General features: G+C 41.6%; 1 protein-coding gene and 1 long non-coding RNA gene across 2 annotated transcripts; one reads left to right on the forward strand and one right to left on the reverse strand.

The window, feature by feature from the left end:
* Positions 1 to 7862: 7862 nt before the first annotated feature.
* Positions 7863 to 53734, reverse strand: LOC136855370 (uncharacterized). Its single transcript, XR_010858001.1, has 4 exons — positions 53499 to 53734; positions 50311 to 50506; positions 39381 to 39544; positions 7863 to 10436 (listed from the first exon to the last, which is right to left on the reverse strand). It is a non-coding gene; the product is annotated as an uncharacterized lncRNA (long non-coding RNA).
* Positions 53735 to 54248: 514 nt separating this feature from the next.
* Positions 54249 to 59289, forward strand: LOC136855238 (gamma-interferon-inducible lysosomal thiol reductase-like). The gene is made up of 5 exons (XM_067132140.1): positions 54249 to 54408; positions 56022 to 56168; positions 56968 to 57135; positions 58034 to 58180; positions 59118 to 59289. The coding sequence occupies exons 1-5, from the start codon at positions 54337 to 54339 to the stop codon at positions 59214 to 59216; spliced, it is 633 nt and encodes a 210-aa protein (XP_066988241.1). The 5' UTR covers positions 54249 to 54336; the 3' UTR covers positions 59217 to 59289.
* The last annotated feature ends 12800 nt before the right edge of the window (positions 59290 to 72089 follow it).

The following is a 72089-nucleotide window of genomic DNA, read 5'->3' on the forward strand; positions in this document are numbered from 1 at the left end:
CAGATGTCTGGGAAGAGGAGATATTCCACTCTCGGCACCAACTCCGAAAGACTGCCCACTTGGCTTGGTAGAGTGCAGCAGAAGATTGTCCCCTACACTTTGCAATAGCTTCTGTAGCCTTCCTTGAAAATCCTTTCACTCTGACAAGCTCCCTGACAGTCTGAAGCCTGTTAGAGCGAGAGTGGATAAGCCTAGATGGAATCTGTGAAAATGTGGGTATTTGAGAAGATTTCACTTCTGAAGAAGTAGTCTTGGAAAATCTGTCAGCAGACCTAGAAGATCCGGAAACCACTCCTTGTGCAGCCAAAAGGGAGCAACTAGAGTCACTGAAGTGTTGCTGTGGGTGCTGAACTTCTTCAATACCTCCCTCACCATGCTGAAGGGAGAGAAGGCGTATACATCGAGATCCGACCAATCCTGCAGCATGGCATCCATCGCCCATGCCTGAGGATCCAGAACAGGTGAACAACACAGAGGTAGGCGATGGTTCCTTGCCGTCGCCCACAAGTCTATCACTGGCCTTCCCCACAGCCTCCACAGGTCGGTGCACACCTGTGGATTGAGTGTCCACTCCGTTGGTAGAACCTGTTTGCCACAACTCGATTCGTCCGCAAGGACATTCTTCTTGCTGTGGATGAAGCAAGTCACAATGCAGGTCCTGTTCTTTTGTGCCCACAAAACAAAGTGTTTGGCTGCTTCGTAGAGCGAAAATGAATGAGTTCCTCCTTGGCTGTCATGCTGCCTGAATGGAGTGCAACTATCCTGTTGAAGGTCACTGCTGCAAAACACTGAAGGGCTAGATGTATTGCCTTCAACTCTTTTTTTTTTTTGTTTACATTGATGTGAAGGTTCCTTTCGGTTGGAGACCACGTTCCTGAAATCTCCAAGCCGTTGGGGAGAGCCCCCAAACCCAGATCTGGAGCGTCTGAGTACAACATTAGGTCGGGGCTCATTGGAGACAGAGATTTCCCTGTTGCAAATCTGTCCTCCACCAGCCACCACCAAAGGTCCTCCTTGATTTTGGGGGTGAGGTGATGGTGAAGACGAACGAGTCCGGGAAAACCTTCCTTTGCCAGCTGACCCTGAGGTAAAACTGCAACACTCTTGTGTGCAACCTGCCCAATGGTAGAAAGGGTTCCCAGAAGACTCATCCATGCATTGGCTAAGCAGGATGGGCGAGATATGAAGTCCCAAAATTTCCTGAGGCAATTCTGAATCCTTTGTTGGGATGGAAAAGCCTAAAAATTCAGAGAATCTATCAATATCCTCAAATACACAGTCGACCAAGTTGGGATTAGTTGTGACTTCCTGAAATTTATTAATAATCCTAGATCCTGAGCGAGTTGAAGTGCCTTCTGAAGGTCCTCCGTGCACCGAGATCTCGAGGGGGAGCGTAGGAGCCAGTCATCGAGTTAAAGATACATTTATCCCCATCAGATGCAACCATTTCGGCAGAGGGGCGAGAACCCGAGTAAAAACTTGTGGGGCTGTGGAGAGGCCAAAGCACAGTGCCCGAAATTGGAAGACTGTCCTGGAACATGAACCTCAGATACTCCCTGGAGTCTGGGTGAACTGGAACGTGGAAGTATGCATCCTGCATATCGATCGTGACCATCCAGTCTCCCTGGTGGATAGCTAACAGGACCGACTGGTTCGTTTCCATTCTGAACTTCGTTGTTTGAATGAAGAAGTTCAGAGCACTGACGTCCAGGACAGGTCTCCATCTTTCCGATGACTTGGGAACGACGAAGAGGCGGTTGTAGAACCCCTCTGTGCCTATATCCTCAACCATCTCTACGGCTTGCTTCTCGAGTAGAACTGAAGCTTCCCAAGACAGGGCTGAAAACCTCTCCGAGCCTACCGAGTAGGCTGTTAAGCTGATGGAAGAGGTTACTAAGGGGGGGTTTCTCCCTGAATGGGATTGCTTAGCCCTCTTTCAAGACCTTTTGCTACCACGGTTCTACATTCCTGGTCTTCCACCTGCTCCATAAATGAAGGAATCTTACTCCCATTGGGACATGGAGGACAGGTAACTCACTTGCAAGGGGTAGACTTGCTGGTAGGCTCCTTGACAAGTCATGCCGTCCGGAGGTTGGTTCTAGGGCGGGACTGGAAGCAACCTCTACCACTTCGAAAGGGCTGCTGCGACAATGGAGAAGACGTCCTGGCAGTTGTGGCAGTTGAAGGAGCTCGTGCTGGGATCCTAGAACTCTTGGGGACTGTGCGAGAAGGTCCTGTGTTGATTTCTTCCGGAGTTCGGCTATTACTCGTTCCAGGGTCTCTTGAGGGAATAAGCTGGTCCTGTCTAAAGGAGCAAACAGGAGAGAGGAACATTGGGAGGGAGTGACTCCCTTAGTGATAAATGAGCACCACAAAATTTGTTTCTTCAGGACTCCAGTGGTGAAGACGGTCACCAACTCTTGGGCACCGTCTCTCACTGCTCTATCAGTGTAAGCTAGAACCCCCAAGCAATCTCAAGCGAAGATCTCTTGAAGCGTGGTGCAGTCCTCAATCTTCTTTGCTAAAACCCCTACGGTCCAGTCAAGGAAGCTGAGGACCTTGAAGACTTTGAAAATATCTTTAATAAGATGGTCCAGCTCTGACACAGTAAACAGGATCCTTGCAGAGGAGAAAGCTGAGCGACATGCAGCCTCTACGGGGGCTGGAGAAGTCCCTTGAGAGGAGGCAGAAACTCCCAAGGAAGGCGCTTCTCAAGTTGCGTATGACAGATACTTCTGCCGTATCAATCGAGAGGGAGGCATACAGAAAACTGCCTTCCCGGCATCCCTCTTCTCCGACGACCAGTTGTCAATGCGGGCAAAGGCGTTCCTAGATGAAGAGAAAGAACCGTATGCGGTAACCTGGAAGTTCCTGCAGGTGGCCGCATCAAAAAGGCCAAGCCCAGAGAAGATGGGGCAGCTGGAGAGAGGAACGAAGGATAACACACCAAGAAAAATTGTAAAACGGCTGAACAGTTTGACGTTGGTTGTTCCTCTTCTACTGATTCCTCGTCAGAGGAAATGGGCAACATCAGAGGGACCATAGGGTCCTGAACCACAGGGGCTGGTTTCTGAAGAAGGCTCAGAATATTATCTAGTCAGTGCTGAATAGGAGCCAACGACAGATCTTCAACAACAGAGGGTAACTCATCTGTTATGCCAGGTACTGGCTGTCCTACTATGGTAGGTTAAATTTGGGTTTGTATGATGAAAGATGTTTGTATGAATTAATTGTTCCGTTTTGTTTGTTGTGATGTTTTTATTTTTGTTTGATTTTTTTTTGTTTCCTTATTAAGGTTGGGTGTGTGTATATGGTGTTTATGAATGTGTTGTTGGTGTATGATTGTTTAATTAGTTGTTGCTTTTATTTTTTTTTGTTTTGCATTGTATGTCAGGAAGGAGTACACTAGGTAAGTCTGTTTTTTCTGTTTTTTACTTGGTTTGCTGAATGCGTCGGAGTAGTGTGGCTTGCTCCCCTTCAACCCAAGGTGTAAGCAGCTGCCTACCTTGTGGTGGTAGCATACAGGGAAAAAAATAAATAAAACTGAAGACAAAGGACACTTACTGTGGTAGATTTTTTGAAATAGCAGAAAGGATAAGACAGTGAAGTGATAAGGAGCATAGAGAGCGTGAAGCTGCCAGACTGCAGGAAAGAAACAAATATTTGGTCAGGCTGCTCTTCTTCCTGTTCCTCCAATACATGACTCTATAACCTTAAAGGTGCTGATCTCGACACATTTGCTGCAAGGAAAAAGACAAAATCCACAACCTGACTGATGTTGAGCAGGTTAACTCCCAATTGAAGAAGACGTATAAAGACCATAGTTGGATGCGGAACGTTGTAGATTTAGGTTAAGAATTAGGTTTAGGTAATATTATGACTGAAATAGCTTAAGTTGCAGTTCTTTGGTTAAAGGTTCTTTTGATAGAAGGGCAGGGAAACTATAGGATTAAGATTGAGTAGAATAAGGTTTGATGAACTATAGTGATCATATCAAGTTTTTGGTCATTGTATATTTAAGGAAATAAAGTAGGTTAAGGAAAGCAGAGGGTTTTATTTGTAACCTCTAAATTTGTTCCCATCATACTGCCCCAACTGTGTAGGGAGGCGGTGATTCGGACAGTGGATGGTCCGGACAGTACATTTCCTGGAAAATGAGGGGCCCTCCAGCTCTGAGAGAAATCAAGTGAAATCATGAGTTTGTTCGCCATTGACACATGGACTTTGGCTTAAGGGTCGGTTACTTTAGGATTGAGGGTATTTTGTGGTTTTTCTCATTTCCTATGTAATTTTTTTGCGTTTGAATCATAAGCTTTGGTGTAGTGAATATGATAAGGGAGCTGATTATGAGTTTTGGGTGTGAATTTGCACTTATGACGAAGATGTTGTGGCTATTACCTGCCTGTAATCTGCAAGGGTTTGAAGTTGAGGTGTCATCAAATGGTTATGATTTGTGGGGGATGATTCAGGACACTCTAGGGTTGGGATGATTCGGACGTGTCCAATCATCCCTCCTAGCAAACCTTTACTAATTATGAATTCCAACAAAGAAACAAAAGATTCTCACCAACATTAAGTATATTTTTATATGCATTTATTAGCCCCTCATTACCTTTACATTATAAAGCACTTCATAAACCCATCATAGAACCCCAAATTACAAATTAAAATGTGAATATCAAATCTGATTCATTCCATTGGCATTCACCTATATTACACTGATGTTTTTCAAGAAAGTCACTTTGCCAGGGCTTTTGTGACTGATAGGCCAAAGCCAACTACACCACCTAAAAGCACAACCACTCGCATAGAAATACCTCAAGAACATTAAAAGCAAGAAAAATACAAAAAGTTAGATACAGAGGCCAGACAAGTGAGTGAAGACCTTCATCATCTTGACAGCCGATCTTAACAATAATTCTTCTGATATCTCAGAGCAGATAGAAGACAAAGAGGTGGTTTTATTGATAAAGTCCCAGAGGAGGGAGATTTTGTTCTTGTTGGGATAGATCCAGTAAAGGTAGCAAAGTCTATTATGTAGGCAAATGAATCAGCAATTTAGACGAAGGTGATGAATTTCAGGTTTCTTATTTTAAGATAATCACAGAAATTTGCTGCTAATAGTTTTAAATTTCCAGAAATTGAGGATGAAGCAAATATTGTAAAGAGGCAGTAACTGGAGTGCTTCCAAACCCAGTTCAGCAGAGTATGAAAAGAAAGCAGGGGTATTTCAAATTTTGTTTTTTCTTTTGCAGGATCCAATATTCGTTAGGCCAACTTTTAATATTTAGGCACAACAAATTTCAAGTATTTGAGTTATGATTTATGTTGGTTTTTACTCATAGAGAGAATAATTTCAAGTAAATTTTGGTCATTTAAGAATTTGGTGGCAAGGATATTTCAAGTTTAGTTTTTGTTTTGAAGGTTTCTAATATTCTTTAAGACTACTATAACATTTATTCTCAGCAAACATCATAGATTTTCTGTTTTGCCATTCACTAAGGGAGAGAATAATCTTTTAAGGTGATTATGATTATTTGGCCAAAACACTTCGTTTGGTATTTCTGTTTCTGACTTGAAGGTAAATGTCAATTATAATAATTGTCCGAATCATCCCATGCTCTTGTCCGAATCATCACCATGGGTAGGGATGATTCGGACATTTGGAAACTTGTACTTTGAAGATAAATAGCTTTTAAGTATAGTAAAGTGAACGACTTGCTACATTTACCGGTAAATGTAGGATGATGAGCTACACACATTGACATGCCAAGGATATCACTGCTCCTTAAACTCTGACTTCTAGAGAGCAATTAAAAAAATGTCCGAACCATCGCTCTCCCCTACTATAAAAAGCCCCTATACTACCTGTAGCACGGCACGCTTCCTGACAATTGGATGAACATCGACATTAGCGCCCACTGACACTGGGCACTCGGACACTGGATGCAGCTCACTGACCGAACAGACACAGAACATTTAGAAGCCGTAACACTCTTTGAAGGCACTAGACAGTCAGGAACTTGTAGCTCGGACACTGGGCGCCCATATGATGGGCGCTCGGCTTCTGGGCACTCATACGATGGGTGCTCGGACACCTGACGTCCATGCACTGGACATTCATGCACTGAGCTTTCTTACCCAGAACGTTTGGACACTGGGCACCCACAAACTGGAAGCGCGGAAACTGAACGCTTATACAATAGGCACTCAGACACTGGGCATTCATACGATGGGCGCTCAGACACTGGGCATTTATACGATGGGCGCTCGGACACAGAATGGTCCCCTACTGGGCACTCATACACTACACTCGGACTCTGGGTGCTCGGACAGTTTATGTGGATACGCAGGACTGGTATACACTCTTCTGGAGTCATGGCGCTCAGTGGGCACTGAATGGGCGCAAGAAGCTTGAACAGGAGACTCCCAAAAACTACACAAAGGGAGTGGGCTGTGGTCCTTCTCTATAGCTTGCTTTCGAGAGGGGGGCAAGTCATCTTCCTCCGAAGTGCCTGGCCTTTTCAACGGCCTCAAAACCTTAGCAAAGCACCCACTGTGCTTTCTGGGCCCATGCGAGCCCAAATCGCTAAACAATAAGGTATGAGCATCCAATCAGACACCTTTCCAGTGGTGGTCCTCCGAGTCCTGGGACTTACAGACAACAGGCTCTGTTGAGGAGGCAATTACTTGTGGGCAAACCCCACCGACTCCCTTGGACTGCCAGTTTGCTTCCTCCCAGGTCAGCAAGGGGAGTTTAGCAGGGACTTTCGTCTAGGAGCATCAGTGGGACGAGTAGCCACCCCTCCCCCGCTCCTAACGCTACACTCGACACTGCGCCAACACTGTTAAATTTGTCCATTAGGGCTTTCACAGAATTCCCAATCTGGGAAATGATATTAACCAACAAATTAAATTTCTGATCCACTCTCGCTTCTAAGTTGGCAATGGCATTGGGCTCAGAAGAATGAGCCAGGTAACAGAGTAACAGAAAAAGTCAGAGGACTGGAGATAGGAGAAAAGGCAGTCAGGTGTTGAAGGGATAGGTAAAGCTTCAGTCCTAGCAGTTGCCTTTCTCAGTCGGTCACGTTGCAATTTATCTAAATGGGCCTGCAAAGCCTCCCACTTTCCCTTACCCCAAAACTTACATTCTTCACAATTAAGATCAGTGAGTCTAGTCTTGAGCCTTTGCTGCAATACCTAATGCTAGACAAACTAGAATCTGACATGATTAGTCAAAAAGTCAAAATCCACAAAGTCACAATCGAGAATTATAACTGAATATTAGCTAAGCTAATTGACAACGGAACACTACCAAAAAACAAACAGTACTTCACCAAATGAAGAAAATATCCAACCCCAGTGATAACAAACCAAGAGCTGCTCAATAACCTACTGTATGCTGAGTCATTGACCAGCAGAAACGAACTGAGCTCTTTAGCTGTGTTGTACCTATTCTTCACAGTAAGGCAGGGCAGTCTACCTACACCCAAAACAAAAGAGCGCTACCACGAATTTTGAATTTTGAGCTGCCGTATAATGTAGAAACTAATAGCTATATAATTATTTGGTAAGTTACTTATATAAAAATGCTAGTTCCTCTCAGCCTACTGGTTTTGTACAAAGTAGGCATAATTTCAATTCAGAGAGAACAGAGGGAACTTTGATTTAACAGGTAACTCGTCTTTCTGTGTTGATAAAAACCTGCCCAGAAAATCTTTTAAAGCCATGCCAGCCTGAGGTTTTGTTTGTATCCCACAGGTTAAAGATTGTGTCCTGGGCAGTATTGTATAGTGAATTTAAGAATAAGAAAACGTAAACACTCAACAACTGGAGATGTTTGGAAGCAACAATAGTGTGAATAAAATGAGTTAAAATTTATTGTATATTTCAAACTACAGTCTCTTCTCTGTTAAAAGTATAAGGTAGAATCCATTGATATTAATTACAAAATAATAATCAAGTTACAAAATATAACTGAATTACAAGTGACAGGGCTTACCATTAATAAAATCATAACATCATAAAAATCCTAAGAAAAATCCACGTTCACAAAAGTTTTGTCACCTGTTACTAAGTCAGACTGGATTTACTGGTCTGTCTTTCTTGGTTTGTGTCTTTTCAGAGCCACTGAACTGAAAACGAACTCTTAAAAGCTTGACTTATTGCAACTTTATTTAAGGCCGGTGAATGTGCCTAATCAACACCCTAACACATATACTACCTGTGCTCTTGACTTATTTTCAGATCAACTATCCTAGAGAATGCTTCTACTATTAGCTTCAAGATGTATTACTCTATAAAATGGTACTTTTCTCAGCTGCTTCTCAGTCTTACATATTTTCTCAGACATGAATCTCTTCTAATCTGTCTGAAATGTTGTACCACTTTTGAGACAAGAGTATTCAACAGAAAGGGCAGTTGAACTCCTACCCAGATATTTTCCTGGAAGTGTTTCTCTATACAGTATTCAATATGGCATCTCTCTGGCATGAATATTTATACTTAATATGAATTATGAGGTAACACTCCTGACAGCCAGAGGATTCCCACGTAAACTGGACCAAAATGGCTTCTCTCCAATGTGACCATTCATGTGACTATGACATGCAAATTCTGATAATGAGCTTTTTAACATTTATCGCAATCTAAACGGACTATCTCCCGTGTGACTTCAAATGACCCGTGAGAGAAGGTTTAAAAGAGAATTTTGCCCCACATACATCACACATGTATGGCTTCTCGCCAGTATGAGTCCGCATATGATACGTGAGAAATGTTTTCTGGGAGAATGACCTACGACACACACTGCAGCTGAATGGTTTAACTCCACTGTGAATGATCATATGACTATTAAGGTGCTTTTTCTGATAAAAGGCCTTTTCACACTGGGTGCACCTGAAAGGCCTCTCTCCAGTATGAGTTCTCATGTGAATTTTGAGGTCACCTTTCTGAAAAAACGACTTCCCACATTCACAGCAGCTGAAAGGGTATTCTCCAGTGTGAGTGATCATGTGAGTTTTCAGGCATGCTTTCAGACCAAATGCTTTCCCACACTCACTGCAAGTAAATGGCCTTTCTCCAGTATGAATCCTCATGTGATTTGTAAGGCCACTTTTACGAGTAAATCTTTTCAAACACTCATTGCAGGTAAATGGCTTTTCTCCAGTATGAATTCGCTTATGCTTTGTAAGATCACTCTTATGAGAGAATGCTTTCGGACATTCATTACAAACAAATGGCTTCACTCCACTATGAATCTTTTTATGCTGCGTGAGATCACCTCTACAAGCAAATGCCCCTCCACATTCACTACAAGTAAATGGCCTCTCTCCAGTATGAGTCCTCATATGTTTCATAAGAACACTTCTAAGAAAAAATGTTTTCCCACATTCACAACGGTTGAATGGATTGTCTCCAAGGTGATTCTTCATATGAATTTGGAGATATTTTTCCCGAGAATACGATTTGCCACATATCTTGCATCTAATAGGCCTCACTCCCCATCCTCCTATTGTCTTGTTTTCGGGAAATCGGTGAATATTCCTTACTCTCTGCTGAATCAACCTGACATGAATACTTCATTTCATCTCCATCAGACCTACAGTACTCCTCTGGTGAGGTCTTGACTTCCACAAATGAATCCAGAGAAGAGTGATCATTAGCGTCTTCATGACAGCCAAATGGATCCCTGCTTTCAAGCTTGACTGGAGGGGGTGATAATTGATCGTCAATTTCACTTTTCATGGGAGATTTTATCAAAAGTTCAGCATTCATTGTACCTTCCTGCTATTCAAAACTGTGGATTTCTTATTACTTTCAGTACACTGCAGAGTGAAAGTTAAGCTATGCACAACTTCTCCCAGGACCTTGTGCAGTCTACTTGCTAAGCAGAGCATCAATTGAACTCTGAGAGTCTTCTAGTAATATTACTGAAGCCAATGCCCATTCAGATGGTAGAGGCTGTTACTACTTCAAGTGCCCTACATAACTGCCTTAATTTTTCTGCTGAGTATGACGTTCCCTCTGGATGTCTGCATAATCAAATTTTTTCGTTGCATACAAGAAAATATACTGTACTACAATGACATAATACCGATATGAGAAAACAATTATAAGAGAAATTTATTCCATGGAAAAATCTCAAAATGCTTAAAGACAAGTACTTGAGAACATTAGAGAATTTAGGTATGAAAACAATGTATCCTAGTGGTACAACCTCATTTCATTGCTGATATCATAAATCTAATACTCAAAGATGATTTTTTAAAAATATTTTGGAGGTTTTAAATCAACAGTACATTAATAACGGTGCTAATTTGACAGGAAGAAACTTACATTCACATTTATAGATTACCTATCACCGACAGACGAATCTTCTAAAATACTCAAGACTTTGAAGTCAGAAACTGGCTGCTTGATTACAGAGGAAAACTCTGAAAATAAGACATTTTAATAAGATATTAGAAAAATATGAAATGTCATTGCAAACACTGAAAAAAGCAAACAAAATCAAGCAACTTAATTCAAATCTAAATTACTGTCTCAAGTTAATCAGCTCAAATTCATGGAAAATAATGACTTTTATGATAAAATCAATTTTTTAGGTATTTACCCTCCATCATTAGCTTTACCTGCCACTACTTGGCGCAGGTTCAACAAGTGTTAAATTGACACAATCATTAATGAGCAAATGCTCCCAATAGTTACTTCCCCACCCTTTAGGGAGGGATCTCAATGATGGAGGGTAAGTACCAAAAAAATTTATTTTATCATAAAAATAATTATTTTCGAAGTGAAACTTACCCTCCATCATTAGCTGCTCCAACACGGTGTGATGGAGGAGGCAAGATTCCATATACCAAATTCTGAGACATTAGAAATATCCTTATCACTGCTTACCTGATGCATAAGATCCCATGGCAAGTGCCTGTCAGAGAGGATCTTCATCAGGTGAGATCCACTATTGCAAGGAGGTGGAACGTGGACCCTGAATACAGCCATTGGCTGAGACTGTGCAATGCAGAGTGGCAAGTTTGACCTCTGTGCATCAGACTTGCAGAGTTGATGGGAGCTAAAACCACAACTAAACATGATCCCTAAAGAGTTATCACCTACCTGAGTTGCTGTGGTATCTCACACCCAAAGCAACACCACCAATTTTTTCCTGAAAAAGGTGGTTCTAGATCAGTTCAGGGTAGCTTTCTCCAATGAGGGGTAATGGCTCTGCAACATAGGTGCAACATTATTTATTATAATGAGCTTCGTTTGTTCCTACCTAAAAGAAACAAAGCAATTACAACTAAGCACAATCCTGCAGTCAAAACAAAGTAGAGATGATATTACCATGTACAAACTCCAATACGTAAGGTTCCTCACTTACCCAGGATAGGGTCCAATAATGAAAATCTAAACCTGTTTGCGACACAAATGGGCAAGACTGGTAGAAATCTCACCTGCTGCAACTACTGTACAGTTGCTAGTGTATGGCAGTCCCTGCTGGATAAAGACAGCTCTCAAGCAGCCAGAAGAGAACACAGAGTTACACCTCCACCATGCTGTCAAGACTTGACAGTCTAGAGAGAGGTGCTAATGAAAAATAATCTATGTAGTTGTCGCTCTGGCATCGTGCAGTTTCACCAACAAAAGGGGACAATCCTCTGGAGACAATGCATGGTGTGCTTCCACGATTAAGGATTAATAAAGAAAACCATGGCATCTAAGACCTAGAAACCTAAGGATTCTTGACGGTGCAAAACAGGTTCTTACACTTCTTCCTTAATGGTTAAGATGGGATGTATAAATCCCTATAGCCCTGACAGGGCATCAAAGCAGCTCCTTTTCAGAGTCATTTTCTCTAAAGCTGGGATAGAGAAAACTCTTGGAAGAGCTTTGGTCTTGACATTATCTTAGCATGAAAGGGTACATTAAAAAATAGTTCTGCTCCAGTACATGAACATCCTACTAACGAATAAATTGCATGTAACTCACTTACTCTTCTAGCTGAAGCCACTGCCCCAGAAGGAGTGTTCTGTGAAAGAGCCTTGAGAGAAGCCTCTCTCTAGGATAGAAAGCAGGGCCACTAAGGAGTCTTAAGCCAAAGACTAGGTTCCATAAAAGCAGCTTAGCAGAACCTTCAGCAATCCAGCAGCAAAGAGTGAACTGTTTCACCTAAGCCAGCATGGATTATAGCCTTGATGTAAGAAACAGAAAAACCTTTGTCATTGCTCAAGAAGTGCAGATCTTTAAACATTGTTAATCTTGTTAATATAGGTGTGCAGACAGAGACTACCTCTGAACAAAAAATTAGTATACTTCCCTCTTGTCATAGGGAAAGAGTTCCTAGATGACTAAATGTCTCTGAAGCGCGGCTGGTCGAACCATTTCAATATTTCCGTAAGGCTTCCCGTTCCCCACCTGATAAAGCAGATTACCATGGAGGTAATGCCTAGGAATTTTACTGAAATGTGGAAGGACTGGGAATCAATGCCTCCTCAGCCATCAAAGCATGATTAGAAACAAGGTGGAGTTCCTGGTAGTCTTCAACCGTAGAGTACCCTTCAACAGCGGAAAAATAAGGAAGGCATGTACGAATAGGTTTGTCCAATCCTGAATCTCAACGTCTACTGCCTAGGCTTGAGGGGCCCAGAATGGGGAGACAATGATTCAGCTTGGCAGCAAAGAGGTCAAGGAGGGGTTGCCAAACACACTCCTAATTGCCATGCAACCCATAAGGAAAGATCAATCACAAGAGTGTACCAGTCCCAGATGACTTAACATGTCCACCAAACATACAGTCAACCAGAAAACAACTGAGGCATAAGTACAATATTCATCTCTAATTTCCAGAGGCTACAGTTCTGATGACGTTACCAAGGTTCCATATTTATGCCCCTTGCCTTCTAATATAAGGTAGAGAAGGCACGTCAAGGAGACAGAAATTACTAAAATCCCTTCTGGCTAGCCAACAACTCCATGCAGTTAATGAAACTCGTTTCTACTGGTGACCACACCTTGAAGTGACTGGTTCCCGATAACTACACCCCCATCTTCGTCTGAGGCAACTGCATACAGTGAGAGGTCTGGGTTCAAGGACTCTAGGGACTTTCCTGCAAGAAACAATGTTAAGGACAACAACGAAAGAAGGAAAAGGACCCACTCTTGGCTCTACAGCTACAACACATGGTCTGGCCAAGTCTCTCTCCACGCCAATGCAACTGAAGAGGTAACATCCAAAGTCAAGTACTTGGAACTGACTTCTCCATAGAAGACAAGTGACTTAGGTGAAACAACCAGCATTAGGGTATGCACCCTGAAGAGGGGAATTCTCTCATGATTAATAACAGTAAGCTTGTGTCAGGAAACCTTGAACAGAACAGAATCAATCCCAATGTCCAGGTAGGTCACTCTTGGCATAGGTTACAGAGATGACTTCTGACCTTTTAGTAAGAATAGGGCCTTGCCAAGCCCAGTACAGAGCTTGACATTGATGTGTCTTTCCCCCAAAGACAAAGAGTAGGCACTTTCAAAAAGTTGGAGAATGGGGACACGAGAGTACACATTGTTCATGTACCCTGTAAACATTTATCCACGTCCTTTCTTAATGGTGGTTAAAGACCATGGAGGCCAACAACATGGAAAAATGGGAAACAGTAGGCCACAGTGGTTGAGTCTGCACATGTCTAGGACTGTCATTCAGAACCCATTCTGGCACTAGGAATAGCCTGTGTAAAAAGGCCAGCAAGGTAGCTGTTACTTCCTCTAATGCTGCCTTCTCTAATGGAGAAAAGACTTCCTGAACAACACCTGCCTCTTCTCTAGGATGATCTGTATGACTGAAAGGTCGAAGACGCAGGGAATTCCTGAAAGGAATGCAAAACCTTCCAAAGAACTTCCTTTACCAGGATGCCTAGAACAAGTGTTTTCCCACTTGAGTGAAGAGGTCCAACTGGAACCGCTGGCACACGAGGGCTCGATGAACTAATCAGACTCAGGAATCTTGACATAGTGGAAGAAATGCACAACCCCCTTTGACAGATTAAATTGGACCCATGCTGCCAAAAAAAAGGACACTTCTTCCCTCCTGAGCCTGGAAGGGAGACCAGGAAAGGAGTCAGAATTGCCCAAAGTGTGTTTATAGTAAGAGGAAGAGGAGGACACTTCCCACAGCAGACTGGGAAAGGCGGAGAAAAGTACTACAGTGGCCCCAACTTATTCAGTCACAGCTTCACCTGTTCGTGGATTTTACTGTGAATCATTTATGCATATTATTCGCAGAAAATTCGCCTATTCACGGTAATTTTCATAGAGAAATATCCACTAATTACTGTATTTTCATATCATTTTCATGACTAAAAGCATTTTTTGTGAAAAAACTATTAAAAGTACTCAGGTATGTATAAGCATTTTTATGGTTTTTTTGGTGTTGGAACTATCAAAATAGGCAGTTATATTTTAGAGGTGTCAAGTATTCACGGATCTTAGCCATTCGCAAGGGTTGTGGTACGCATCCCAGGCAAATACCTGGGGTCGATTGTAATCTGGTCTTCAGTGTCTCCTCCCCTGTCCCTGCAGCTATCAAAAACAGATAGCATGTTTTCTATTCCTTGCCAAAGAATGAGCTGAGACATGAGCCAGTTCACCTATCCCATCCCAAAAAGGTCTTGTTAAGGAAACAAAAACCTTTAGGGCTTATCAAGGATCCCTGGCCCAAGGAAGGAGTCCGCCAAACTCCTACAAACACAGTTAACAGTGTCCAGCACAAATCACTGAAGAGTATAGCCTCGATGGCATTAGCCAAATTTAGTGCATATTCTCGGGCTCCTGAAATGAGAAAAGCAGCTTAGCAAACACCTCTCTTGGATGGAAAAATGTGGACCCTAACAGCTGGATCAGGAGAAGAGGGGGGGGGAAATCCCCTGCTTGAACACAAGTCTTCCTAGTAGATGGCAAGGGAGAAAGGAGAGAGGACTTTCAAAAGGGAGAATCTTTGACCAAATATTCCCACCGAGTCAGATAACTTGAAGGAAGGACTGCAGAATCTGTCTAAGCACAAATGAACTAATTCCTTAAAACTGAGGGGATACTCTAAATGTTCCTTTCCTGAAAAGGAGGCAAAGGAAAATGCTGTCAGGAAGAGCAAGGACAAGAGTAGCCCAGAAATAAATGGTCTCACAAGACAAGGAGCTAAACTTCTCTTAATCCATCTGACAAGCTCCCTCACTAACAGGACTTGCAGATGCCTTGCCAGACTCGGTGAAGTGTCATGTGGACTAACTGAAGCTTCAGACTCGCTAATGCCCACATGGAGTCACTGACAAAAGGGCAGACTCATTGCCAACCACATGGACTCCCTCGGACTCGCCACCAGCCATGCAGAATCTCGAGGACTCACAGACAACCGGTCAGACTCACCGCCGGCCACCCAGACTCCTGTAGACTCACAGACAACCGCACAGACTCACCACTGGCCCTTCAGATTCATTCGGACTCCCAGGCACCACTACAGACTCTCGCTATTTGCGGAAATTCACGGAAAAGTGAAAACGAATATCTGGCATACTTAGCCTAAGCTTGAAAAACAGTCCATAAAAAACCACAAAAGAATGGGCACTCTAACAGTGGCGTAGTTAAAACAAACTTGGACCATTGGTGATAAAAGGGAAGAACTAGCACAAACGCTGACTCTGATCAACACTTTGTGCACTAGCAGCCGCGAAGCTTCACACGCTGGCAAGCGCAATGCCTGCATGATGGCAGGTGCAACACCTTGCATGCTGGCAGGCACAACGCCTTGCACGCTGGCAGGCGCGAAGCCTTGCACACATGGCAGCATTTACAATAGATCACGATCAGTATCTAACTCAGACGAACCACTAGAATATCCATGGGACAACGGGGTCAAACACAAGATCTAGACCCATAATAACTGTCCTATGTGACCGTGATCTAACTCTGTCCATGGAGCACTGAAAGCAAAGACAGGAGACAGAGGGCACGTCCTTGAACATCCTGGGATGTTAGTCATCTGGAAACACTTGGGACTACCAGGCCTGTCGGCAGGCGGAGCCAATGGACAAGGACAAGGCTGCGTCCGAGGAGTGGCCAAAAGAACAAGGGGACACTGTCCCTGCCAATGCACTGGACACATGCATAGCAAACAACTCAAATAGTTATAAATAATTCAATTCTAGATTTAACCTAATCAATCTAACTGCATTAAATCTAGCCTACTACGCTGAGCTGATATTTGGGAGACGGATCTATATCTACTAAAGAAGAAACTATACACTTATCTCTAACTTCTTGACCAGGTGTTAATTCTAAAGATAACCTACATTCAAGACTGTTCTTTTACTCTCTCCTAAGTCTATCTTTCTTTCTAATTCGACAATTTATTCTCCTTAACTCCTCCAAAGACCAGTCCTCACAATGATCACAAAGGTTGTCAGAATCGTAAATCGTCTCTCGATGATCCATGCGTGTTCATGTGTATGTACATCAATTACTCAATACACGTCAATTACCAATCCGGTCTTGTAACTACCTTACAAAGTCTAATAGATTTTGACAGGAAAAATAGAGAAGAATCCATATTGCCAAACACAGACCAAAACCATACGATCTAATCGTTAAACCAGAAAACAAACACAAATTTTAGAGCACTTGTCTACATGCCTGGCCGTGTTCACTGACAAGAGATGACTGATCAACCAAAACACTAACTGTCTTACCCCCAAGCCCTAAAGGATGGGGAGGTAACTATTGAGAGCGTTTGCTAATTAACAATTTTTTTCAATTTTAACACTTTTTGAACCTGTGCCAAGTGGTCGCAGATAAAGCTATTAATGGAGGGTAAGTTTCACTTCAGAAATACTGTTAAGCAGTGGTGTACTTGACCATGGCCAAATATGAATACAAAGCAATACAGTGACATAAAAATAAAAAACAAAATACCACACAGTGACATAAAAATAAAAGAGCAAAATACCATAGAAAGTACAAAACAACATTAACAATGATAATGATTATACTGATTTCACCTGTGCCCTTAGAATCTGTGATCCTAGTTATGTCAAAATTATAATTATAGTGAATAAATATCATTTTGGTAACAATATCACACCATTATGGACGAATCTAACATCCAACAATAAGCCTACTAAGCTTACACAGAAAAAACTTACAACTACTTGTATAACAGAAAAAGCAAAAAAGTAAAACTGGATTGCATGTAATAAACATGTAAACTGTAAAAAAATTAATGAAAAACGTGCATTATTGTACCCTGAAGCTCGAGAACTAAGGCTTGGAACTGTGCAGGCTATGATACATTCAAGTGGTTGGGAATATTGTTTTGCAGTTACAACCCAATTTAAGGCAAGCATATAGGGCCCCCTGACAGGACCCTGTCACTGTAAACCCCACCAAAATTATTCTGGTCAAGGAGACAATGCATAATTGAACTGAGGTAATGCTAAGAGCTTCTTCTTTTAACATGCTTTTTTCCCATTTGTGTGGGGTAAGCACGATGCCTTCTTTTGAAGGACATTGATTTGGCTTTGGGGTAGACCATAGTCTCGACGGGCTGCCCTGCCTGTCATCACTTAGACCCCGGTAGCGTATGTACATGTATTGTACCAGTCACCAGTGCCCTTTCTCCCAGCAGCGAGAAGTTGTTGCGCAGTTAGGTCCACAGTCGAGACGTGTGAGGTGTCTGTTATGTTTTTAGGAGATGTTGGCGTGGCTTTGTTTGTGCATTGCATTAGTCTGTAACACCTATTTGCTTTTAAGCAAACCTATCCATTGATTACAACATCAAGGTGTATTATGAGGCCCCTGGTATAAACCTGCTAAAATAATCTGCACCAAAATGACTTTAATCAAGTAACCAATTACAAGAAATCTGAATAAGCTTAACACTTGTCAGCTATAAAATTACATTTTTATGATAAAGTTTTATATATACTTACCAAGTAATTACACTGCTACCAGTTTCACTCTCTCCACAGCTGAAATTTTGAAATTCGCAGGTCACGCTATTTTGTTTGGCTAGGTGGCTAACGCGGCCCTCTTTCAGGGTAAGCGAGGAACAATTGGCAAAAGAATTCAATTTGTTTATGCCATAATATTCATGCGAAGGGAGGAGGGTGGGCTTCAACCATGTAATTACTTATGTATATATAACACTATTTTATCATAAAAATGTTATTTTTATATAAGTAACTTATCAGGTAATTACACTGCTGATTCCCACATTGACAGCAGGTAGGATGTATGACCAAGTCTACCCCAAAACATTAGGAATGGTAATGAATTTGAAAATAGAAAAGATTGCTAGTATTAGAAATGCTTGCTGTTTCCTTACCTGATAAGGAAGCTGCTGCAGGAAGGTACTGCCTCTATATGGTGCTCTCCTTATCGTATAGTGGCATGGCGGTATAGCCAAGGCTCACCTACAATATTAGTGGGTACCTTGTAGCAAGGATGATTCCAATTGCTGACAAGGGTAATTATGTTCCCCTTGCCCAGGGCACTGTACAGAATATACAACAATAAAATAATCGTCATCTAATACCATATAAAGATTAAAAACCACTGCCCAACCAAGAAGGACTGGAGGGCACTCCAGTACACAGTACCCCTAGGCTCCCTTAAAAACTCAACAACCTTAGTTCAAGGCAAAGAAAGGAAGGAAGGAATGCTTCCTACGCTTCTTCTCCCAACACCACGCCAGCCACCAAAAATGGACCCAATGTACTGCAATTATTGTAAACTGTTTCAATTTCCTTCAAATAATGTGATGCAAACACCAACATGCATTTCCAAAAAGTCGCTTGTAATAAAGAGGAGAGAGACAAATTGCTTTAATGCCAAAGAAGTGGCTACAGATCAAATTTCTTGAGCCTTCACTTTACACAAGAGAAAAGCCTCATCGTCAATCAAAGAATGGGCTTCCAAGATGAGGTCTCTAAGGAAGAATGCCAGGGCATTCTTCAAAAGTGGCCGAAAAGCATTCTTAACTGAACACCAAAATGGGCTCAACAGTCCACGAATTTTCTCTGTTCTGTGAAGATAAAACCTTTCAGCTCTCACAGGACACAATACTCTCTCTTCCTCATTTGGACCTACAACTTCAGACAAACTTTTAATTAAAAAGGAACAAGGCCAAAGCTTGGAAATGGACTCGTTTTTGGCTAAAAATCCCAAAGAGAAGGAACAGATAGCATTCCCTTGAGGGAAGCCTACTCTTCTGTCTACTGCATGGACCTCACTGACTTGTTTGGCGGTCGCTAAAGCTACCAGAAAAAGGGTCTTCCTAGTTAATTCTCTCAGAGAAATTGAATGCTTAGGCTCAAATCAGGGTCCAGACAACAGCTTAAAAACCATGTCTAGGTTCCATGGCACTACTGCTACCTCCTTCTGTCACGTGGTGTCAAACGATCTAATAAGATCCGATAAATCCTGATAACAGGAAAGATCCACTCCCCTGCATCTGAAGACAGAGCTTAACATGGCCCTATAACCCTTGATTGTCGAAGGCGACAGGTTTTTATCGGTCTTTAGATATAGCAGAAAGTCTGCTATTTCAGCTATAGATGTCAGAGAAGATGACACTCTGTGCCTTCCGCACCAGTCTCTAAAAATTGTCCACTTAGCCTGATATACTCTATCAGAGGACTGCCACCTGCATTTGGCAACAGCTGGCGGAGCTGTAAGTGTTATAGCTTAGCTTTATCAGACCACTGAGCTGATTAACAGCCTCTCTAGGGCTGGCCCTAAGGATTACACTTATTTTACGGCTAAGAACCACTGGTTACTTGTGGACCTACAGCTTGTTGTGGAATCCGAACCACATTATAGCAGAAATGAATTTCTATCACCAGAAATAAATTCCTCTTAACTCTTCATCAGCCAGGGCGGAATCGTAACTCGTCCCATCGAATGACGGTCTGAAGCTCAACTAACTCGGCCAACAAAGGGCTACAAACACTTTAGGGAGTTATACATGTTCTTGTAAACGTGGCTATGTTGGAGATGGCAGAAGTTGCACAGATATTGACGAGTGTGCTAATCAGTCTCTATGTGGGCCGAATGGTGTGTGCACAAATGCTTTGGGTAGCTTCAGATGCACTTGCAAGGAAGGCTACACTAAGGATGGGCCAGATTGTAAAGATATAAATGAATGTGAGGTAGTGGATTGTGGGCCCTTTACAAAGCCGATCTTGAAAACCCCTTCTTTCTAAGAGGTTTCCTTAGAGTTTGTAGCCTGTCAGGGCCAGAGTAGACAACTCCTGATGAAAACACCAGAAGTGAGGTTATTTTAGAAGATGAGATTTTTGAGGTAACAGTCTCGGGAAGTATGCCAGGAGGTCGAGAAGGTCTGGGAACCATTCTTTTGTTGGCCAAAATGGAGCAACTAGAATCATTGACAGATTTTGATGAGTCTAGAGCTTGTTGATCACCTGCCTTACCATACTTATAAGGGGGGAAAGCATACAGGTGATTGTTCGATCAGTCCTGAAGCATGGCATCGGTTGCCCATGCTAAAGGATCTGGGACTGGCGAATAATACAGGGGGAGACAATGGTTCCTGGAAATCACGAACAGGTCTATGAACTGATTCCCCCACAACTTTCATAGATCCGAACAAACCTGAGGGTCCAGAGTCCACTTGTAACACGTTTCTGGCGGCTTAATTTATCCGCCAGAACACTGAGCTTCTCTTGAATGAAGTGCCTAAGAAACTTGAACTGAAATTGTTCTACCCAAAGCAGAAGATCCCTTGCCATCTCATAAAGGGAGAAAGAGTGTGCTCCACCTTGGTTTTTGATGTAAGACAGGGCAGTCGTACTGTCGGAGTGCAGTGCCACCATCTTGTTGCACATTTCCTCCTTGAAAAATTGCAACCCCAGATGAACTGCCTTCAGTTCTTTGACATTTATATGCCAACTTCTTTGTTCCAGGGACCAAGTCCCTGAAACTTCCTTGTTCCCTAACAGAACTCCCCAACCTAGGTTCAACGTATCTGAGTAGAAGTTTACGTTGGAGTTCAACGGAAGGAGGGATTTCCCTTGCAGCAACCTTCTTCTAAGCCCCACCAAAGAAGGTCTTCTTTTATTTCAGGGGTCACCCGGAACATGAACGTGTCTGAGTATTTCTTCCTGTTCCAGCTGATTCTTAAAAAGTACTGAAGCAGTCTCATATGAAGTCTGGCCAAAAGAACAAACTGTTCTGTGGACGATAACCTCCCCAGGAGGCTCATCCATTCATTGGCGGAGCATTGATCCAGAGAGAAACCTGCTTACTGTCTTCAGGCACGACTCTATTCTTTCCGGGGAGGGAGAAACCCAAAAACTCTGAGAGTCTATTATCATCCCTAAATAAAGAATCCGTTGTGATGGAATCAACTGAGACTTCTGAAAGCTGATCATCAATTCCAGATCCTGGGCCAGGAGAAGGGTCCTTTGAAGGTCCTCCAAACATTTCTTTCTTAACTGGGCCTGCAGAACCCAATCATCCAAAGAGAGAGAGATCTTGTTTTCCATCAGATGGAACTATTTTACTAAGGGATCAAGAACTCGGGTAAACTTGCTGTGCCGTTGATGAACCGAAACATAGAGCGAGGAATGGAACACTCTGTTCCCATACACGAACCTCAGAAACTTCCTTGATTCCCGATGTATTGGAATGTGGAAGTATGCATCCTGCATATCTACTGATGTCATCTAGTCTCCCTGGCGAATGGATGACAGGACAGTTTGATTTGTCTCCATCCTGAACTTTGTCTTTTGTATGAAGACATCAAGGCATTGACGTCCAGGACAGGCCTCAAACCCCCTGATGCCCTGGGCACCACAAAAAGACAGTTGTAGAATTACAAGGCGTTCACGTTCTCTGTTAGTTCTATCGCCCATTCTTGAGAAGGACGATGCACTTCTTTTGAGAGGGCCAAAGACTTCTTCGAGCCTCCGGAGTAGGCTGTGAAGTTACCAGAGCGCTGACTAAAGGTGGCTTTTCTTTGAAGGGGATGGTATAAGCTTCCCTCAGGATGTTGACAATCCAAGGTTCCGTCCCTCTCTCTCTCTCTCCACTTCTCCCAGAAGAGAAGGAGCCTGGCTCCTACAGAAGTTCAGAAGACGAAATTCTCACTTGCGAGAATCAGAACGAGCTGAGGATTTCTCAATGGCTCTGGAGACGATCCTGCCAGAAGAACAAGATCTAGAGAAAGATCTCTGTCTGCTGCCACAAAAGGGACGCATCTACAGGGGAGAGACTGTCCTGGAGGCGTGAGCAGGCATCTCTTTAGGCCGCCTAGAGGATTGGGCAAGAAGGTCTTGAGTGCTCCTCTTCTAAAGATCTGAAGAAATCTCCAGAACTGTTGCCTGTGGGAACAAGTGGTGACGATCCAGAGGGGAAAACAGAAGAGCTGACTTCTGTGAGGGAGTTGCTCCCTTAAAGGTGTAGGAACACCACAGTTCCCTCTTTTTAAAGACTCCCATAGAGTAAAGGGAAGCTAACTCCTGGGACCCACCCCAGATCCCTTAGTCAATGCACGAGAGAATCCCCAACCAGTTGGAGGCACTATCTTCAGGGATAACAGGGCAGTCCTTAATCTTAAGGGCTAGAGAGCCCTTAGCCTTATCAATAACTCAAAACTTGAAACACTTTTAAACAGGTTCTTAAGAAAGTATGCGAGTTCCAACGAACTGAACAAAATCTTTGCTAATGCAAAAGCAGATCTGCGAGAGGAATCGATCAGCCCAGAGAAGTCGCCCTGGGGGAGGAGGCAGAAACTCCCAGAGAAGGAGCTTCCCCAGTAGCATAAGATAGCTGTCTCCTCTTAGACAATCTGGAAGGGGGAAAGCCGAAGATGGCTCTACCCTGGTCCCTCTTCTCCACTAGCCATCCATCAATATCACTCAAGGCTTTCTTAGCAGAAGAAGAAGGCACTAACTTGAGCGGTCTCAAAGAATCAGAAGTCTGTGACTCCATATGAAAAGCAGAAGTGGGCAAAGAAGGAGCTGAAGGAGAAAAGAAACTCAGGAGAGTAGCAAGAAGATACCTTAGCAGCAATGTATAAGCCGAAGGAAGAACGAGCGTCTTGAGCAAGAACCTCTTCTTCCTTGTCCGAGGTTACAGGAGACAAAGCCAAGTCTGTAGGTTGGTGGGCCGACGGAGTCTTTTTTAGCAGGCTCAAAATACTGTTGAGCTTGCTTTGAATCAGGTCTGCAACAGAGGGCCCTTGCTTGCTCGAAGCGGGTAAAGTCTGAAGTGGGGGGAGACTGAAGCACAGAAGGTACTGCATGATTAACTGAATGAGAACCACCAACAGCAATCAGAGCCAAACCACCAACAGCAGAAGCACAGCAATCGGAGAAGAGAGGGAGCTCGGGTGCTGATGGGAGCTCAGGCACCAACGGGCACTTTGTCCCTGCCGGACATCCATGACTCACTGAGTGGACGGGTGAGGGGGGGCGCTCAGGCACTCTAAGACGCTCAAGAGGAGATAGGTGCTCTGACACAGAAGGGCAAGAGGGCGCCAACGCACGCTTTGACGATTTCCGGCACTCGGAAGAAACCGGGCGCTTTGGCACTCAAGGGAGCTTCAGACACTGCAGGGCACTCGGGAGCCAGAGGAGTCTCAGGCGCATGAGGACGCTCAGAAGAAGATGCTTTAGACAAAGAGCACTTACAAGAAGCAGTGCACTTGGAAGCTGCACTCTGACTCTCCACCAAGGGAGGAACAAAATGAAAACACTCCGGACTGTCCCATTGACTGCAAGACAGACGAGGACTGCATACAGGCTCCTTGAAACTCTTACACGGCACTGGAGGAGAAGGCGACACGTCACCAGCATGCCTTTTCAAAGTGCGTGACTCATCCACAAAACGCCACTGGCGCCTGGGAGAAGAATCATCAGAGCTTGACAAAAGGCAATGCACATCCAAGGATACGCCTGTCCAGTGGCGCTTGGCTGCAACCTGGGAATTAACAACAGGTCCAACTGAGGGGGCAACTACCTGTGACCAGACTCCACCGACCTCCCTTAGGCTACCAGTCTGACTCCTCCCAGGTTTAAGGGAGTATGACACTGACCTTTGCCTAGGAGAATCGGTGGGACAAGCAGCCACCTCCTCCACTGACACTGTACTGGCACTAGGCTCTCCAAATCACTCTTATTGTCCATAAGGACCTTAACAGATGAGGCTAACTGAGCAATAGGCTCCACAATTAACTCAAACCTTTTATCAATCTTACACTCGAGGCTGACAATGGGTTTGGGTTCAGAAGCATGAGAACTCAGAGTCTTCCATTTCTTACTGTCCTAGTCAATATATTCATCACACCTTAAATCTACTGAGCAAACTTGTCCCCTACATTCAGTGCAAATAAAATGAGAGTCGTAAGATTCCTTGGTCAAAAGCATATTACAACCTTTGCTGTAATGCCTAAACCTAGTCGAACTTGAGTCTGACATTTTGCAAACAAGTCAACTAAAGTCACAATCGGTAAATAAGGTATAAGTCTAATTAACCAAAAAGTTACAATAATTAAAAAACAGAGTCTAACTCTATCTGATAATGCCGAAAGGCCATCAAGGCAAGAATATTAAACCAAAACGATGAAAAGACAATGGGAAAAGACAAATTCCAAAATCAGAGCTGCTGCTAAAAGCTGGTGTACAGCCATTAGCCAGCAGAAACAAATTGAATCCTTTTTTGCTAATTTGTTCCTCTCTTACCCGGGTTAGTCACCTAGCCAACAAAAATAGCGCCGACCATAAATATCATAATTTTTAAAAGTAAATTGTATTTTTCCTAACTATACAAACCAGGTTCTTTACATTAGGAATTACTTTCAAGCGAGGCTGGAAACAGCCGCTGAACTTTAACAAGGTGGTTAGGCAGTTAACTACCGTCCGGGAGGCGGGAGTACAGCCTGCCAGGATGTAAACATTTCCAATTTGCCTTCGGCCCAGGTATCAGATTGATGGGTAGCAAAGGAGGCAGGCATGAAATGTAATGTAAAGGACATCGGCGTTTGTATAGTTAGGAAAAATACAATTACTTTTTAAAATTGTGATTTGTTCGACACGATATACTGAACTGGGTGGTCCTTACATTAGGAAGACTTACTGGCTGGAGAGGGAGGAATCTGAGTGAGTCTCTATGAACTGACTGGAGTTCATCACATCTTGTCTTCCCTTCCTGGTCGATAAGAGCGAGAAGGGGAACTACCTCTGACAAAATGATCGGGTTGTAAGAAACACAGGATCAATTGTCAGATTTTGGGTCCCTTTGCATGAAAGAGGAAACGTCAGTTCATGCAAAGTAGGCTAGAGAAGAACTTCTTGAGTAAATGAGACATTAAGGCAATCACAAGCATTGCATTTGTCTTATTGACATGGTCTCCTTCCGCCCCTGCAAGGGGGAAGGAGTGAGGTTGTTTCTAGTAAACTCAACGGGAAAATAGAACAAGGCACCCATTGAGTGCTTACCTGCCCGTGGAAGAGCCAAGATGGAGAGAAATAAGAGAGGCCAGTCCCCACAATCATTCTCCCTAATCACAATCAGACATCTTAGTCGCGACGCAACCTGATCTGTTAGAGACCTGGTAAGCTACACAACTTGTTGAGCAGCCAACCACAGGACCCAAGAAAGAGTCTCCAAGGACTTGTGAGCAACATCCTAGAGGTAGAAGGAGGTGAAGGTGGTCTGTTTAGGACTTGACACCTACCGAAGAACCGACATGTTCTTCCGAATGCGAGAGGGACAGACCAACGCTTCGGGGTGGACCGTGGGAGCTCTCGGACGAAGCATACCAGGGGTCTTCTCCAGCAGCAGAATATGCTCTCTTAACGATCTCACAAAGCCAGAAAGATATTGTGTTCTTGGACACTTCTTTTTCTGGTTGAGCTAGTACTAACGTAAGAGTCGCCCCACACTCAGGCCGAGAATCGAGTCCTCTTCAGATAGCGCAGTCTCTAACAGGACACAGTAGCATCTCATCTAGTTTATTACCTACAAAGTTCTCTAGGGAGGGATCGTGAAAGACTCCGCCACCGTGCGTCCATGGCCGTAAGGATTCTGGAGTCTTTGCCATGAACCGGGACAAATCCAGTGTAACCAATCCCTATCCCCTCTATGTTTAACATCAAAGGAAAGTTCAGAAGTCTGCCAACTCTCTTCGCCGATATCAGGGGCCAGCAAGAAGACGGTCTTGGTCAGATCCCTGTCTGACGACTCTCGTAAAGGCTCGTACGGTGCACCAGTCAGGCTCCTTAGAACGAGAATCACATCCCATGCAGGAGGCCTGAGATGCCTGTGTGGGCAGGCAAGACCTGTCAAAGCTTCTCATCGGTAGGGAAATCTCGAAGGAGGAGGAGATATCTACAGTAAATCCCCCATATTCGCGGGGGTTACGTACAGCAACCCCCGCGAATAGCTAAAATCCGCGAATACTTAAAACCCCTCTAAAAACACTTAGAACTGCCTATTTTGATAGTTTAAACACAAGAAAAACCCTCTAAAAATGCCTATACCTGAGTATTTTAACAGTTTTATCACAAAAGTGCATTTAGTCATGAAAATGATATGAAAATACAGTAATTAATGAATAATTCTCAGTGAAAAATACTGCAAATGGGCGAATTTTCCGCGAATAATGGGTAGATACGTTCCACAGAGAAATCCATGAATACGGGAGTCCGCGAATCAAGAGAACGCAAATACGGGGGGTTTACTGTACTGTACTCCTTTCAGCTGCAAGACTAGGCCGAGTGTGGCACGGTAGCCTTCCACAGCTGAAATGGAGAAAGCTCTCTCGTGAAGGAAGACGCAGTAGAGTACCGGTGACCTGCAAGGAACAGTAGCTCGATCGAGAGATACCCGTCCACGACACCAACCACAGAAGACAAGACCACTTTCCCTGGTATACCACTGTGGTGGATTGTCTGAGGTACCTGGCCATCTCTGTTGCTGCGCGACGCAAAAACCTTCTTGCTTACAGGAGATGGTGGATAACCTCCAGCTGTGAAGACACAGGGACTGCACTGCCTGGTGATACTGCTCTACGTGGGGTTATTTTTATTATTAAAATGGTTTAACCAGACCACTGAGCTGACTAATCAGCTCTCATAGGGCTGGCCCGAAGGATTAGGATGAAATACCAGGTCTAAGCCACAGGCCTTGAACTGGGACCAAGCAGGTCATTCGCATGATCATGAATAAATGAAAAACTGTACAACATACTTTACTCTGAAACGTGGAGTTGACACAGCAGGTTCGGCTGGGGGGGCATCTCTCTCTGTGCCTCAGAAAAGAGGGCTAGCAGGTCGGGATACTGGGTGCCATCAGAATCATCCTGAGATTCAGTGATCATCACCTGGTTGGTCATTCTGCGAATCAGACATGACGGAGGAAAGGTGTAGATGTCGAGATTGTCCCATGGGTGCTAGAATGCGTCTTCCACAGCAGTCCATGGGTCCAGCACAACAGAACAAAAGACCTGGAGTTTTCTGTTGTGCCGGGTATTAACAGGGTCGATGACTGGGCGCCCCCCACAGATCAACAGCCTTCTGTGATTTCAGTGAAGGCCATTCAGTTCCAATCACCTGATTCTGGCAGCTGAGCTTGTCTGCCATGACATTCCCTCTCGCTTGGAATGTACCTGACTGACTGGTGGAGCAGGAGAGATACTAGACCCCCCTGCTTGTTGATGTATGCCACTACCGTGGTATTGTCACTCATCAGTACCACAGAGTGTCCAATCACTTGATCCCGGAACTCTTAAAAAGCCAGGAAGGCTCCCTTGATTTGCAGGATGTTGATGTGAAGATGCTTGTCGTTTCGGTGCCACACTCCCGAAGTAAGCAACTCCTCCAAGTGTGCAGCCCACCCCTCGGTTGATGCGTCTGAGAACAGTAGCATGTCCGGAGGGGAAGTATGCAGGGATACTCCCATCAAAAGGTTCCTGTTGTCCATCCACCAGCGAAGGTCCTCTCTCACCTCCTCGGCAAGAGGGATGAGAAAGGACTGGAGGTCTTGGGACTGGGACCAATAATCCTTTAGTCTCCATTGTAGAGACTGCAGGTGAGGACACCCATCAGGTACCAGCTTCTCCAGTGATGACAGGTGACCGATGACGACTCGCCATTGCCGGGCTGGGTGTTCCTGTCGAGACAAACAGTTGTGCTGCCTGCCTGAACTTGCTGATATGAGGGTCCGAGGGAAAGGCTTTCGCCGCTACCGTGTGTATCAGCATGCCCAGGTGCTTTATCCTCTGCTTGGGGGTGAGATCTAACTTCTCGAGGTTCACCATGATCCCAAGATCGCGGCAAAGCTCGAGGATCCATCCCTGTCCTGCAGCAACTGCGAGCAGGAGCTTGCCAGGACCAGCCAGTCATCAAGATACCTCAGTAGACATACCCCGTGCGAATAGGCCCAAGCTGACATGAGAGAAAGACTCTCATGAACACCTGGTGAGCGGTCGAGAGCCCGAAACAGAGTGTCCTGAATTGGAAGACCGTCTCCCCGAGGATAAAGCAGAGGTGCTTGCGAGAGGATGGATGAATGGGTACTGTATTTGGAAATACGCATCCTTCAAGTCCACCATAAGCATGAAGTCATTCTCCCTGACGGAAAGCGTTGTTTCCATCATGAACCGAGTGTGGCAAATGAATCGGTTCAGGGGAGAGAGGTCTATGACCGGTCTCCATCCCCCTGTGGCTTTCTCTATGAGGAAGACATGGCTGTAAAAGTCTGGGGACCCCTCCCAACACAACCACGCACCCTTGCTCAGCATGACTTTGCACTTCTGTCTAGTGGGAGTCCTTGGTGCTCTTTGAATGAGCAATGCGGAAACAGACCGGTGTGTAGGTGAGGGGATGGCCAGATCGAAGGGTAGTAGATATCCCTCTCCCGAAAGGACATCCACTAACCAGGTCTTGGCTCCCAGATCGCTGCCATGTTGCCCAATGGCTTGACAGGCACACCCCCACCTTCGGCAGCAGTTGGGGGGAACGCGCCTAAGCGTTTCCCATGCTTCTTCTTCCCTTTGCCCCCACCGGATTGGGCGGGCTGAGAACACAAAGACCCACCCATTCCAGAGGAGGCAGAAGGGTGGGTGTTTCCACGGGATCCCTTCGAAGACTGGGACTTCTTAGGGGCTGAGGAAGAGCTAGCCAGGCCCAAGAGCCCGGCTGCAGTGGAACGCGAAGACCCAGAGGTCTTGGCCACTGCCTGGTGAACAAGGTGGTTGCTATCATCCGCCTGACGCTTGTCCGCCGCAGCATCCACCAACTCTCTAAGGAAAAGAGAAGTAGACCCCAGCAACGGTCCATTCCGCAGGGTCATGGCTGACTCGAGCCCCACGGACCTGGAGAAGCAAGAAAGAACAGCGTCCCTCCACTTCAGGACCAGGTTGGCCCACAGGTTTTCCGTGTGGTGGGCGAGGTGGGAGATGGCTCTACCTCCAGAATGGCAGTCTCCCGATAGTGGAGTCTTCCCCGGGGACGACAGCACCCGAGGAAGCAGCCACTTTGGATACTGTGAATGACCATAGATCCAACCAGGAGACTGCCTGGAAAGCTGCCATGGCAGTGGCTTCCAGGGTTGCGGCTTCTTGCTTAGAGATGGAGATACTCTCTGCAGTAAGTTGCTGCAATGAGAGACCCAGATCCAGACGAACCAGGTCCCAGTCAACCTGCTTAAGCGGCAATGGTCTCTCCGATGGCATACAGAAACACTTCTGAAGAGGCAGAGGAAGGGGAAGCAGCATGTCCGAGCGGTTCAATCGCAGAGAATTGTCCTGCCCAGACACAAGACCATTCACATGATCGTGGACCCCCTCGGCAAGTGTGGACCACAGCAGTCCCACCGAAACCTTGGGTTCCTTCTTGGGTCCCCAAAAGGATTCGAGGCACGAAGGACGATCCACAGAAGAGGCCGTGGACCCGCCCCCGAGGTCGTTGTGCTAATGAATCAGCGCAATTACCTCGGCAAAAGTCCTCTGTCCTCAGTATCTCAGGGGTGTCCGCGTCCTGGGAAGAGGACCCTCAAGTCCTTCCAGGGTGTGGTCCTCCTGATCTACTCTCCCTGCAGGAGGGAGAACCTCGGCAGGCCCCAGTAATCCTTCCTGCACTACGCGGGCATATGACCTAGCTGAACCGAGCCAGGCACGTACACTCCCAAGGTAGAACTATGGGGAGAAAACTTGCATGAGTTCTTCCTGCCCAACTTGCGGGCCGAGAGTCAGGGTAGCCAGGAGCCAGAGCCGTGGTCAGGAATGAGTGTGGGTCAGCAACAGGAGCAGGCATGGAAATGAATGGTACCGAAGAGGTCACCATCTGCAAGGGGCCAGGCAGGAATAATGAGGCCAGGAAACCAGGAGGCAGCGGCACGGAATGGAACATGGCAGGAGTGGCTGACACCTGGGTGTCCAGGTGCGAGACCTCCATCACAGGAAGCTTTCCAAATGATGACATGGTGACGGTCAAGGTGGTGGATGCGGTGGCTGCGTGGGTCGTCACCGGAGCGCCTGACAAATGGGATACCAGGCCCTCCAGTGACGGAACACCAGGAAGACCCAAGTGCAGCAAGGCAGAGGCAAGATCGGGTACCTGGCTACCAACAGATGCTTCCACACCCAAGCCTGAGGAAAAAGTCAGGTCAAAAACAGAAGCCTCTACTTGCTCTGGGGAAAAAATTACGCTCCCGAGCGAGGAGAGGCCCCAGAGAGGATGTCCCCTGAGCGTCCGCTTCCCACGGTCTTCCACACCGATGAAATGAATGAGGTGAAGGGAAGGGGGAGTCCTCACCGAGGGAGAGGCAGCAAGAAGGGGAAGCTTTGCGGGAGGGATAAGCGATCCTGACGATCAGCCACCAAGTGGAGTGATCGGCGTGGTGCCCTCAGACGACACAGCAGCGGGACTTTCCTCTATCGCTCCTCCTCCAACTTCCCCCCACTGCAAGCCACAGGAACATTCTGAACAGGGAAAAGTGTTGAACACACACGCCCTCTGCAGGTGGACAGAGGGCATGTGGGTCCATATCAACGCTTAGATCTAAAGGTGTTACATTTCTTGCCTCCCACCCCAGAACACACACGCTGGGGGAAGGAGGGCTTACATCCGGGCAGGCAGTACTCCCGCCTCCCGGACGGTACTTGACTGCCTAACCACCTTGTTCAAAAGTTCAACGGCCGTTTCCAGCCTACGTTGAAAATAATTCCTAATTTAAAGGACCGACGGTTTGTATATCGTGTCAGAACAATTTAAAATTTTAGCTGCTGAGTGAGTGAAACTAGTAACAATCAATGAAGGAACTATGTTAATATAACATTATTATGATAAATAAAGTCATATATACTTACCCAGTAATTACTTAGCTAAGAGTTTCTACTCAACGGTAGTTCAAATTTTGAAAATTCGCGGTAGCACTACTCTTTTGTTTATGTAGGTGACTAACCCCGCCCACTTTTGGGGTAAGAGAAAGGTACAACTCAACCAAGGGCTCAATTTGTTGATGCCCTAAAAGTCCATGTGAGGGGAGAAGGAAGGCTCTGTCTGTAATTACTGGGAAAGTATATATAAAACTTTATTTTCTCATAAAAATGTTATTTTTATAAAAGTAACTTATCCAGTAATTACTTAGCTGAATCCATATTGACAGGCAGTGGGATTCATGGACAAACTGTACCCAAAACATTAATAAACTAATGAATTTGAGAACAAAATAAAAAAAATGCCTTATCACTGATACAATGCCTGTTGTTCCTTACCTGGTGAGAGAGCTGCTACAGCTGGATACTGCCTCTGGTTGGTGCTCATCTCAACTTCGCAGCCGCGTGGTGGTATGGCCAGCATCGCCTCTACTTAAGTGGGTACCTTGCAGCGACGGAGTATTCTGACTGCTGACGAAGTATAAATATAAGCCTCTACGATGAAGGACATTCCTGAATGCCAACAAAGCCAACATTATTGCCCCTGCCCAGGGTGCAGTACAAAAATAACATAAAAACCAGAAAATAGCGAACAGCGTCCCCTACACCGTTCCACCAAAAACACACATAAATCCACACCCAACACTAAAAAACTCATGGGCACTCCTGGTACATAGTAATGCCCCAGGCTCCCCTTGGACTCAATCACCCTAATTCAAGGTGAAGAGATTAAATAAAGGAAGGATTACTTCCTACAATTCCTCCCCAAACACTATGCCAGCCACGGACAAAGGTCCTAAAGTACTGCATTTTTCATACATTGTCTCCACATCTTTTAAATAATGCATCACAAAAACTAATCTATTTTTCCAGAATGTAGACTGAAGAACTGAAGCCATTGAAAAATTATGCTTAAAAGCTACCGAAGTAGCAACTGCGCTCACATCATGGGCTCTTACCTTCAGGACAGGTAATTCATCTTCCTTAATCTGGGAGTGTGCCTCTACAATGAGATCTCTCAAAAAGAATGAGAGTGCATTCTAGATAATGGTCTCAATGGATTTTTCACTGAGCACCACAAGTTACTTGCTGGGCCTCTGATTTTTTCCGTACGATGAAGATAGTATCTGAGGGCTCTGACGTGGCACAGCACTCTTTCTTCCTCTTCTGTCCCCACAGCTCTTAACAGCAAAAGAATGAGGCAAAGGTCACGCCGGATTCTCGTTCTATGCAAGAAAACCTAAGAGAATGGAACACTGCATCTTCTTGGGAAAATCCAATCCGTTTGTCTATCGCGTGGATTTCGCTTACTCTCTTAGCCGTAGCTAAGGCCACTAAAAACAGTCTTTCTAGTGATATCCCTCAAGGAGGAGGAATACATTGGTTCAAAGTGGGACTCATGAGCCATTTAAGGACTATGTCCAGGTTCCAAGGGCAAACTTCTTCTCTTTTAGACTTGGTCGTATCAAACAACTTGATCAGCTTTGAGAGGTCCTGGTTTGTAGAAATATCTATATGTCTATGTCTAAAGACTGAACTCAACATCGACCTATACCGTACGTCCAATAGAAAACCAGCTATTTCTGATAAAGAGATCGTAAAAGATGAGATGTTTCGTCTTTTACACCAAAGTCTAAAGACTGCCCACTTGTTCCGGTAGATTTTGTCAGGACCTATTCTACATTTGGCGATAGCTTCTGACACCGCTCTAGAAAAGCCCTTTGCTCGTATAAGCCTGTGGATAGTCGATACCCTGTCAGGGCCAGAGTGGGTAAGCCCTGATGGAACCTCCTGAAGTGGGGTTGTCTGAGCAGACTTGGAATGGCTGGCAGGAGTCTTGGGAAGTCTACGAGAAGGCTGACTGGCTCCAGGTACCACTCCTTTCATGGCCAAAAAGGAGCTACAAGCATCAACCTGATGTTCTGATGCTCCTGAAATTTCCTGATCACCTGGCTGATCACTCCGAACAGGGGAAAGGCATACAGGTCCAGATTGGACGCAGTTCTGTAACATCGCGTCCGTTGCCTAAGCTAACAGGTCTAGGAACGGAGAGTAGAACAGAGGAAGACAGTGGTTTCTGGAAGTTGTGAATAAGTCCAACGTTGGCTCCCCCAAAAGTTTCTATAGATCGGAGCACACCCGATGGTCCAGAGTCCATTCCGTGGGGACGACTTGTTTGTGGCGACTTAATTCGTCTGCAATCACACTGCAGTTCTCTTTCAGGATGAACCGAGTTAAAAGAGAGTTTGGTTTTGGTCCGCCCAAAGTAACAGATCCTTGGCCATCTCGTAAAAGGAGAACAAGTGGGTCCCTCCCTGAAGCCTTATATATGCCAGAGCACGGTGTTGTCTGCATAGATTGCCACCTTTCTGTTGCTGACTTCCTTTGCAAAATACTGCAATACTAGGAAGATAGCTTTCAACTCTTTCAAGGTGATGCACAGACCTCTCTCCTGTTGGGTCCAAACTCCTGATGTTTCTCTGTCCCCCAAGAGAGCTCCCCAACCCAGATCCGATGCGTCGGAAAAGAACTCTAGGTCAGGGTTCACAACACAGAGAGATATCCCTTCCAATAACCTGTCTATGGAGTTCCACCACCACAGGTCTTCCTTTATCTCATTCGTGATTAGAAATTTGCACTCGTCCTGATCCACATTCCGATCCCAACTGACTCTGAGGAAATATTGGAGTGGTCTCATGTGTAACCTTCCCAAGTTTACAAATTGCTCCAAGGAAGTCAGGGTGCCTAACAGACTCATCCATTGGGTTGCTGAACAAGATTGGAGTGACAGGAAAAGGTTGACTTTTGTCAGGCATGCTTCTATTCTTTTGGGGGATGGAAAAACCTGAAAAGTCTGAGAATCTATCCTCATCGCCAATGTAGAATCTGTCAAGAAGGAGTCAGTTGGAACTTTTGTAGATTCAGTAACATACCCAGATCCTGTGTCAAAAGTAGTCTCTTGAAGGTCCCTCATGCACCACTCTTTCGTGGGAGAGCAGATTAGCCAGTCGTCCAAGTCAGTGGACCCACTTGGCCGGTGGGGCGAGCACTCAAGTAAATACTTGGGGGGCTGTTGATAATCCGAAACATAAAGCCCGAAACTGAAAAACCCAGTTCCTGAAGACAAATCTCAGGTACTTCTTCTATTGTTGATGTATGGGAACGTGGAAGTATGCATCTCTCATGACCAGAGATATTATCCAATCCCCTTGACGAATGGATGCAAGGGCGGATTGGGTCGTCTCCATGCGGAACTTCATTTTCTTGATAAAGACGTTCAGGGTGCTCACATCTAGAACTGGCCTCCATCCTCTTGTGGCCTTGGGTAACAAAAACAAACGGTTGTAAAAACCTTCGGAATCAACATCTTCCACTACCGCTATCACTCCCTTCTTGAAGAGGGAAGAGATTTCTATTGCCGCTTGAGGAAAGAGGTGGACACCATGGAGAGGCGAGAAAAGCAGTGTTGACTTATGGGAAGTCATAACTCCCTTGGAAGTTAAAGAAATCCACAACTCTCTCTTCTTCAGTATGCCCATAGCACACAAAGAGGCCACTTCGAGAGAACCACCTCTCACGGTCTTGTCAGCGCAAGCGAGAACACTGTGCCAATCCAAAGCAATGTCCCCTGGAAGATCTGGAAAATCTCTGATCTTCCTAGCTACACCTCCTATGGACCAGTCCATGAAGCTAAAAACTTCGAGAACCCTGAAAAGATTCTTAAGAAGGTGGTCAATCTCAAGGGAAGAAAACATAACCTTCGCTGCAGAGAAGGCAGATCTCTGGGCCAAATCCACAAGACTGGAGAAGTCCCCTTGGGAGGAGGCAACCACTCCCAACGAGGGAGCCTCCCCAGTAGCATAAGAACAGTACTTCCTAGAAGAAAGGCGAGAGGGCAGAACGCTGACAGACACCTTACCTTGACACCTCTTCTCAGTTAACCGATTGTCCACTTCTAACAGAGCTTCCTTTGACAAAGAGGAAAGAGCAATCTTCAGAGCTTCTTAGAACTAGTCAGTTGATCACTCATCATGAATGAGGATGCTGGAGAAGCAGGAGCCGCTGGGACAAAAAAATCAGGAAAGTTCTGAAGCAAATACTTCAACAAAGCCACATATGCCGAAGGAACTTCTTCCTGGTCCAAATCTTCTTCATCCAAAGAAATAGGAGAAAGCAAAGGATTTGTGGGAGTAACTGCTGACACACAAGCCTTATGAAGGAGCCCCAAAATATTATCTAGCTGGGGCCAACGAAGGATCTAGATCCTTAGCAGAAGGCCCTGTACTAAAAGAAGTGCTAGCAGCAGGAAAACCAGAGGAAGACAGAGTCAGTAGCTTGAAAGATGAAGCAGCAGCTACAGGAACTGGAGCCTGGTGATCCGAAGGGCATATGGGCACCAAAGGGTTGTCCACTACTGCCTGGTCATCCAAAAAACAATGTTGAGCCGGTGCCAAAACGAGAACAAACATCCGAAGAGCACAGGCACTCTTGAGAAGCGGCATTTCTAGAAGAATGAGCAGCGTGTCTATAAGATACTGACAATTTGTGCAACACTGAAGGTCAATCTGACTGCAAGAAGTGCTTGGGGCTATCTCAAGCACTGCATGAAGGCTGCGGGCCTCCATTGAGCCTCCTCCCAGGGTTGGGGGAGTATGGCAGTGACCTTCACCTAGGAGAATTGGTGGGACAGGCAGCCACCTCCTCCACAATCACTTCACTTGCACTAGCACTTTTCTCATTGAACTTTTCCATCACAGCATGCATGGATTCCCCAATTTGTGCCAATGAAGTTGCAAGCAGACCAAATTTCTGGTCAAAGCTCTGTTCAAGGCTGGCGTAGCGGTCCAGTTCGGATGTGCAGAAGCCAGGAGATGGAGTACGTGGAACTGGAGGAGGGCTGGAAATGGGAGAGGTTCTTTTAGCAGGAGAAGAGACAACAAGTTCATCAACATCAATTTTACTTCAGCTCTATCAGCCACTTTTCTTTTCCTGTCTCTCTCCTACTTAGAAAGATGAGTTGCTAAACTTTTCCATTTTTTGTTTTCCCATCCCTAACACTCCTCGCAAGTCATATCAATTGTACATATCTGTCCCCTACATGAAGTGCTACAATACCTAAAACTAGAAGAACTAGAATTTGACATGGTCACAATAAGTAGTCAAAATCAGTAAATAAAGCATACACTATCTAAATAATCAATGCCGAAAACTACTGGGCAAAAATGCTTCGCCAACAGGGGAAGAATTTCAACGAAAATCTCACATTCAGCTACGTAGCTTAACGCCGTGTTGGTCTTAGCAGGCAGAAAATGAATTGAGCTCTTGGCTGAGCTGTTCCTCTCTCTTACCCCGAAAGTGGGCGGGGTTAGTCACCTACATAAACAAAAGAGTAGCGCTGCCACGAATTTTCAAAATTTAAGCTGCCGTCAAGTAGAGACTCTTAGCTAAGTGATCACTGGCTAAGTTACTTATATAAAAATACACAATTCAAATTATACTTACTGCAGCTCAAATACAAAACATATTCTGTATTCTAGTTTTTATTGACAAAAGAAGAAAAAAAATTCCCCAAGATAACTATGAGTAAATGATTAGTCAACAACACTTCCCAATATCAATACAGGACCTACCCAGTTGAACATGACCTTATTGCTGAATACACAACACAGGCAATATCCATATTCCCTGTTATTTACATGAATTGGGATTTAGTGAGTGTTAGGCAACTGAAAAAATCATGGAACTGAGATTTGTCAAACAGCCTATTAGATGGACTACAAAAAACTGATAATGAGTTATGATGATTCTGTACAATGCTTTCAAAGCTGGGGAAGGTAGAGCAGACAAATGGTTAGGTAACATTACGAGTAATGGCAATGTTTATTACTGGGGACTACTGATGGCAGGCACTTTAAGTATTTGGGTATTTAGGAAAAACATTGATAGAGAATTATTGCTTATGCCCTTTAAATTCATGAAATAGATGCAGGAGCATCTCCAATGACACCAATATCAAATGCTAATTTTAATGTTGTATCCCATTATCTTCTCATTTTTCAAGTGTCTACTTTGCTGTATCCTCTACAGCTTCTTCTTGACTCAACAATAAGAGTGGTAAGAAATGAACGCAAAGAGTGGAAAGAAAAGAAAGAATCAAAAGACAGCGTATAGTACATGCACACACTTTATACATGGGGAGGGAAGTGCAGGTTCTTGCCCCTATGTATGGGGACCACTTTGCCTCTACAGAGCAGATTTTTTCTACATATGCATGTATTACCCAAATGAATTAATGCTATCTAGGCATGGTAATAGTTTGTTCAGTGTACAAAACATGACAATCTTTAAAAGTACTTAGTATTTTTCGTAACTAAACAAACCTGAGGTTTTTACATAATGAATATACTTCAGCGCAGCTAGAGACCGGCCATTTAACTTTAAACAAGGTGGTTAAGTATGTAGTTAACTACCAACTGCGGTGGGAGTTCCACTCAGTCAGTATGTATTCACATTGCCTTTTGGCCCAGAGAGCAGACTGAGGGGTGGCCTTGAGGTGGGTATTTAACTATAAAGACCTCAGGTTTGTATAGTTAGGAAAAATACAAAGTACAGTAAACAGCTCTTCAGATTTATGGGGATGTGACCGCACTCCACCCCCATGTAATAGCTAAAGTCCACGAATACTTAAAACCCCTCTATAAACACTTAGAACTGCCTATTTTGATAGTTTAAACAAAAAAACCCTCGAAAAATGCTTATATCTGAGTATTTTAATGTTTTTTATACCCGAGTATTTTAATAGTTTTATCACAAAAAGTGCATTTAGTCATGAAAATTACATGAAAATACAGTAATTAGTGAATATTTCTCAGTGAAAAATACTGCGAATGGGCGAATTTTCCACGAATAATGGGTAGATACGTTCCACAGAGAAATCTGCGAATATGTGATTTGAGTCCGCGAATATTGAGATCACAAATATGGGGGGTCTACTGTACTTTTAAAATTTGTCATTTGTTCCTCCACAATATACATACAAACATCAGTCTTTACAAAAGGAAGACTTAATTCCTTGGTGGGAGGTTTCTGAGTAAGCTTCTGAACTGACTGGTAGTTTGCCATACCTGGGTCTCCTTCCTGGTCATAAGAGTAAAGGAAGGAGACCATGCCTCTGACATGCTGAACAAAGTGTAAAGAACTGTGTTCAACTGCCAGACTTCTGGACCTTTTGAATTAATGTGTGTGTGTGTGTGTAGCCACATTGCTTCAAAAAAGGCTTGGATGAATCCAGAGTGTCAGGAAACAATAAAACTAGAGCTAACCAACGGGTCGTTTTATTGTCAGCCCCTCTCTCCCCTTACTAGAGAGTGGGGAGGACTTGCATCTATTAATCTATCTAAGATTATAGAGAGGGTACTCAGTTATGTAGGCTCACCTGCATGACCCGCCCAACCAGCATGTGACGGATGGCTACTCACCTCTCTCTGCAAGAAAGGAAAGATTAAAGAGCAAAGGGAGGGAGCCAGTCCCCCACTCATATTCACTTTGCCACCAAACAACTTAGGCAAGATGCAAACTGTCCACTATGGGAGCTGGGCGAGCTACACAATTTGTTGAGCAGCTTCCACAGGACCCAGGAAAAAGGTGTCCCAAGGCCTGTGGGCAACATCCTGAAGGCACGTCTCTCTCTCTCTGCAGCCACAAGCAAAGTGAATGTATACCAACTGGGTGGGCAGGATTCCCACCCATAGTCAGTAGTTTACTACTTAAACACCTTGTTTAAAGTTAAACAGCCAGTCTCCAGCTGCACTGAAGTATATTCCTATGTAAAGACCAACGGTTTGTGTAGGAACAATTTTTAAATATCCTCATAAACATACTTAAAATCATGTTAATCAATTATGTATGTAGGCATTACTAAATTCAAAATGCTCACCTTAAACAAATAATTTGATAGTAGTGCCAACTGGCATCTGTCATGTCAGATTCCTTTGGAAGTCCAAGAAATACTATTCAAACTAGAGAAATACTATGCTGAAACTATGAATAAATCTTCTCCAGGTCCCCTAATTTTGACAGTATCTACAAATCAGCCATTATCTATAGAAGAAACAAAATACTTGTAAGATACCTACTTTAGACAATGGACACTATAAAGCTTAGCCTAAGTAACATGCAACAGAACTTAAAAAAATCAGAATTTTTAAAAGTAAATTCTATTTCTCCTAACTATACAAACCTGAGGCCCTTTACCTTAGGAATTACTTATGGCGAAGCTGGACACGGCCGTTAAACTCTTGAACAAGGTGGTTAGGCAGTAACTACCGCCAGGTAGGCGGGAATACAGTACCCGCCTGCTCGGATGTAAACATTCCAGTTTGCCTTTCGGTCCAAGTTCAGATTGAGGGGTGGCTTGAGGAGGGCATAAAAATGTAATGTAAACGACCTCAGGTTTGTATCGTTAGGAAAAATACAACGTACTTTTAAAAACTGTGATTTGTTCCGACACAATATACAAACCATCGATCCTTTACATCAAGAAGACTCACTGGCTGGAGGGAGGAATCTGAGCGAGTCTCTTGAGCTGACTGGAGTTCTGCACATCTGGGCTACTCCTCCTGGTTGAAAGAGCGAGGAAGAGTACTGTGACTCTGACATATTGACTGGAGTGTAGGAACTGCAAGATCAAATGTCAGATACTGGACCTTTTCGCATGAGTGAGGAAACGTAACTCATAAGAAATATGCTGAGAAGAATCTAAGAGTCGGAGGCAGTAAGGAAAACCCGAGATAAGGTTTCCCTTATTGCCAGTCTCTCCTTCCTCCCCTTGCTAGAGGAAGGAGCAGAATTGCTTCTATGATTCTGGAAGAAAAACAGAACAGGTGCTTGATGTGTAGTCTTACCACATCAGACACCAGATCCAGCAATTGTCAGTTCTAGACCTATTCTCATCCCAAAGGAGGAGAACCAGGAGGACAAGGAAGGAAGAGGAGGAGAGGCCAGTCACTCTCGGTATCCTTCTCACTTCCAGAACCAACACCTTAGGCAAGATGCTACTTGTCCTCTTGAAGGAGCCGGGTAAGAAAACACAACTTATTGAGCAGCCACCACAGGGCCAAGGAAAAAAGGATCCCAGGGCCTGTCGGCAAGACCGAAGGAAGAAGACAAGAGTGTGGTCTATGAGACCGAGTCTAGGACAATTACTCCCCATGGACAATTACCCCCATGGGACAATTACCCTGAGGACAACTACCCCTGGACAACTACCCCTAGGACAACCACCCTTAATTAAATTGACGTTAATCTCAGTAAATGCAGTTAAATAGTTTCTGTCGTTACCTACTCTTAATTGCTTTTAAGTACAATTAAATAGTTTCTGTCGTTACTTACTCTCTCATTTGCTTTAAGTGCAATTAAATAGTTTCTGTCATTACTTACTCTTAATTGTTCTTAAGTGCATTTAAATAATTTCCGCTATTGTTTGAGATAATTTTTTCCTAAATGTTTTCAAGCTGACTCTCTCTATTTTCTTTGCATTAGTGAAACTGCTGAGATCCCTTAAGCAACATGGAATTTATCAAAAGTTCTAGAGGAAAAGACAGACTAGTGCTTGATGGATATTTATATGTTAAGCAGAAAGATTGGCTAATGGTGTAGTGTCGTTTGAGTGCGAAGAAAGAAGAAACAAAGCCAGTTGCAAAGCTAAAGTAAAAGTACATATGCAGCAAAGCGGTTGTTGGTAGGCTTCATAGCCACACCCATGCGCCATCTCAAGCAAAAATTATAGCTGCGAAAACTATCCAAAAGGTCAAGAAGCGAGCCATCGAGACCGAGGAAACACCACAAGTAATTCTTTCTGAAGCTTATGCACCATTGATGAAGAAACGGGAGCAACTCTACCACCGATTCATCATTTAAGACGTAACATTAGATGCCATCGACAACGTTTATCTCTTTCAAGACCGTTGCCTTTAAATAGCCAAGAACTTGTTTTAACAGATGAGCAGACCAAAACACAGGATGGTCAAGATTTTCTGCTTTTCGACTCTGGGCCAGTTGAAAACAAATTCTCATCTTCGGAACAAAGAAAAAACTTGGATTACCTAAGTCCAAACGTCACATTGGTCGCTAGATGGAATGTTCAAAACAGTGCCTACAATCTTTTCACAATTGTACACAATTCATGCATTGATAAATGATCGTTCAGTGCCTTTAATATATGCTCTTTTTGCCTGATAAAAGCCAATAACTTATTCGAACTTACTGGAGCAGTTGAAACTACTGAAACATGATTTAGCACCAAAGACTATCATGGTAGACTTTGAAAAACCATGATTAATAGTTTAAAACGGCATTCCACAAACCGAAATAAAGGGATGTTTTTTCACTTTTGCCAAAGCATATACAGGAAAATTCAGTCTAATGGATTTCAGAAGCGATACCAAGATGATAGAGAGTTTTCCATCGCGATGAAAATGATAGCCGCTTTTAGCTCTAGTACCGGGCTTGTGATGTTGATAAATCATTTGAAACCCTGTGTAATTTCTCCCCTGAAACATACTGATGCAAGACTACTTTGAAGACACCTACTTAGGACGCATGTCGAAGAGGACACGGGGCGCGAACCATTGTTTGGAATAGAGTTATGGAATATGTATAACAGAACTGCAGATGAACTTCCTAGAACAAATAATGCAGTGGAAGGGGTGGCACAGGAGTTTTTAGCAAATGTTGGTTGTTGCCATCAAATATTTGGAAGTTTATAACATACATTAAAAAAGAGCAAGGGTTACAACAAATGCATATGGTTCAATCTTTTGCAGGATTTTGCTAGACAGCCATCTCGAAAGAAATATTTAGATGTTTCAGCCCGTATTATTTCAGTTACTGAAAATTATGGAAACAGAGATCTGGTTGAATATTTACAATCTATTATGTATAATTTGCATTTTTAAAAAAATTTTCTTTTACTTTCCAGTTTAGCTTTTGTATGATTTTAACTTTTTTGTTTTTTTCTGCTTTTCATTTTATTTTCTTTTAAAATTTTTCAACTTTAAAAAAATTTTTAATAAATATTCATACAATAGTAGTTCTTCATTTTCAACCTCTCTTAACACGAATATATAAACCATAATACAATTCATTCATTACTCATAAGCTAATTGCACTTCTTAAGTGCAATTAAATAATTTGAAAATTTTTGTTATAAATTTTTTCTAAATGGTTTCAAGCTGACTTGAGTGTCTTGGGGTACTTGTCCTAGGGGGTGTTATCCTAGGGGGTAGTTGTCCCCTCGGGGTAATTGTCCATGGGGGTAATTGTCCACCGGGGGTAATTGTCCTGATACGATGAGACCACATCTTGCTGCCAGACCGACAGAAACTTCCGGAGTGCGAGGGATGGAACAAGCCACTGACTTCATGAGCTCTCGGATGGAAAGTACCGGTATCGTCGATCACTTCACGAAGCCAGGAGAAAGCCGTGTCCTTAGACACTTCTTGCTTGGGAGAGACAGTACTAACGAAAATGTCGACAACATCCAGGTTAGGAATATCGAGCCTTTTCGGAAAGTACCACAGCTCCCTAAAAGGACAAGGTAACAATTGATCTGGATCATCGATACAAAGTTCAAGGAGGAGGGGAACAAGAAGGACTTTAACCCGACAATAGATGCAGATGGATTCGGAGTCCACTTACAACATCCAAGAAGGAGTCAATGTATTGATCCCCTTCATGTATTATATTCTTCCATCTTCTACGTTAAGGACGGAGCGAGATGAGAGATGGTCCTTATCCGACAACTCTCATGTTGGTGCGTGCAGAGCACTGGACAGGAACCCTAAACGAGAGTCACATGCCTCCCAAGGAACAGTTCCCTGGGACAGCAAGACCGAAGAAGCCTCTCATCCGTAGCTAAATCTCAACTGAAGAGAAGAAGGCTACTTCAGATAGAAGACTAGGTCGCAAGGGCCTGGGTGTTCTGCACACAAAATGAAAGGAGAGCAGAAGCAACCTCAGCGGAGAGTGAGGAAGGAAGTCCAGACTTGAAGAGCCACTCTGACCCTGCTAGAAGTTCCACAACACCAACCAGCTGAAGACGGATCCAGTCCCAGGATGTGTTGCAGAGGACTTCAAGATATCCAGCTACTGCTGTCGCCATGAAAGTCATGTTTAGAAGGAAAACTGGACCTCGAAGTCCTGAACACACAGGGATGTGTACAGTACTGGCTGAAGAACCGCTACAGAGGTTGGGTCAGCAAATCCTTTCTCATGCCTTGGAAGCAGACGCCATTGTAATGAAGAAAGGCTAAGTCTTCCAGCATTTGTCTGAAACTTGGGGGTGAGTAATGCTTGTGAACACCTAGTGAAACAGACAAACACGGCAGGAAAAACGTAGATATCGATGTTTCCCAAAAAGACAGCATGCCTCACCGTAGCAGCTCCTGGGTCTGGTACAAAGGAGTGTGAAAACTACCAACTTTGTCGTGCCTGGAGGCAAACAGAAAGACGATAGGAATCTCTCAGTCGAGCAGTCTCTTCGTGAATCTTCATGAAGAAAAGTGAAGAGCACGTTGTGGTAGGCTAAGTTTGGGTTTGTATGATGATGGATGATTTCTGTGAATTGATTGCTTCGCTTTTTGTTGTTGTGATGTTTTTTATTATGTTTTTTGCTATGAATGTCTGATGTATGTTTTGATGTTTTTTTTTTTTTGTTTGCAGTTTGCTCGAGTGTGATAGGGTAGAGACCAGCTTCCCTTCATTGGAACCAGAAGAGGCTTTACCTGGAAGAGGAAATTGACATTGGCAACTACCAAAGCAGTCGAGCAGTTGGTGAGACCTAACTATTTTCGCGCCTTAGTGTGAGTTTTCATGCCGTTACTTAAGACAATGACTGTCCTAAACGGGATCAGGTTAGAGAGTGCTTAAATATCTGTAGGCTGATTTTATTATGAATGAGATCTCAGATTCTTGTTTGAAGGAGAGAAGGGCTTTGTGTAGAAAGACTGCATGAAGAAATTCCAAAGTACTTTTGCCCTCAGTTTGGATGTCACAGCTTGGAAATAAACTCTGTAATGATCCCAAAATTGTGTTGACTTTTATGATTTTCTTGGATTATTCCGAGATGAAGTGCTGAGAAAGATAAGGAACTTGAATAGGATATATGCCAGAGTTGGATTTTTGTTGATAATATTTTGACTATTGATAGTATTAAGTTAGACTAAGTTAAGTACGGTATAGGAAGATCATTTTGATAAACTTTAGTAAGGGAAATAAAGTTATGGGCATGAGATGATAATTACAAAACTGTGGCAAATGTAAATAAAATTAGGATAAGGTTCTGTTTGAAGGTCTTAGGCCACTGTAATATTAAGGTTAATGAATTGGGATAGGTGAAAGAGTTTTTTTAACCTCTGAATCTGTGCCTCATCATTCTGCACCAATTCACCAGTCCAATAAAAAAGCCTCTACAACATTTCATCCCAATCATCAAACTGAGGCTAAGTCATTTACCAATACATCCCCACCGAATGTATCTGCTGAGCTTAACGAAAAGCGCTTATAGAACACTCGAGTATTCCCGCAAATGTCGACAGATGAAACAGGAGGAAAACACGACACTCTTTCTTTGTCGCACGTCACACTACTGTGGTTTTGTTGTTCAACGGCTTAGAGCTGTCATAAAAACTCATCCTGAATCTTGGAAGGCCAAAAGGCTGCCTGTGGAGTTCAGATGATGAGAAGGTACTAATCATTCAGTCACACACCTTCAACATAAAGTTTTACAGGTGTGCGCTATTCCCAATCAGAATCCGAGAGTAGATACACGACATGAGGAAAATATGCAAGCATATTCGAAGGTTCCTTCAATCAAGCAGCCTAACTTTTTCCTCATACTTCGAAGAGGAAAAAAGGATGGAGGACTGGAAGTAGACCTCCTTCATTCCACACCATGGGGAAGCTTCTGCAAGATGACAGGATACCATGATGATTAGCTCTAGCCCGGCTGGCATTTCCCAAATTGGGAGCACTGTAGAGGAAACAAGATGGAAGCTTGAAGAAAAGAATTGCCGAGACCCAAGGGAAATAGATACTTCTCCTGAAGGAATCCATTCCCAAGTCTTGGTAATGTCGCTGCCAGGTCCAGAGAGACCGATAAGCATCATTTCATCCAGGCATCTGCAGGAGAACTTCTGCCCGGTCGACACTTCTTTCCTCTGCCCTCCTTCCTTATGGAAAGAGGTGGAAAGAGACATTGTTACGCATTTCAGAAGGGGAAGAAGAGGGCTGTGTTTCAGTGATCTTCTTCCAAAGCCCAAAATTCTTAGGAGTTGAGGAGGGCTTTGGTTTAACCTAAGGTCAAGCAAAGATGACTACGACCTTAAAAGTCTTGGCCATTGTCCAAAGGGACAAGGCATTGCCTCAGTAACCTTCCTTGATTATCGTGGTATCTGCAAATCTCTGAAAAGAAAGGCAGAACCGAAAAGGTTCGCTCCTGGTGGGTCGAGCCAACTTGGGACTTAAGGAAACAGGAGATCCAAATCAGACAAAGTCCTCCCTCTTAGCACCAGAATTGCCTACAGATTGCTGCCTGGTGACGACCCACCCCAACAGGACCAGTCTCCAGAAGACAGGGTTCTCTCCAGGAATGGTTGTATCTGGGGAGAGAAGTCCTAAAAGTGAAGGATCGTGGAACCATCAGGAGACTGCCTGGAGGAAACCAAGACATGTCCTCCAAGATTGCTGCCTTTGTTGCAGAAAAGAATACCCTTCACGGCAAGGAGAAGCAGAGAGAGAACCCAGTCCAGATGAAGCACCCAGACCAAGCGGCACTCAGCAAGACCCCTCCGAGGCAAGAATTTGTACAAGCAGTCCCCGTTAACGGTGGGCTCGGTTAATGGCGATCCAGTTTTACGGGGCTTGTCTGGTGACGAAAATTGCCGCTTTCCACTTATCAGTTAATAACTAATAATCGCCGCACCGAGGCCCCGAAAGTCGCATTTTAAAAGCCCAGAAAATCGCCAATTTTCGGTTATCATCACACCCTCAGAACGGAACCCCTGCCGATAATCGAGGACTACCTGTACTCTGTCAAGGCAGGGGAGGAGCTTGGTGCCTCGACCTGAATGAACTCCTTGTCCGAAGAAAAGTATTCATCTGGTCGAGAACGCTCTCACAAGCAAGGACCACGGTGGCACCTAAACTCTCAAAGCCCTTCAAAGGGGGAACTGTGCAAGGGTTGGGCAGTGATGAAGATTATTCACTGGGAGCTGGAAGTCCTTTTCCAGGGATCCTTGTGCTGACGAATCATGCAAAGTTCTCCAAGAAACGCAGGGCGATCGTAACTTGAAGAGGAAGACCGCTGTATCCAAGGTGAAACTCTGTACCCTCTCCCTGGAGGGAGACCTCGACAGATCCCAAGAAACCCTTCTTTGGCTACTTCCGTGGTTGTACAAGACAATCGGGGACCGACAATCTGGAAGCATGCCAGGCAACTGAACTCCAAGAAGACAAATTCATTGGAGCCTCTGTCCATCTCAGGCCTCTCGAACAACCAAGAGGAAAAGAGAACAGGTGAGAAAACTACCTACCTGTCCTGCCAGTAAGACCAGAAGGAGAGGCGGATCAGGAGCGACATCAACCGAAGGAGATTATTGTCACAAGAGGGAAGAAGAGCGCCAGGCAAAGCGCCTCTGGGAAGACTGAAAGTTCACTCAAACAGTGCCGAGAACCCGGTCCGAAAACCGAAGGGGTCGAAAGCCAGCCAGCCTTATGCACGCAACCAGGCACTGGGAGGGGCAAGGTTGCCAAAGCTGCTAAATGCAAACACTGGACAGGGCGCTAATTTCCCAAACTCTAAACTCCTTAGAGGCCGAGGCCCATCGAGAAGAGGGTTTAACGGGGAATTCTGTGTCTGCTATCCTGCATGCTCAAACCCTAAGGTTCAAGACACCAAAGCAGCTGGCGGGCAGCACCAAGACACCCGGGTCTTGGCACTTTCTCTCGTCCTGTGCCTCTCGCCAGGAGAGCGCTCGTGATTCATAGAATTCGAGCGACCTACGAGACTCCCAAAAATCGGGAGCAGCTGCTTTCGGTTTCCTAAGAAATCGAAAAGAGCCAGGCACAGAACCAGTCTTAGATGCAGACCTCTAAGACTGGCAAAAAGGGTGCAGCCTCTCAAGGCCGTGCTCTCATGGCCCCCAAAACACGAGACCCCAGAGGAGAATGCGAATTGGTTCCCGCCTGAGGACGGGAAGAGCCAACAAGAGAAACTTGCCTCCCAGAAGAGAGGCAGTCCCTTAGAAGTCCCGCAGGACTCCCAAAGGGAACCTCTTCCCTGCTTCTTCTGGTGTTCGAACCAATAGGATCTAGACACCAGGCTGGGAGCGTGACCGAGCACTGGTAAGCACTCGGGGAGCACTTGTAGTGCTGGCAGGAAGAGCCGAGACACCTGGGTACCTCGGCCCTTTCTCTCGCACTGCTCCCGAACTAGACCAGGGAGAGAACTCTTCAGACCAGATTGGGATATTCGATATTCCACAGAATCTTGAGCACTCGGAACGGCTCACGAAAGAGCGTCCAAAGCAGCACCCATCTTAGAGGTGGAACTTCTAGGACTGGGAACAGGAGCGCAAACCTAGGTCTGCGTGCCCGCAGCTCCCGAAACACAAAACCAAGGGGTATACGAATCAGTTCCAAAACCCAAAGATTGGGAAGAGCCAACAAGAGACCCACTGTCTCCCTGGAAGGAGGCAGTCCCTAGACGTCCAAAGGACATCAAGGGGGAAAGCAGCCTTCCTCTCCTTCGGCCGACAGAAGTCTATCCGGTTTTCCCGGGACCCTCTTGAACCTCAGGGAGAGGAAAGGAAGAGGCAGCAGAAGACGAAATCGAAGATAAGCTGAAGAAGACAGAGGCTTTCTCCATGGGGTGACTTCCTTCACCTTCACTCCAACATCTTCTACAGGATGGTGGGCAAGAAACATCATAACCTCCAGGGCAGCTAGGCAGGATCACAACGGAAGCGGCCCAGGACACACCATCAGGAGAAGCAGCAGGAACAATCAGGACAGCCAATCCAGGAGCTACGGAAGCAGTTCGGAAAGCAGGAGCTGCAGCAATGGCCAAGAACGTCACATGAACATCACCAGCAGCAAAAGGAACAATCAGGATGGCTGCAGCAGGAGACCAGGAGGAGCCACCCAGAGACTTGTCGCCAAGTCAACAGGAGCAATAACACAGGAAACACAGCAGGAGCACACAGACCACAGATATGCCAGAGGCAGTGCCACAGCATACATGAAGGCCAGCAATAACAGCGATCGATCCACATCGGTGGGAACAGAGTTGGAACAGTCCCGACGTGGATCTATGCCATTCCAACCAGGTACAGGCAGTCCCCGGTTATCAGCTGGGCTTCCGTTCCGACAGTGTGACTATAAGCAAAAATCGCCAATAACCAAAAATTTAAAATTTTCAGCACCAATAAGTGCCAAAAATCGCTGATTTTCGCTTATCAGCGCCTCTGTTAGGTATGCATCGGCACCAATACGTGATTATCAGCTCCAATAAGCAAAAACTGGCACATACCGGTGCCAAAAATCACCAATTTTCATCGCTAGACAAGCGCCGAAAAACCAGATCACCAATAACCAAGCCCGCCAATAACTGGGGACTGCCTGTACTGTTGTCGATCCCGAAGCAAACACTGTATGAACGTCAGGACTCCTTCAGGCAAAGATATCCCAGCTGAGATATCCAGCCAACTACTGCTGTGCCTACGATGCTCACTGTCAACCTGAAAGAAAAAGCAAAGATGATTAGTAGAGGGAGACTCCTCTCGCTCCGTGGAGAGCTGCCCTACGCAGCGAGAGGAGGCCTGGGAAGAGAGTCGACGACTGGCCCCCACTGGGTCTTTGCCCGACAAGCGAGTGAAGAGGGCAAAGGAGAAAGATCTCTCTCAAAGGAGAGATAAAAGAACCTACAGGGAGAGAGGAGGGAGGGGAGGCCACCAAGGGCGCCGTGGAAGCGAAAATTACCGACGACGCCTGCAACGCCCCCCCCACCCCACACCACAACTCTCCATAGCACAGGCAGCAAAAACAACACTCAGCACAATTGGAAAGGAAGTAGTTCATGCCCTTATGCACAGAGGGCAGGAGCCCAAGAAGGGGAGCAAACTTGTTACATCCCGATCAATGAAGGGGAGCAAAGGTATTACGTCCCAGTCTAATATATCCAAACATACTGTACATGGGAATGCCTTCAGTATCTAAATAAAGGGCTACTGGAATAGAAGCATTACCACTTGGTTACACCCCTTTAAATATTTAAATATGCCCTTGGCCGTCAAACCCGAGACACAGACGCAGGGGAACGATGGCCTATGCAAGGCTATAACAAATCATGGGTTTGTATATTAATAAATATCAAACACGTATAATATATATACACAAAAATACAGAAACATCCCTCCGGAATAATAAAGGGCTTAACGACAGTCAGGCAAAGAGATCTGAAAACGCGTCTTCAACGCATGACGGCCAAAAGCAAACCGGAATGTTTACATCTGGGCAGGCAGATATTCCTGCCTACCTGATGGTAGTTACTGCCTAACCACCTTGTTCAAGAGTTTAACGGCCGTGTCCAGCTTCACAACAAATAATTCCTAATGTAAAGGACCGATGGTTTGTATATTGTGTCGGAACAAACAATGCTTTAAATTTGTGAAATGATATTGACTGGTAGCTCAGGGAAAACCCATAAACTATGTATTATTAACAAAATAAAAAACTACTATATTCCAAATAATTTTGATATTCCTTACATACACACCTCTTCTCCAATATACAGTAGTTATATATCCTACCTTAACATGCTATGAACACAATTTCATCTCTTCTAGACCAGGTTAAACCACATATTTGAGGAATGTTGAGAGAGGAAGGTCACTGTCCTTCCTCCCAACACCTACAGCCTTTGGAACTTCACCCTATCCTCCTCCAGTCACCAGAAAATGCAAAGTCTGCCATCGTCTTGAGCTACAGGTCCAACCATGATGAAGCCTGGAAAGAAACCATAGCAACTGAGTCCATACCTCTTGGTTCGACAGACAAGGAAGAAATCTTTTTTATTAAACCATTAGGGTGTTCACCAGTCTGTAGATTGACATGTTCAACTCTAGGGGCAAATGTTGACATCCTGCAGGGAATAATATTTCGGCTGCTGTGTCAGAGACAAAAGAGACCAGGATATCAGAAAATCCACCTCCTCCACCATGCCCCATATATGGAGTGATCAAGACAATGGAGAGGGTAGCAAAGTCAACAGCAAAGATACACGTGAAACGGGCAAAAATGGGGATGATGGGGTTCCAAGACCCAACACTCTACCAGCCCCAATGCCATCCTTGAAATAAGGAAAAGGAGAAAAGGCAAACTGTTCCAGCAGCCGGAACAGAGGTCAAGGCCAGGGGAAAAAAAAAAGAGGAACAGGAAGCAAGAACAGTGGTTAGTTAACCTCAAAAGACATCAACAATTCAGAGACAGCACATACTCCAGGTACAGATGACATGAATCTTGCACACACCCATTCATGCCCTATAATTCATTCACACCACCTGTGCATCTGATACCTAACCCCGTCTCCTACAACGCTCCTGATTGGCCATTGATCAAACAGTCACAGGGCTGGAAAATGGTCAGTCTGTTCCAGCCGTCACAAAGTGAACGTCTATGCTGCAACCTCTCCTCAAGAAATATGTCTTTCAAAAGATATAACTTTCATTACAACTCAGTTTTACAAGAAGAAAAATAGTGTTTCTCAATTTCATCACTTGGTGCTAAAATATATATAGTGAAATAAACATGAAATTTTTAATATAAAGTATATTCTTTCATTCCTTTCATGACATCGCAGTGCATTTATCATTTATCGTCTTGTGTTCCATACAATATCGTAGCTAAATATCATGGATGACAATGCTACCAAAAAATTATAGGTAGGGCTATCAATATGAAAATATCAAGCAAAAGATTAAGAATATTAAAAGGAGCGGGGATGCGCGCAGACAATAACCTCATGTTTATTTCACTATACATATTTTACAATTAAGTTTACTGAAGTACATAATTCATATATCATTATAATCCTTAAATCATTGGTGTGACGAACACTACTTTGAGGAACACTACTTTTCTTCGGGTAAACCGGAGGTGTAATAAAAGTTATAACTTTTGAAAGACATATTACATGAGGAGAGGTCGCAGCGTAGACGTTCACTCGATGATGGCTGGAACAGACTGACCAGTTTCCAGCCCTGCAACTGGCTGATCAATGGCCAGTCAGGAGTGTCATAGGAGACAGGGTTAGACACCAGATGCACGGGTGGTGTGAATTGATAATAGGCATCTCAGCTGATAGTACTTTTATGCAGGATATTCATCAGGCACCACATGACAGTCAAAACAAAGCTAAAGATAAAAAAGCCAAGTACCTACAACAACAGCCTTGGTGAGCGAAGCGCGAGATGTCTGATTGGCAAGGCTGCCAAAGAAAAAGTTACCAAATGAGTGGGTAGTCCCGCCACTTACCTCACCAGCTGTTAGCTAACTACCTTGTTACTAAGTTTCAATCACCAAACCAACTCTCGCCAAAGGTATATCTCTATGATGAAGGTTTGTATCCTTCTAAGAGCAAATGGTATGAAAGCATGCAAAATACTTTCTCAGTTTTATGGTTCTTGAGGTCATGTTGAAGCGCGGTCAATGAAGGGTATGCAACCTCAGAGGTATGACCAAGCAGTCTTATTACCCTAGGTTAGACTACATTTCATATATTTATTTCACTTTGTAATTTACAGCGCTGTAGGTCAGGTTAGACGTGGGAGTTGAGTACCACCTGGCACCCTTGGTAAGGTTAGGTTAGACTGGGCTGCATCAGACTATAATCTGCATGTGCTTGATTATAGGTTTTGTACCTTTACTAACTTCTTTTGTCAAAAGCCACTCAGATGCTGAAATAATAATGACATTTGAATTTCCCTTTAATAAATAAAACATAGTCTGCACTATCATCCTACATTTTATCTTGTCACTTACCATACAGACTATAGGCTACCTACTTATAGCTTGCCAAGCCTTGTACTACCCATGTAGCTTAAGCTAGCTTATGTGCAAGGTGTAGCCTGCTGGAGTAGCCTACAGGTGTAACAACAGGAATATCATCAATCATTATGCACTAACATCAACCATTTTGTAATATTATTAACCATTTAGCCATATCTCAACCATTTCCCGTACGTGTTAAAGTGCTTGCCTATAGGCTAAGAGCTTTGCTTACAGGAGTAGCCTACAGGTGCACAACAGGAATATTATTGGTAATTCTATATATTAGCTCCGCGCCTGCTTTTACCTTTTCAACTGGTTTTTTCTAAACTTTCTGGGGTTCTGATACTGGCGGTGCATCCGTTTGTTGTCGGCCAAATGGAATGTCCCTTCGCCGTGTTTAACTTTGGCCCCGAAGTTAGGTACCCCTATGTTAACAGGTTATTGCACTTGCCGGACAGGATATGAACCGTTCGAAACAGACGTAGCCGTGCTCTGTCTTGTGAAGATCACGTATGGAAACCCCTTGTTGGATGGACTTCAGGGGTTAATTACAGGTTAATTACACTCGAACGCCAAAAAATAAAGGTAAATTCATAATAAGCAACCAAAAAACTGTAGAAAAAGTTAAGTTAGAAGGCAGTCGCCGCCGCGGAGCTACTATATAGTTCTACCATATTATTAATCATTCGATCATTTTGAAATACTGTATCATTAACCATTTAGAAATTTTATTAACCATTTAACCATATTTTTACCATTTCCTTGACGTGTAAAAGTGCTGGCCTATCTACAGGCATTCTCTGTGTTTTTCCTATTAGGCTAAAGGCCAATACGATCAATAGGCTTAACGGCCATGACATCTATAATATATGATGCAATTACCTGTGGCCATGACATGAACGTGCCTTTCATATATTTCATTTACAGATAAACAACGAAAACATCTTACGTTTGTTCAAGGACAAAGACGTAAATTCCTAAATCGATGTCAGGGACACGAACATCCGGAAGATGTAAACAAAAGTAAAAACATCAAGAAGAAGAAGAAGAAGGACAACAACAACAACAACAACAACAACAACAACATAAACAACAACAATAACAACAAACAGAAACATGAAAGGGGTTAAACTGGAACAAAGAAGGATTGTTATATCAAAATAATACAAAAGTGTGTTTGTGTGTATCTAAGGGCATGTAAAATGTGGAATGAAGTTATTAATTGCCTAAATGACGGAGGCTACGGAAATTCAACAGAAGAAGAAGAAGAAGAAGAAGAAGAAGAAGAAGAAGAAGAAGAAGAAGAAGAAGAAGAAGAAGAAGAAGAAATAAAAATAGGAAATGGGTAAAAATGGAATAGAAAATTATCAAAATAATACAGAAGCATTAGTGTTTACCAGAATATGAAATTGGAAAGAAGTTATTGTCTGGCTATAATGACAGAACCTACAGAAATTCTATAAAATGTTGGGCACAATCGCATAATGTACGTAGAAAGGATCTACATAGGAGTGTGTGTGTGTCTGTATGTACAGTATATATAAATATAAATTTATGTATGTATATGTGTGTGTGCGTGCGTGTGTGTGAACTAATGTATTTGACATGAAAGCACTATTCATCTCCTTCTGAGAAGCATGATTGCACCTTCCGTTCTCAAGGAAACGAGTGCAGTCTCCTCTTCAGTAGATTTCCCGAGAATAAAATGCGAAAAGATAAGATAAGTCGAGAAAGTCTCATAAATAGCATCGTTTCAGTGCCTTATTTATATTAATTTCCCCGACACAATGGACTCCAGGTTCGGTATCCTACGGGCTGTGTTTGTGATCGAAATTCTGGCTGTAGGAGTTTCATTTACTGTAAGTATGTAAAACAAAATTTATATATAATATATAATATTATATATATATATATATATATATATATATATATATATATATATATGTGTGTGTGTGTGTGTGTGTGTGTGTGTGTGTGTGTGTGTGTGTGTGTGTATACAGATATATATATATATATATATATATATATATATATATATATATATATATATATACATATATTATTATATATAAGAAATGAGTGAAACATTGAGGTTGAGAGGCCTTTCGACGCCAGGTCCTTTACTTGCTAAGCAAGCAAAGGACCTAGTGTCGAAAGGCCTCGCAGCACTCCAGTGCTCTGCTCTTCGTGGATTTTATCTTATTTATTTATTCATCACGTTCCATATTTTCGTGATTCAGTTATATATATATATATATATATATATATATATATATATATATATATATTATATATATATATATATATATATATATATATATATATATATATATTTATATATATTTAGATATATGATTAGTTTACGCTAGTATAAGTTTGCATTTAGGCAGCTTTATTTAAGGAAACATTCATGAGAAATTGTTTATCAATCTTTGTGAAAATATGAACTCTTTTTCTGTTTCTGATCTTATTCACATTTTCCATCCTTTTGGTTAACTTTAAAATGAAATATCATATACACTATGGTAAATAAAGATCACTTTAATTAAAGATCTCTTTCTCTCGTGTTAAAAGTCTTTATAAAGATTGCCGAGGAAGAGATCTTATCGTTTTATGGTTGAATGTACTTGTCAAACTCAGTGCTGCAAACCGTAATGTTAACTATAAGTTCTGAGCTTGTAAAACCTATTTGATTTTTTTTATAAATAATCTTAAAAGCGAATTTAAACTTAATTCGCATTCAGCAAATATAGCTGCATTAGCAACTATAACAAATATATGACAACTGTGCGTAAATGGAATAAGAGAGACTAGGTTAGGACCAGTGATTGTATGCGGAATCAAAAAGTAGTGGTTGATTCTGAAGGGAGGACGAAATTACAACTTATACAGCAAACTTTTGATAAAGAAGACAAGAAAAGATGGTTGGGGAAGGCGAGCAGGTGAAGATAAGGTAGACAATCATTTCTTTTAGTTGAATGCAAAGCGTGAGAAATTGAACACATTTTGTGGGAAACCGCTCTTGGGTGCTAACTAGAACTCTCTATGGTTTTTGGCTTCTTGTCGCATGCAATGTCTAACCTTTTTTATATATAATTTTCCTATCAATCTCTGGCAATTTTTTTCCAAAGATTCAATGTCTTTTTCTCCTTTACTTCTTTAGGTATTTCTTTCGACCTATAATTTGTCTTCGATCTATATAAATCAGGCTGCGCTTTATGACTTCCACTCCGACGTAGAATGATAATTCCTTCCGATCGTGTTAAAGGTCAATTCGTTTTTGGAGTCGAAAAGACGCCCTGGATATTACAGGTAACAGGTTACAGGTACCAGGTTTAGTCAAAGAATAAGAAAGTCTGTACCCTCTTCAATTTGCATGTGTGTTTCTGTGTTGTCGTTGTCCGTTCCGTGTCGTATACTTAATCGATATCAATCAGAAGCTTCTTCGACTCCTAACTCATTATTGTTTCAGGATGGTGCCCAGCCAGTCAAGCTCTCAGTGTACTTCGAGTCACTCAGTACTACGTGCCAGACTTTCTACGTAGAACAGCTGTTTCCCGTGTGGTCTGACCTGAAGTCCATTATGGAAATGGACATAAACTTCTACGGCAAAGCTGTGGTGAGAGAGAGAAAGAGAAATTCAGTAGTGTTTCTCTTCATTTACTTCATTGGCCCCTCAGGCTATTAATTTTTTTCGTATTTGCCGTGGTCAGATGTTTTGACGCCCGGGAATAAAAGGAATGAGAGCTTATTTTATCGTACTGCCTTCACGAGCATATATATCAATAAAATATTTACCAATTTCGATGGTCAGAGGAGTATTTACAAGGGTGTCCCTCTCTGTTGAAGATAATAAATCCTCAACTAGAGGAGATGCGATGTTTCGACACTGTAAACAAACTATATATCTCCATTGCTTCGAATTATAAATCTATGGTATTCACAGTTAATGCCATGTCAACCATGCCGTGCCTCCGTATCAGATTTGTATTGACTGATATAAGTATAATATAATGTATACATATTCTAAATATTAATTTTAGCTTCCACTTCACATCGTAATAGTATGCCTTATTGGTTTCACTATATACTGTATATGTCACGATGTATTTCCTACTGATTCCTCTGTATATTACGTTTTGGAATCTACGTTCTAAACCGAGTAAAAAAAAAAAACAGTATATAAAGTAAAAAAAAATTTATAAAGTATTTAAAATAACTATAATAACCTTTGAACTTCTCTGACCTAGTATTTTTGGATTCATTTTTCGCTGTTCATGGTGTAATTCCAGCCTACTTGGCAACAAGGGCGCGCGAATTTCTTCATACATATGTAAATTTTTAAGGCTTTTGGTGGTAAGAATCTCCAAAAATATTAGTGAACGGGAAGTGAGTAAGTTATTGCCAAATTCTTACAGGAATCACCCCTGGGCGAAGGGTACGAGTTCTTCTGTCAAAATGGACCGTCCGAATGTGAGGGGAACATGATGATGGCCTGTGCCAAAAATCTGTGGCCTGAGGAGAAGTACTTAGAATTCGGCAACTGTATCATGACCACATTCATCAGTACCAAGGCTGGCTCTGTGGTTTGTTGAGTAGGGGATTCGTATTTCAAATAACTTTGTAGGTATAAAGAAAGTTCCATAAAGGTGGACGGTAACGAAATACAGTAGAATCCGAGGAATTGCGTTATACAAGGAAGGGCTGCACGCAGGTGTACAAGAGAACAAGACTGCTTATGGAGAGTGACTGCAGCGGGTGTGAGGATGGCAATTAAGTGCTGGGAGAATGACAGGGTGCCAGGGTTGCAGGGATTACCAGTGAGATGCTGCAATATGATGGTGAAACCATGACTGAGTGGCTGACCAGAGTGTGTGTGTGTGTGTGTGTGTGTGTGTGTGTGAGTAAGGTACACCTATAGGAAGGAAAGGATCAAAAGGAATGGGAGAGACAAATAATCGTTCTGTTAAATAAGAGCTATGGATGATAGAGGCATAGCATTACAAATATACCTTTGAGCGTTAACAGAGAAGTTTTGTTTGGGAAAGGACAATACTGTAACCACATGTGCAAAGCTCCAATGTATGAAAAGAGACATAAACGGCGTGTGGAGAGTCTGCTTAATATGTTGGAGATAGTGTACACAAGTTGCAGAGACCGGTAAAAGTGTTTAAAAGAATTTGAAAGTGAAGAAAAGGGAGAACAGAAATACTAAACTCGTCAAAAGCATCCGAGAAAAAATTGAATGGAAGATGGTAGGATGAGGAATTCTGTCAAAGCAAAACGTGGAATGCATGATGATTGTGTTAAGCCAACTCTCCTTTACGGAAGTTGAGTGCGAATGTCGAATGAAAATGACAGAGTAAGATGGAACCTTTTTAAATGAGTCTGCATTGTATATGAAGTAAAAATTATGAACTTTGACTCATATTGATGTCAGTACTACTGAATAAACGGCAGTAACATTGAATTTCTTTTTTGTAGTGCGCCAACTACATAATGGAAGACTATAGCCCTGTCGAAAATTGCTGGAATTCTCTCGAGGGCCAACTTCTGTTGCACGAAACTGGAGAGAAGCAGAGGCAACTCCAGCCTTTGCTGAGCTATGTTCCCTGGATCATTGTGAACGATGTAAGTTCTTATATAAAAAAGAATGGTTTGAATCCTGCGCAACTTTCTTACTTTCACACGCATCCATTCAGATAAACGCGCATATGCAAACGGCGTATGTTTCATGCATGCAAGCCCATGTAAATGGTGCGTGTATACTTATGTAGGTACACTGGGTCCTTCTTATTTGATTTTTAGATAAACTATTACTCGCCTTTAAGGTATTAAGAATTATATGCTTCCCAATCATAAATTCGCAACTTTAAAAAACATCGTGGTCACGGAGAGAGAGAGAGAGAGAGAGAGAGAGAGAGAGAGAGAGAGAGAGAGAGAGAGAGAAAGAGAGAGAGAAGTATTTACACTTTGCTTTTATAATCTGAACTGGGGATAGCAATCTTTCATAGCCATAAAGAATAAGAAATATGGTGAACAGAATTATAGATTTCAACATTTATCATATTTTAATAACTGTTTAAACCCATCGGCGGCCACAGTCATGTGACCGTAACTGCCGGTTTAAATGACCTCAGGACAGGTTAATTTGAATATGGCTAGATCCCTTATCTTCGCGATTTCTTGGTAAAATTTTCCCAAGACGGTGTTGTTGATAGCATACATACTCGTCCATAGGACTTTTAACAATAAAAGTTCGGAGGGTAAGTCCGGAAATTAAAGTGTCTACAGTATAATCATCATCTTGGTTTTTACATGGATAATGAGCAAGGCTGCGGATAAGAGTAATTTCGTGACTGAAACTATCAATAGGCTTGAAAGGCATAGTATGAGCAGAAATGAGTCACATTGAGGCCTAAGAGCTACTCTATGAAAAACAGGACTGAACAACAAATTCTCCATTACATATTATATATATATATATATATATATATATATATATATATAGTATATATATATATATATATATATATATAATTAGATCATTTTTCATTTTATTTCACAGGTATTTTCTCAGGAGACACTAGATGCTGCCCAGAAGGACTTGAGAAAAGTTATTTGTGAAGCTTACGAGGGTCTGAAGCCTGATGCTTGCTATCTATGAATTCTGTACTTGCTCAAACAATTGGTCAACGAGAAGGCTGTTGGTTATCATTAAAACTGAAACTCAAGTGCCCCTTTTTTGTTTATATTATCCTTCCTATGTTACTGCAAGAAACGATAGGTCTAAGCTTGATGCTGTCGAACAAGGTATCTTTCGCATTCTGGGAATTTTCTTTTTTGCACTCTCTGGGTATCTAAATTTAAAAAAAAAAATCAAGTACACATTTGTAATTACCAGCAAACCAGGAAACTCTCACGAATTCTTGCTACAGAAGCTTCGAAACAGGAAGATATTGAACCTGAGTGGAAGACCTACGTGAAAGCAGAGAGAAGGTGACCAAGGGTGAACGAAAGTCGAAGAACTTTCCATCTGTACAAAACGACCAAAACTGACTGAAACTGACAGCCACACGCCAGCTCTGGAACCAGGCTAGTTCTTGGCGACTTTCCAAGTCCGAAAAAGCGTGGGAAGGGTTTTTACAAACATTTGTTAAAAGGGCAAGTTACAAAAACGAAAGGAATAAAAGTACGCAAAGCTGACATACTATAAAGCAAACATTCAGTTAAAAGGTTATAATTAATAATGCATAGTGTGGAAATAATTCACAGTACAGTTGACAGTATTTTCCGTCCAAGATCCCGCAAAGATTGTCTGATTTTCATACAAATTCAGTGAACCTATTCTGGATGACATAGTGCATACCAAGTCCTTGAAGTGTTGCTGAATAAAAAAAAAAAAATGCCCCAATAGTATGCTGATTCCAAGCACTTGCAAAAGCACAGACACAAATTGTGCATTACCCTGAAACAACAAATGACTAAAAGTACTCTTCAGGATCACCCAAAGTTACCAAAGAAATTCACGCGTCTCTTCAGCTTACCAATCCACAAATCGCATCTCTTGGCTCAGTGAACTACCTAGATAAATTACTTAGGTTTCAGTGAACGTATTACCCAACACAACAACATACTACGTACATGAAACTTGGGGACAAAAAATCTGTGCTTAAATTGGCTACAGTAAAAATACCAGTGGGCTAGTACCAGCGGTAGTAGTAGTAGTATTAGGCGGGAGTTTCCTTTGAACCGGCTCCCCTACTCGTGCTATTTTTGTACATAATTGGTTAACTTACTTCACAGTTAGTCCTTAAAGTGTTTGAAGGCTTAAAAAATAAGGAAACGAAACCAACAACAGAGAGGAGTCAAATAAAACACGTCCTTTGCAAGATATATATTTTACTTGTACATTCATTAGATAATTTTTCTTAAAACATTATTCCTGAAGTTAAGCTAAAGTCGAACTGAGAGTATGTCAGATGTTACTGAGTTCGGTAAGATATCTCGAAATATTTGTTTTGACGCCTCTTTTCGAAGACTCGATTTGAGGCGAAGAACTTTGAGGCAACAGACTGAGCAACAATGAAGAAATAAAATGACAAAGTCCATGATTACATAGGCCTATGCATCATAATCACTCCGTCCATTTAGACAAAGCTGATGAAGATGGGTTTTGTAAATGTCTCATGTTTCCCGTCTGAGGAAGTCACTTTGATTGACTATCACTTGTTGCTTCTACAAAAACAAAAAAAAAAACAAAAAAATGAAAACACTCCAGGAAAGTAGGACATGTGTCAATTAAACAGCAGGAAAAACAAGTGTGCACGAAAGTAATGGAGTAAAGCATTCAGAGGTGATTTCTCAGGGCGGAAGGGAAGAAGAACAAGAACAAGAACAGGAAGACACTGCGTGATTTTCTTGTCCTTAGTCGACGTTGACGTAAACAATTACATACTTCTTCATGCCTAGTCTACCTGGTGCCACCAGAGCCTGTGATAAAAAAAAAAGTTAAATTAGTTGCATTTAATCCTTTGACTTTGATAAATGATACTTGATCCCACTGCACTGGACATAAGAACGTGACTTAGGATACTGTTATGATTTTTTTTCCAGTGAGATTCCACTTGATGGACTGGAAAACAAGAGAGTAACCTGAATCAGTTTTCCGTGAAATCATACTTTAAGGGATATAAGAAATGGTTATAATTCATTTTATGAGGGATATAAGAGTAGGAAATAACTTCATCATATTGTTTCAGTTTCTATATCACAAGATATCATCATCATCCGGGTGCCATATCCCCAAGGACGTTGGCAATCATGGCTCGCCACTCCTCTCTATTTCCGGCTCTCTGCAGCAACTGAGCTGCAGACATTCTTCCTCCAGTCATTCTCACCAATCCATCCATATATTTTCTATCTCAGGTCTTCCCTTTGGCCCCTTCCACTGATTTTACCAGTGAGAGATGATGTTCTATTTCTTGTCTTCTCACTATGTGACCCACAAACCACATTTGTCTACCTCTCACTGAAGCCACCCAAACAAACTGCTCACTGTGCAGTGACATGCCCACCAAACAGTGACTATGGCCCAGTCCCTTTAAATTTATTTTGTGAAAATGAATGTTTAAAATATATTGTAATCACTGCATCACTTATACATTCTGTATTACAAGTGTGGCATATATGTTTTATCCCTTAAATTTTACCTTTAATTAGGTTCATCTGAAGGATTAAACAGGCTAATAAACAAAAACGTCATAAATTTTTTTTACAGGCTGTGAGCCACAGATATTCAGGATCCACTCTGTTGAAACGTGAAAGAATAGACTAACAAATTCTCCCTCAGGGGACCAATGATTCGTTGCGAAGAACAAAATGTCTTACAACTCCCATGTTTCCTCCTTGGAGTCACACTCTCCCCCTGGGAGCAATAACTTGTCTCAGAGGATGACTTCAGACTACCTGTTCTCCATCTCAGAGTAATGACTTGGAAGACAAGATGGCTATATTTAAAAAAAATGAATTTCCCTTCGCAGAGGAGGCACGTTCTTGCACACTTTCTTGCCTGGAAGGAATGACTGACTTGATAAAGAGTTAGCAAAGAAGCTGACAGACAAAATCAAGTTTTCTGTCCGGTGGTGGCCTTAGCCACGGTCCGGTGGTGGCCTATGTTGTTGGTACCTATAGCGCCAGAAGTACGATTATGGTTAACTTTAACCTTAAATAAAATAAAAACCACTGAGGCTAGAGGGCTGCAATTTGGTATGTTTGATGATCGGCGGGTGCATGATCAACACCAATTTGCAGCCCTCCATCCTCAGTAGTTTTTAAGATCTGAGGGCGGACAGACAGACAAAGCCGGCACAATAGTTTTCTTTTACAGAAAACTAAAACTGTCTGTCTATCTCTCTATCTATATATCTATCTCTATATATCTAGTGCTAAACAAGAGACGGATGGTCTATTGTTTGTCACTTTTTCATAAGTTGAACTTCAACAGCGATCTTTCACATTCACAATTGATCCATGATTCCCTTTATCTGCCGAGATCAACCAGATTCACTGAACAGCAGCACCAATATGCAGTAAACATGCCTCGCTGTCGGATTTCCAGCTCCAGAGGTCCTTTATTCCTCCTCACATTGTTAGACTAGGATATGGTAGAGCCTTAAGGAGGATGTCGTGCTATTGGAACTTCAGAAGTACAAGCGAAACTGCTATGCATTACTCCCCTAATATTATTCTTCTTGCATTTGAATACAATTTTATCTATTTATTAATTTATCTTTTTTTAATAAGCGGGACCTCTTCTTTCTGATTTCCCTTTACTTCCTCTTACTTCTTCCTAATGTACACCATATTCTTTGGAAGCTTGAATTTCAAGTCAAGGGCCCTTGTGGGCTTGTCCCATATGAATAGGTTTAATCTACTGAATAATAAGAATAATACATATCTGTCTATCTTTCCCAAAAAATCTTGTCCGAGTTCAAGTGTAAGTGGAATAACGCTTCAAAGCCTTTTCTTCCAATAACCATATACATTAATAAATTTGTACACTGGGCTAACGATCACACACATCATCATATATTTTATGGTGCAAATGATTCATCTAACCTAACCTTAACCTAAGCTAACCTAACCTAACACGCCAACGTGTGTGATAAACAAAACGCTAACGAAAATTTATATATAAGTACTTTTAGACAATGCTTACTCCACGAACATGCAAATTCCAAGGTGTATTAATTGGTGCATAACCGGAACGCTGCAATCAGTGGATGGGACCTCCAATAAGCAGAAAAAAACTACGGAAACTGAGTAAAAAACCTATTTGGTCTCAGGAAGAATTCAAAAGAAGAAGAATCAGAAGTCAAAACAAGAAACCTATTAAATTGGTCTCAGGAAATGAATCCAAAAGAATAAGAATGAGGAATCAAAACAGAAAACCTATTTGGTCTCAGGGAATGCGTTCAAAAGAAGAAGAAGAATGAGAAATAGAAAAAATTTGGTCAAAGAAACAAATTCAGAAAAAGAAAAAGAATGAGAAATAAAAAACCAAGTAAAGAATGAGCCGAAGTTTCTTCGACGCAATCGAGTTTCCTGGCCAGTGTATAATACTGTATGAAACTCTCAACCATGGCCCAGGAAACTTTCAGCCACGGCCCAGTGTTGGTCTGTCTTTGATGCACAATCATTGATAAATTTTAACTTAAAATAAAAACTACAATGGCTAGAGGGCTGCGATTTGGTATGTTTGATGATTGGAGGGTGGATAATGAACAAACCAATCTGCAGTCCTCTAGCCTCTAGTTTTTAAGATCTGCGGGCCGACAGAAAAGTGCGGAAGGACTGACAAATAGCCATCTAAATAGTTTTCTATTATAGAAAACTAAAAGCCTACTTAGTCTCATGAACTGAATACAAAAGAATAAGAAGAATGAGGAGTCAAAACAAAAAACGGATTTGGTCTCAAGAACTGAATTCAAAAGAAGAAAAATAGAGTCAAAATTTTAGAAGTATTTGGTCTCAGGAACTGAGTTCAAAAGAAGAAGAATGAGTCAAAACAAAAAGCCTATTTAGTATCAGGAACTGAATTTAAAATAAGGAGAATGAAAAGTCAAAACAAAAATCCTATTTTGTCTCAGGCACTGAATCCAAAAGAACAATGAGGAGTCAAAAAAAAAAAACCTACTTGGTACCAGGAACTAACTTCAAAAGAAAAAGAATGAGTCAAAACAAAAAGCCTATTTGGTCTCAGGAAATAAATTCAAAAGAAGAAGAAGAATGAGATGTCAAAGTAAAAAATCTATTTGGTCTCAGGAACTGAACTCAAAAGAAGAAGAAAAATGGTAAGCCAAAACAAAAAACCTATTTGGTCTTAGGAACTGAATTCAAAAGAAGAAGAAGAATGAGAAGACTAAACAAAAAACCTAGTTGGTCTCAGGAAATGAATTCAAAAGAAGAAGGAAGAGGAGTCAAAACAAGAAACCTATTTGGTTTCATGAACTGAATTAAAAAGAAGAAGAATGAGGAGTCAAAACAAAAACCTACTTGGTCTCAGGAACTGAATTCAAAAGAAGACGAAAAATGAGAAATCAAACAAAAAACCTACTTGGTCTCATGAACTGAATTCAAAACAAGACGAAGAAGAATAAGGAGTCAAAATAAAAAACCTCTTAGGTCTCCAGACTAGGAACTGAATTCAAAAGAAGAAGAATGAGGAGTCATAACAAAAAACCTATTTGGCATCACGAACTTAATTCAAAAGATGAAGACTCAGGAGTCAAAACAAAAAACCTTCTTAGTGTCAAGAACTAAATTCAAAAGAACACGAATGAGAAGTCAAAAAAAAACTTGCTTGATCTTAGAAACTGAATTCAAAAGAAGAAGAATGACGAGAAAAAAAATCCTATCTGGGCTCAGGAATTGAATTCAAATTAAAAATTGTGAGGAGTCAAAACAAAAAACTATTTGGTCACAGGAAGTGAATTCAAAATAAGAAGAATGAGAAGACAACACACAAAAACTATTTGGTCTCGGGAACTGAATTCAAAAGGAAAAGAATAATGAGAATTTAAAACAAAAAAACTACTTGTTCTCAGGAAATGAATTCAAAAGAAGAAGAAGAATGAAAAGTAAAAAAAAAACTATTTGACCTCAGGAACTGAATTAAAAAAAAAGAATAATAAGGATTCAAAAGAAAATCAGTTTCAAGATATAAATTCAAAAGAACAAGAAGAATGAGAAGTCCAAAGAAGAAACCTAAATGGTCCCAGGACCTAAATTCAAAAGAAGAAGTATAAGGAGTAAAAAAAAAACTATTTGATCTCAGGAACTGAATCTAAAAGTAGAAATACGATAAGTCAAAACCAAAAACCTACTTGGTCTTAGGAACTGAATACAAAAGAAGAAGAAGAACGAGAAGTAAAAAAAACCTATTTGGTCTCAGGAACTAAATTCAAAAGAAGAAGAGTGAGAAGTTAAAACTAAAAACCTCCTTGATCTCAGGAACTGAATTCGAAAGAATAAGAAGTCAAAACAAGAAGCCTATCTGATCTTATGAAATAAAAAAAAAATAGAAGAAAGAGGAGTCAAAACAAAAAGCTTGTTTGGTCTCAGGAACTAAATTCAAAAGAAGAATGAGAAGTCAAAACAAAAAACCTACATGGTTTCAGGAACTGAATTCAAAAGAAGAAGAATGAGAATTCAAAACAAAAAACATATTTCATACAAAGAACTAAATTCAAAAGAGGAAGAATGAGTAATAAAAACAAAAAACTTACTTGGTCTCAGGAACTGAAGTCAAAAGAAGAAGGAGGATGAGAAATCAACAGAAAAAACCTATTTGGTCTCAGGAACTGAATTCAAAATAAGAGGAATATGTGAGACAAACAAAAACAAGAAGACTTGGTCAAAAGAAAAACTTATTCAGAACCGAATTAAAAAGCAGAAGAATGAGAAGTCAAAACAAAAATTATTTTGGTCCCTGGAACTGTCTTCAAAAGAAAAGAAGAAAGAGGAGTCAAAACAAAAAGCCTATTTGGTCTCCATTAATGTGAATTAGAATAAAAGAAAAAATGAGAAGTAAAAACTGTATTTGGTCCTCAAAAAACTTGAAATGAAAAGATAAAAAAGAATGAAAAGTGGGGAAATAAAAACCTATTTGATCCTCAAGAACTGATTTCAAAAGAAGAAGAACGAAAAGAATGAACTGAAGAAATGAATTTAAAAGAAGAAAAATGAGGAATTACAACAAAAAACCTATTTGGTCTCAGGAACTGAATTCAAAAGAAGAAAAATAAGAGGTCAAATGAAAAATCTACTCAGTCTCAGGAACTGAATTCAAAAGAAGAAGAAGAAGAATGAGAAGTCAGAACAAAAAAATAATTTCTCTCAAGAACTAAATTCAAAAGAAGAAAAATGAGAAGTCAAAACAAAAAACCTACTTGTTCTCAGGAACTGAATTTAAAAGAAGAAAATGATGAGTAAAAAAACTCATCTGGTCTTAAGAACAGAGCTGAAAAGAAGAAGACGAAATGAGCATTCAAAATAAAAACCCAGTTTGGTCTCAGGAACTGAATAATCAAAGAAGAATGAGAAGTCAAAAACATATTTGGTCTCTGTAACTGAATTCAAAAAAGAAGAAGAATGAGGAGTTAAGAATAAAACCTATTTGATTTCAGGAACTATTTCAAAGAACAAGAAGAGGTAAAAATAAAATCTACTAGCTCCAAAACTGAGTTAAAAAGAAGAAGACGGAGGCAAAGTTAATAGAAAAACATTCATAGTCTCAGAACTGAATTCAAAATAAGAAAAATAAGAATGTAAAATCAAAACAAAATACCTGCTTGGTCAAAGGAACTGAATTCAAAAGGAGAAGAAGAATGAAGAGTAAAAAAAAATTTATTTGGTCTCAGGAGCTGAATTCAAAAGAAGAAGAAGAATGAGGAGAAAAAAACATATTTGATCTAAGGAACTGAATTCAAAGAAGAAGGAGAATGAGAAGACAAAACGAAAAACCTACTTGATCTCAGACTTTAATTCAAAAGAAGAAGGGAGAATGAGAAGTCAAAACAAAAGCCTATTTGGTCTCAGGAACTAAAATGAAAAAGAAGAAAGATAGCCAATAAAAAGCCTTATTTTGTCCCAGGAGCTGAATTCAAAAGAAGAAGAAGAATGAGAAGTCAAAATAAAAAACGGTACTTGGTCTCAGGATCAGAAACTCAAAAAGAAGAAGAATGAGAAGTTAAAGAAAACCTATTTGGTCTCAGGAACTGGAATTCAAAAAGAATAAGAAGAAGAATGAGAAGTCTACAAGAAACCTACTTGATCTCTGGAACTGAATTCAAAGAAGAAAAATGAGTAGTCAAACAAAAATGAGTCAAACCAATTCAAACCTGAACAAAATTTAAAAAAATTGGTCTCAGGAACTGAATAAAAAAAAAAAAGAAGAATGAGAAGTTAAAACAAAAAACCTACTTGGTCTCAGGAACTAAATTCAAAGAAAAATGGGAAGAACAAAAAAAAAACTATTTGTTCTCAGGAACTAAGATTAAAAAAAGAAGAATGAAGGAGTCAAACAAAAAACCCTATTTAGGTCTCAGGTAATTCATTCAAAAAGAAGAAAAAAAAAATGAGTGAAAAAAACAAAACTATTTCATCTCACGAACTGGAAATCAAAAAAATGAAAGAGGAGTCAAACAAAAACCTAGTCAGTCTCTGGAACTAAATCAAAAGAAGAATAATAAGTCAAAACAAAAAATATATTTTATCTCATAAACTAAACTCAAAAGAAGAAGTATGAGTAGTAAAAACAAAAAATCTACTTGGTTTCAGTAACTGGAAGAATGATCAAAAAGAAATCTAATTGACGAACTCAGAAGAGAAAAGAATAAAATAAAAAATAATTTTGTCTTAGGACCTGAATTCAAAAGAAGAAGGAAAATGATGTTGAAACATAAAAACTATTTGATCTCAGGATCTAAATTCAAAGAAGAAGAGGAATGAGAAGTCAAAACAAAAAACCTATTTGGTCTCAAGAAATAAATTTAAAATAAGTAAAAGAATGAGGAGTCAAAAACAAAAAGCCTATTTGGTCTCAGAAACTGAATTCAAAAGTATAAGAAGAATGAAAAGTAAGAACAAAAAACCTGTTTAGTCTCAGGAACTGAATTCAAAGAAGAAGGAAGAATGAAGAGTCAAAAAAATCTATTTGGTCTAAATGGCTGAAATTCAAAGAAGAAGAATGAGCAGGAAAAAAAAACTCAACAGTCTCAAAACTTATTAAAAACAAGTTGAAGAATGAGAAGTGGAAACAAAAAACATATTTTGGTCCAAAAACTAAATTCAGAAGAAGAAGATTAATGATACAAAACAAAAACTGTACTTGTCTCAGAAACTAAATTCAAGAGAAGAAGAATGACAAGTCAAAACGAAAAACCAATTTCATCTCAAGAACTAAATTCAAAAGACGAATGAGGAATTAAAACAAAAAACCTACTTGGTCTCAGAAAATGAATTCAAAAGAAGAAGATGAAACAAGAATCCAAGAGAAGAAGAATGACAAGTCAAAACGAAAAACCAATTTCATCTCAAGAACTAAATTCAAAAGAAGAAGAAATTCTAAAACAAAAAACCTATTCTGGAAACTGAATTCAAAAGAAGATGAAACAAGAATCAAGAGAAGAAAAAACAAATCAACCCAAAAAAACAATTTCATCTCAAGAACTAAATTCAAAGGGCAGATAGAAGAAATGAGTAAAACAAAATCCTATTTGGTCTCAGAGTAATTCAAAGAAAGAATAATGAGTAAAGTAAAACAAAAAACTATTTGAAATCAGAGCCAAATTCAAAGAAGACAAAACAGAAATTTAAACAAAAAGCCTATTTGGTCAGAACTGAATTCACAAGAAGAACAAGAAGGAGTCAAACCAAAACCTGAAGTTGAAAACTGAAAGAAAGAAGAAAGAAGATTGTGAAATGAAAAAAAATATTATGTCTAAAGCACTAAATTGAAAAAGAATAAGAATGAAGAATCAAAACAAAAACCTATTCGGTCTCAAGACTGAATTCAAAGAAGAAGAATGAATGAAATCAAAAACAAAACTTATTCTGTCTTAGGACCTGTATTTAAAAGAAGAAGAAGAATGAGAAGTTAAAACAAAAAACATACTTGATCTCAGAAACTGAATTCAGAACAAGAATGTGGAGTCAAAATAAAAAAAAACCTATCGAGTCTCAGGAATTAAATTCAAAAGGGGAAGGAAAATAAGAGGTCAAAATAAAAAAATCTACCTGGTACTAGGAACTGAATTCAAAGGAAGAAGAAGAATGAGAAGTCAAAGCAAAAAAAATATTTCTTCTCAAGAACTAAATTCAAAAGAACAAAAAATGAGAAATCAAAAGCAAAACTACTTGGTCTCAGAGTTAAATAAAAAAAAATAAAAATAAGAAGAAAAATTGGTCTTAGGAGGTAAATTCAAAATAAAAATAAAAAAAGTATTTCGTCTTAGGAACTGAATTAAAAAAAGTGAAAAGGAACCAGGAGAAAAAAACCTACATGTCTCAGGAACCGAATTCAAAAGAAGACGAAGAACGATGAGTCAAAACAAAAAATCTATTTGGTCTCGGGAACTGAATTCAAAAGAAGAAGAATAATGAGAAATAAAGAAAAAAACATACTCGGTCTCAGGAACTGAATTCAAGGGGAGAAAAGAATGAGTCTAAAAAATAAACCTATTTGGTCTCAGAAACTGAATTCAATGAAGAAGAATAATGAGAAGTTAAAACAAAAAACTTATTCAGTGTCAGGAACTGAATTCAAAAGAAGAAGAAGAAGAATGAGGAGTAAATACAAAAACCTATTTGGTCTCAGGAACTGAATTCAAAAGAAGAAGTATGAGTAGTCAAAACAAAACACGTACTTGGTTTCAAGAAGTGAACTGAAAAGAAGAAGAACAATGAGAAGTCAACACAAAAAAACTAATTGGTCTCAGGAGCTAAATTCAAAAGAAGAAGAAGAAGAATGAGGAGTCAAAACAAAAAACCTATGTGGTCTCAGATACTGAATTCAAAAGAAGAAGAAGAATGAGGAGTCAAAACAAAAAACCTATGTGGTCTCAGATACTGAATTCAAAAGAAGAAGAAGATGACAAGTCAAAAAAAAAAAAATCTGTTAGGTCTCAGAGACTGAATTCAAAAGAAGACAAAAGAATCAAAAATTCACCTACTTAAAAAGAAGGTCAAAGAATGAGTGAGGAGTCAAAAAAAAAAACCTACTAGGTCTCATGAACTGAATTCAAAAGAAGAAGAATGAGGAGTCAAAACAAAAAAACTATTTGGTCTCAGTCACTAGATTAAAAAAAAGAAGTCTGAGCAGTCAAAATAAAATCCCGTTTGGTCTCAGGAGCTAAATTCAAAAGAAGAAGAGGAAGTAAAAAAAAACTCTTGGTCTCAGGAACTAAATTCAAAAAGAAGAATATGAATGAGGAGTCAAACAAAAACTATTTTGGTTTCTGGAACTAATTCAAAACAAGAAAGAATAAAAAAAACTTAATTAGTCTCTGAGAACTCAAAACAAAAAATGGGAAGTAAAAAAAACTTATTTGGTCTCAGGAACCCAATTGAAAGAAAAAGGAGAATGAAAAGAGTCAAAACAGAAAACCTCAGCAGCTGAATTAAAAAAAAATATGAAGAATGAGAATTCAAAACAAAAGTCCTACTTGACCTTAGGAGCTAAACTCAAATGAAGAAGTAGAATGAGACGTCAAGACAAAAAACCTATTCGGTCTCATGAACTGAACTGAAAAGAAGAATGAGGAGTTAGTACAATAAGGCAATTTGGTCTCAGGAACGGAAATGAAAAGAGCAAGAATGAGAAGCCAAACTAAAAACTCAGTTTGTCTTAGGAGCTGAATTCATAAGAAGAAGAAGAATGAGAAGTAAAAAAACCTACTTGACCCCAGGAACGGAATTCAAAAGAAGAAGGATAAGAGGTTAAAACATAAAACATTCTTGGTCTCAGGAACTGAACTCAAAAGAAGAAGAATGGGAAGTCAAAACAAAAAAACCTATTTGGTCTCAAGAAATGAAATCAAAAAGAAGAAGAATAAGGAGTCAAAATAAAAACCTCTTGATCTCAGACTAACTAATTCAAAGAAGAAGAATGAGGAGGTCAAAACAAAAAAATCTATTTAGTCTGAGGAACTGAACTGAAAAGAAAAAGAGAAATGATGAGTCAAAACAAAAAGCCTATTTGGTCTCAGGAACTGAATTCAAAAGAAGAAGAAAAATAAGATATCAAAACAAAATACCTCCATGGTCTCAGTAACTAAATTCAAAAGAAGAAGAAGAATGAGGATTAAAAAAAAACCTATTTGGTCACAGGAGCTGAATACAAAAAGAAGAAAAAGAGAGTAAAACAAAACCTATTTGGTCCCAGAACTAAATTCAAAATAAGAATGAGGAAACAACAACAAAAACTATTTGGTCTCATGAACTGAATTCAAAAGAAGAAAAGAAGAAGAAGAATAAAACAAAAAACTACTTTTTCTCTGGGAAACAGACTTTAAAAGACGAAGAATGAGGAGTCAAAACAAATATCCTATTTGGTCTCAGGAAATTAGTTCAAAAGAAGAAGAATAAGAAGTCAAAACAAAAAACGTATTTGGTCCCAGGAACTGAATTCAAAAGAAGAAGAATTATGAGTCAAAACCAAAAACCTATTTAGTGTTTTCAGAAGAAGTATAAGGAGTAAAAATAAAGAAGAAGAACAAAACTAAAAAAACAAAAAACCTGTAACCTGATGAATCTTAGGAACTGAATAAAAAGAAAGAAGAATGAAAGTCAAGTAAAAAAACTTGGTCTCAGGAACTAAATTCAAAATAAGAAGAATGACTAATTAAAACAAAACACCTAGCCTTGTCTAAGAAACTGAATTCAAAAGAATATGAAAGTATAAACTAAAGCCTAATTTGGTTTAGGAACTAAAAAAACAAGAAAAGATAAGTCAAAACAAAAACCTATTTGGCCTGGT

This window comes from Macrobrachium rosenbergii, chromosome 31, assembly GCF_040412425.1.
Source record: "Macrobrachium rosenbergii isolate ZJJX-2024 chromosome 31, ASM4041242v1, whole genome shotgun sequence".
NCBI lineage: Eukaryota > Metazoa > Arthropoda > Malacostraca > Decapoda > Palaemonidae > Macrobrachium > Macrobrachium rosenbergii.

Coding starts and splice junctions, on each gene's coding strand:
- LOC136855238 (XM_067132140.1), top strand. CDS start 54,337: ATGGACTCCAGGTTCGGTATCCTACGGGCTGTGTTTGTGATCGAAATT. Junction 54,409..56,021: donor CTGTAGGAGTTTCATTTACT/GTAAGTATGTAA, acceptor TTATTGTTTCAG/GATGGTGCCCAGCCAGTCAA. Junction 56,169..56,967: donor ACTTCTACGGCAAAGCTGTG/GTGAGAGAGAGA, acceptor AAATTCTTACAG/GAATCACCCCTGGGCGAAGG.